The sequence below is a fragment of the Bidens hawaiensis genome, unplaced genomic scaffold, assembly GCF_021521415.1.
Source record: "Bidens hawaiensis isolate Kalapana, Puna unplaced genomic scaffold, B.hawaiensis_p1.1 tig00046156_1, whole genome shotgun sequence".
Taxonomy (NCBI): Eukaryota; Viridiplantae; Streptophyta; class Magnoliopsida; order Asterales; family Asteraceae; genus Bidens; species Bidens hawaiensis.
Window position 1 is genome coordinate 30,197 of NW_027505971.1, and position 72,089 is coordinate 102,285.

General features: G+C 36.6%; 3 protein-coding genes and 1 pseudogene across 4 annotated transcripts; all 4 read right to left on the reverse strand.

Moving 5' to 3' along the window:
• Positions 1-3,481: 3,481 nt before the first annotated feature.
• LOC143616190 (large ribosomal subunit protein eL20-like) lies at positions 3,482-5,150 on the reverse strand (annotated as a pseudogene). The gene is made up of 4 exons (XR_013150616.1): positions 5,058-5,150; positions 4,865-4,980; positions 4,070-4,133; positions 3,482-3,944 (listed from the first exon to the last, which is right to left on the reverse strand). The product of XR_013150616.1 is annotated as a large ribosomal subunit protein eL20-like (transcript).
• A 2,493-nt stretch (positions 5,151-7,643) lies between these two features.
• Positions 7,644-8,588, reverse strand: LOC143616196 (chlorophyll a-b binding protein 3C, chloroplastic-like). The gene has a single exon (XM_077089095.1). The coding sequence runs from the start codon at positions 8,546-8,548 to the stop codon at positions 7,751-7,753; it is 798 nt and encodes a 265-aa protein (XP_076945210.1). The 5' UTR covers positions 8,549-8,588; the 3' UTR covers positions 7,644-7,750.
• Positions 8,589-28,510: 19,922 nt separating this feature from the next.
• LOC143616194 (F-box/LRR-repeat protein At3g59200-like) lies at positions 28,511-30,144 on the reverse strand. Its single transcript, XM_077089093.1, has one exon. It carries the CDS (start codon positions 29,678-29,680, stop codon positions 28,769-28,771), a length of 912 nt encoding a protein of 303 aa, XP_076945208.1. The 5' UTR covers positions 29,681-30,144; the 3' UTR covers positions 28,511-28,768.
• Positions 30,145-31,130: 986 nt separating this feature from the next.
• Positions 31,131-32,892, reverse strand: LOC143616192 (F-box protein At4g09920-like). The gene is made up of 2 exons (XM_077089091.1): positions 31,523-32,892; positions 31,131-31,400 (listed from the first exon to the last, which is right to left on the reverse strand). The coding sequence occupies exons 1-2, from the start codon at positions 32,606-32,608 to the stop codon at positions 31,131-31,133; spliced, it is 1,356 nt and encodes a 451-aa protein (XP_076945206.1). The 5' UTR covers positions 32,609-32,892.
• Positions 32,893-72,089: the final 39,197 nt, after the last annotated feature.

Below are 72,089 nucleotides of genomic sequence, written 5' to 3' on the forward strand. Positions count from 1 at the left end.
AAACATGAAAAATCGAAATTAATAACAAATTCAAATAATTGAAGCGAATCAATAGTGAAATAACATGCATAAATCACAGATTGGATGAGAATGATAATGATTTTGGCAGTAGGTATGTTTTATTTTAGTTCTGTTAGCGGATTTTGAAAGATTCAAAATTTAGGGTTTGTTTCAGTTTGAGTGTTGTATACAACAATTTGATCGATAAGTCAAATAACAAATCTCGTTAATCATGTAATAGATGATCGACATTGATTGTTGCAAGAAAGATGAAGGCGGTTATAAAAGAAAGGTTGGCGAGTAGGGTTTGTGATGTGAAATGACGATAGAAAGAGGGTTGTACAATCCCGGTTAGAGGTGCACAAAAAACCCGAACCCGGAACCGAACCCGAAATAAAAACCCGGAACCCGTTTTTTTAATACCCGAACTCGTACCCGACCCTACCCGTAGGGTACAGATAGGGTATGCATTTTGGCACTAAAACTGTAAGGCCCTGTTGCCGGTAGCCCTACTTTGGTGTTGGATTTACTCATAAACGCAGCTCTAAAATCAGAGTTAATTAAAAACTTTACGCGGAATATAAAACTTTCATAAAACATTACATATCAAATAATAAACATGTCTTAAAACATTCTTCGTGTCTTTCGAAATTAAAACATAATTTATAAAACATAAAAGGGTCTTCAGATGTCAGGCTTTTATTCTTCTGCCATGTGTTCCACTCACGCCAGCTGTCTCATCCTACTCGCCTGCGTGCATACTAAAAGTTAGCTATGATGAGTGAGTTCTAGTTAATCATACAACATACAACATATTCATAATTACATGCTTTCATACGTACCCCATGCTTTCATACTTTCATTTATACATACTTACTTACTTACTCTTTTCCTTTCATATTCATACCTTACGTTATAAAGAGCATTTCGCCCCATAACCTTCGCATATATTATTGGAGTATGCAACCCTTTAACCTTCGCATATATTATTAGGGTATGCAACCCTTTAACATTCGCATAAATTATTAGGGTATGCAACCCTTTAACCTTCGCATAAATTGTTAGGGTATGCAACCCTTTAACCTTCGCATAAATTGTTAGGGTATGCAACCCTTTAACCTTCGCATAAATTGTTAGGGTATACAACCCTTTAACCTTACCTTACCTTTAATTATCATCACCATTATCACATCCATACATTTAACATCCTACATATCATAGTCGTACGTACTTCCTTATTCACATACACATAACATACATACTACACTTTACTTGCCTTAACGATACGTGCAATACCCGAAGGTCGTTCACGTACTGTCAAGCATACATTCATAGCAATCACATATGTCATTAAGACATACACTTGCCATTTAAGGTATGTGTATTAACATTCACATCGAGTATGCACACAGCCCCGAAAACATAACAAGGAAGTGGGGCTAGAAACTCACCTGAAGGCGGTTACGTTCACCGTTTATGGTAATCCCTTTCTTGAGCTGTACATGACTAACTGTATAACAATTACACGTATCAATTAACTATTACAACTCGTATCGTATTTCTATCTTTATATGACCCACAACGAACGTGGGTCCGGGGGCAGCGCCCCTGGCAGCGGGGTTCTAGGGGCGGCAGCCCCTAGCGGGGTCCAAGGGGCAGAGCCCCTAGCTGGGGTTAAGCTGCCAGGTCAGTTTGGAAAAATTTTATTTCCATTAACTGTCTTAACACATTTTCCATTAGGATTTTAATTTATTTCCTAATTCGTTAACTCATTCCTCATAACGAATTAAGTCTGATTCGCTACCCGATTCATTACCGAACTTAACTTAAGCGAACTTATATGCGGCGAAGTTATGTGTACGCGAACTTGTTTTCTGGCGAACTTAACAATCAGCGATCTTGTATGGCGAGGTTAACAGAGGCGAACTTAGCCTTCAGCGAAGTTGCCTTGGCGAAGTTAAACATGAATCGAACTTAGCCTACAGCGAAGTTGCCTGTCGGCGAACTTGCTTTCGGCGAAGTTATGCAGTAGTAGCTACAGCGAACTTATGCAGCGATCTTAGCTGCGGGCGAAGTTGCCCTAGCAGCAGCCACTGTGCGACTTTAACCTCCCATAATCGTCTTCGTTTTATCGCGAAACACAGGGATATGATACAACCCAAACCCGTGATCATTCCTATGGTCGTTTTTAGATAAGATTTGGCCCGAAAACATGTAAAGTTTGGATCTTTAATTTCAAAAACGTTCAATACATGATCTATGGTTTATCTTAAACGAACCGTACATGTTTATGGGTTTATTAGGTTCGTCCTAGCATTAAGTTCGCTATTTTACGTTTCGTTTAGACCCGATCTATTATAGTTTCAAGTTTCATGGCAAACCGTATAAAAAACATGAACTTTAAGATCGAAATCATACCTTTATGTGTTCGGTTTGCTTGGTTATCTTGTATCTAGCTCGTATATTGAAGATCTAATAATGGTTGGCTTGATTTTTGGACTCGAATCCCGTTTCACTCTCACGGTCGTATGTAAGGTGCTGTGTGTGTGTGTCTGGAGTGTGTAGAGATTAGGATGAAAGGAAATGAGGATTTAGGGTTTTAGGGTGGTTTAAGGAGGTATTTATATCCTTTAAAGCCCATGGACCTAAGGCCCATTACCCTTTAATCCATCTTCATTAATCCAAATCCATGATTCTTTATTAATACTAATTAATTATTTAGACCCAATAACTAAACGCGACTTTCTTTTATTAAATACGAAAATTTTAGGATGTTACAAAAACCCTAACCCGAACCGGACCCGATTTGTACCCAGTAATACTCGAAAACCCGAACCGGTTCCATACCAAGAACTGGGTTTTTTCAATACCCGAAACCGGGTATTTCAAATACCCGATGTATACCAAAAAAATACCCCTAAAAAGTGCAAACTTTTAAAAAATCCATTCTATACCCGAAAAAAAACCCGAAAAAACCCGTAAATAGCATTTTTTTCAATACCCGATAATAGTGTATTCAAATACCCGGTTCTATACCCAACCCGAACCCGATGAATAGGGTATGGTTTTTAGAGACAATACCTGACCTGAACCCGACCCAAAAATTATCAATACCCGGTCATACCCGAACTCGGTTCCATACCCGAACACGAGTATTTAAAAAACCCGATTTGGGCACCTATAATCCCAGTAGGATTGTGAATTTGGTTACTAAAAAAAGAGGGTGAAAGACTGAAAATTAATATGCCATGTTGAAAATTGATGATTTAGAATGCCACATGGCACAATAAAGAGATTTGGTGAAACGTTGCTAAAAAAACCCACTCATTTATTATACAGTAGATTGATGATACGTATTAGATCTACTATGCATTTTATCTTCGGTTTTGAACTAACTGAATTTGGTTTAGTTTGGTTTTCAGTTTCGACCAACAATGATCTTCAAGCTGTATAAACAAAACCAATAACCATACTAAACATGTAACCAAGCAAACACAGCAAATTTAAAAGAAACACCAATCTCCATTTAAAACAAACATAATATCCAAAATCACTAACCAACATATAATCCAAAACAAAAGGCAAACACCAACATGAATAACTCAGACAAACAGATTTGGTCTTGAAGCCTTGTATGTGGTCTTGAGCTTTCTACTTGGGGGTCGAACCTTCTTGAACACCAACGGGAACTTGATCTTTGAGTTGTGAAACTGCTTTGTAGACTCTCTTTTGCAAAGCTTAGCGGGAATGGTCGCAGTTTTGATGACCTGGATGCAATGATGACGGACCCTGTGACGTGAAGCCATCTCAGTGTACATTTGTTCAATCGCGCCGTTTAAGGTTGTGTCCCTGTATTCTTTGTACATGTTATGGTATCCGGTTCTTGATTGGTATCGTAGCCAAATTCCATAGTTCTAAATTGTTGTTGGGTTTTTCTCAAAAATCTGTACAAGCAATAAAAGTTTATTGTATGCAAATTACTAACCATTTTTATCATTTTAAAACTTAATACCATTCACAACTCTAAAACATGTAACACAAGTAAAATAAAAATTTTAAGAGTAATTACCTCGTTAATGGCAAGCATCTGACCATTGCTTTTCTTCACTTTCTTCAGCTTCCTCAAATAGTATCTAAATTACAACATCATGAGATACATTTCCAGTGTTGTGAAAATCACATTTAGACGTAAATTAATCAGTGATTAATCGTTAATAGGTATGCTATCGATGTGATCTCAGCTAATCAAACCGACAAATCAAAATTGCTCCAAATAAGACCTTGGTTTTAACCCATTAACTCAAAGTTCCCGACCCGAACCAAAAAATGACAAAACAGAGCCAAACTTAATCGAATTTGTAGTCCTCAATTAACCGAACCAAACCGAACCATTCATATTTCATATATTCCTAGCTTTTATACCACCATTTTATGTATTTATTTACGTAATACATTTATATCTCCATTTTATGTATTTATAAGACATAACTTTAGCTCAAATTTGGTTTTGGTTATTAACGAAACTAAACCAAAAACCGGCAAACCAACAGAACAAACAGAACCAATTAATTACTTAAGTTTCAGCTGAGGATAATAACCGAACCGAACAAAACCATGCACACCCCTAGAGAACTTTGAAGTTCTTATGTAAACTTTATTATGCAAATTTTCAAAATTATATAGCATATACAATATATATATATATACATATAAAAATTCCAATTCGATTAATCCAAATAAATTCCTATAACTGTTAACTGGGTCTAACAAGATCTACAACACTACATGAAATACATAATCAATACAATAATAATCAAATGTACAATTACAAGTAACTAATTCAAAAAAGTTAGTCAATACGTACCAGAACTTGCTTTTAGCACGGACTTCATTGGTGGCCCAAAGCTTCATACGGTAGATCTTAGGGTGCTCATCTGTCTCAGTCGGTAAGCCTCTGCCTACAACCTGAAACTGATGAAACTGCAACCAAACAACAACAAAACAATTAGACAATTGCAATTCGGGTTACCTCAAAACTGAGATAATAATTTACTAACCTTGTAACTCATTTTGAGGATGTGGTGATGATCTGTCCTCGTACAGTTACTGTGAGGCGCTGATAATGAAGATGAATCTAGGGTTTAAGGTTTGTTACATATACGAGGTTAGAAGGCTTCGATGGATGTTAAACGTGGGCCGGCCCATTTTACTTTTTCTCTCAACTACTAAAGATAGAGATGCACAAAATACTCCGTACCAAGGTTCAAAAAGTCGCTAGCGGACTCTGGCGGTTGATTGGAGAGTTGGGTGTACTCGGAGTATTCGAGGAATACTCGAAAATGATAAATATAAAGAAAATTACCTTTTGGATATTATATATATGTCAAATATCATAAGTTTACTAATATTTATAAGAAAATAAGTGAATATAAATATAAATAAGATAAATATATTTTTAGATACTAAATTATTATGAAATTTGCTAATTATTAGTTAAAAAAGTGATATTCTTTTTTTAGTATTATAAAAATATGAATTATGTTTTACTTTTTAAGTCAAAATCGGCCGAAGTTGACCAACTATATGTGATTCTAACTGATGTTGACCACCTTTGATAAATTCTTTGAAACTAGGCGGAGTTAAAAAAAACTCCACTCGGCGCCTAACCTTGTAACGAGTACTCGGAGAGTACTCGGCCTTGTAGACCTACTTTTACAACATTGCTCCGACCCGTATGTGACCCGTGGGTACAACCTAATATATGATTTCTCCTCAGAGTCGTGCCTGGAACCAGATCCGACCTGGACCCACCAGAACCAGAAATAGCCGGTTAAAACTCGACCCTACCCTACTCGAGACCCGGTCAAATACCAAATATACTTGGAACTGGTTCCTACCCAACGCGGTTATGACTATTGCTAACCATACCCGGAACCGGTTCCTACCCGGTTTCAGTTCATGAAAATACCAGTTTGCGCACCTTTAACTAAAGAGCAAGGCTGTTCACAAGCCCGAGCCAAGCTGAACCAAGCGAGGGTTTGCTCACTGCTTGGCTTGTTTACAAATCGAAATCGAGTCGATCGACTCAAAATAGAACCGAGCCAAAATCAAGCGAGCATTTTCCAAGTATTTTTTCAAGCGGTATCGAGTGAGTATCTGCGCATTACTTTTTTCCTTTTATCCCCTTAATTTTTTTTATAAGAAACAATTTTGAAGAATGTACATGAAAATAAATTAATAGTTTTTAGAAAAACTAGTAGTAGCTTGCAAATATTTATAAAATTGAATTTGGATATAATGTATACAAAACAAAAATTTTTTCTGTACGACAAATTTCAGTAAAACCAAAACCGAACCCTCCTAACGAGAGGCTAGCAAGGGCATAAATACAACAAATTAACCATCAGAATACAAAATCGATCTATTCCAACTAACCCAATCTACATCCAACATTTCACTATTTTTTAATTCATAAAATAATTAACACCTTTATCTCACCAAGAATGTTACCAATCTTTATGGGCTCATTCTAGAATATTAGTTTATTTCGAGCTCTCCAGATGCTCCAGGTGATCAACTGACCATACCATACCATACCATACCATAAAAGCCACATATTAGCTTGCAAACAAATGATCAATTGACTCTCTTATGGATATGCAACAAATGCATATATTTGGCCCAAAAACAACCTTTCTTTTTAACAAATTATCATATATGGGAAGTCAATTAATGAGAGCTCGCCACACAACCAAATTCACCTTCATGGGTATCAAGCTATTCCAATCCAATATGGACTCGTGAGGGATCTCATACTAACTGAAAGCTAATCCAACTATTTTCTTTTTATAAGGTAGGCTGCTTATGTGGCAAATACGTCAAAGTTATGACAATGTGGCATACTTACGTGACAAAGTTTTGATGACGTGGACTGTTTATGTGACAGTCGACGTCAACAAACCTAACTAGGTCAACTGTTAGTCAGTATGTGATCGCTAAAAGAAAAATATTTAAAATTGAGACTGTCGATAAACATTTCATGAGTTGGGATTAAGCCGACCGTTACGTTAATATTTAGATTATTAAAATTCAATTTTCTTAATATTATTAAGCATTGGAGGTACCTGTTTTACATCTTTCTAACATTTTATTGTGCTGATATAAATATAATCGTATTCTAGCATATTATAGTGGTTAAAATTATTAAAATTATACAAACATAAGTATGGATACGAACAAGTATGTTTAAGAACCTAACAGGTATTAGGCTGGGTGTGACACAATTTTATAATCGAGTGTGATGAACCCGGTCTGAGCCCAATTGTTGCAGCCCAACATCTTGAAGAAACGTTACGGATATAAACAAACGAAGAGAGAGAGAGATAAGGGGGGGGGGGGGGGTAGCGAGTATGATGAAAGTGTACGGTCTTTTTCCCATCACTCATATGTAATCTCGTGTTACTGATTTGAGTTATCATTGTAACAAGTCCATTAAATTTCTTTCAGATTGTAACTTTCCTCATAGCACTAATAATATAATTGATAACACACTAATAACTAATATACTTTTGTCTTTGTCGGTTTTGATAATTCATAATTATAGTCATAGAAGCAAAAGAAAACGAAAACTAAACAAACAAAAATGCACAAACTCAAGCCATATATTTTACTAATAATAATAATAATTCACAAAAATCATGACATCAATCAAACTTCATGTCACACATTCACAATTCACTCAATCCCAAGCTCACTTTCCGGGAACAAAGTTTGTAGCATATGACCATGCGTTGTTTGCAACAGGGTCCGCAAGGTGGTCAGCCAAGTTCTCCAAAGGCCCCTTTCCGGTCACAATGGCTTGAACAAAGAACCCGAACATCGAGAACATGGCTAGCCGCCCGTTCTTGAGCTCCTTCACCTTCAACTCAGCAAAAGCCTCCGGGTCATCAGCCAACCCCAATGGGTCAAAGCTACCACCAGGGTAGAGTGGGTCCACCACTTCACCAAGTGGACCACCCGCAATTCTGTAACCCTCAACCGCACCCATCAAGATCACTTGAGTCGCCCAGATGGCAAGGATACTTTGTGCGTGGATCAAGCTTGGGTTACCCAAGTAGTCGAGGCCACCCTCGCTGAAGATCTGGGCTCCAGCCTTGAACCAGACTGCTTCCCCGAACTTGACCCCGTTGCGGGCCAGGAGTTCGGGGAAGACACAGCCAAGAGCCCCGAGCATGGCCCATCTGGAGTGGATGACCTCAAGCTCGCGGTTCTTGGCGAATGTCTCTGGGTCAGCTGAGAGCCCAGCAGTGTCCCAACCGTAGTCACCTGGGAATTCTCCAGTGAGGTAAGATGGGGCCTCACCAGAGAATGGGCCCAGGTACTTAACACGGTCAGGGCCGTACCATGGGCTCCCAGATGGCGCGGTTTTCTTGACAGTTGCTGACCTCTTCATGGAAACTCTTCCATTCCCAATGATGTCAGAAACTGGAGCTGATTTCACAGCTTGTCCAATAAAAGATGAGGATAGAGACATAGTGGAAGCTGCCATTTTTTGATTGATGTTGTGATGGTTAATTAGGTTTGAATTATGAAACATGGGTTGGTTTGGAAGTGGATTTATACTATGTTTTTGGGTCAGATTGATGATCTAATGCTTATCTTGATAATATCTTTTGCTACATTTTGATTGGCTAGCAAGATTATAGATGGGTTCACCAAGAGTTCAGTTTTGTACTCCACTGAGATATTTCATAGGAGCCAAGTGTATTAAGTGGCTCTTGTTTATTTGGTGATTGAAAATGATTCTTGACCACAATTGGTGGTGTTCTTGTCCTTTTATTTCAATATTTTATATTTTATTTAAAAATTTATTTTTTTATTAAGTTTAATATTTTACTTTACTAAACTATTTTTTTTCGAAAAACTAAGCTGTATATTACCAAAATACATATCATATAGACATTTTTAATTTTAATAGTGTAGATTAAAATTTATAAATACAAGGACAATTTCAAAAGAATTCGCGACAAGAGAAGCTAACAAATACATAATAAAAATAAGCTCCCAAAAGTCCAAAACCCATAAAAGTACATCCTACAAGTTCAAACATCTTCTGCAACTCTACAAGTTCAAACATCTTTGCTAAATATATTTTTGTAACAACGATTTTCTTGTTACACCTAAAACGTACTCATCCAACTACCACTAGACGACTAGGTTTTTGAGCATTACTAAACACTCAAGTCCACCGCTATTTTCGTGTTCTCTCATTTATTTTTTCAACTAATAATTCAAAAGGTATTAAAATTACTTAAACAACAAAACTTTTCCATATATATATATATATTAAAAAGGGATTAAATCCTTCTCACAAGTTTACTATTCATTTTACTATTTATTTTTTAATATTTTATTAATTATTATAATCATCAATTCATTAATCATAATACCATAAATAAAAATTATAGTTTTTACTTCCTTTATAATTTTTTTTGTTAACTAATTAAAATATTTAACCAACTATATTTTTAAACATTAAACTTGCGCAAGTGTCGGCTTGATATATTTTATTTCTTTATTAAACGATTTTCTTAAACTTTCCTTTCATATTTTTTTATAGTTCGTCTTTACAATAACCGAAATTTTTTTTATGATTTTAAAATATCTCATCATCGCATGGTTTATATTCGCGTTTCAATGTTTGATACCTTGCTCGCCTTTAAAATATTTTTTTTGGATTACCAATTTATGTTTAATAATTTGTGTTGGTACCGTCGATACGAATCGAATTTGTGTTGGTTCACAACGGTAACATGTCGGTCTTTTTAGTTCCACATATGATAATTTGTTGTATTTTGGCATTGACATGTTTATTTCTTTTGTTTAGTTTCGATATAGTAACTTGATACATACTGACTTCGTATCAACTTGCAATGAGTTTATGGTTTAACGCTTTTACTTAATATATTTTGTTCGATATAACGGTCCTGTCGCGAGGCGCGGGCCTAAATCCTAGTTATTCTCTAAATATGAGGTGTAAATATTATATCTTTAGGTTATGTGTTATGAGATAACGCATCACGTCACTGCCACATAAGATAATTAGCCACCCGTTAATTTAAGCGCTGTGGGATAACTAGCCACTACTCCATTAAAATAATAATTAAAATATTCAAATATTAAATAAAAATGAGAGTGGTAAAGTGGGTTGAGGTGGATTTTTTTATTGGTTTACACTTTACACAATTAATTCATTCATTTGATTGTTAGATCGTTTTTTGTTCAAACTAGCCACGTCACTGTCACATCAGCTTTCTTAAAAACAACACTTTTTACTCCAACAATACACTTTCTCAAACCATTTTTACATTTTCACATCATCACTTACTTTACATTTATTTTAAATAAGAATTTCACAATACTATAAAATATTTAATTTTTTTAAATAAAAATATAATAAAAATTTAGTACTCTTTATTTTAGTAGGTCCTCTTGTAACTTTTATTTTCCTAAGACTTCTTGCAATGTTTTTTTTCAATGATTCTTTGTAACGTTTTTTGTAGACTTCTTGTAATGTTTGTTTTTTCTAATTAAGAGTCGTAAAATAGATAATAAAATCGTTAAAAATAGCCGTTAAACTTGTCGCTACGTAAAAAATAGACAAAAAATACATAATTTTTGAAATAAATATAGAAAATATGTATATATGTATAATATTTTAATATATTTTATAAATATAAATATGGGTGTGTGTATATATATATATGTGTGTGTGTGTGTGTGTGTGTTGGGTGAAAGATGTAGTGTTGGGACCCACAATTGGTGGTTTTTGATGGTTTGAAAAACCAAACTTGAAAATTGGTTTTTGGTTTAAACCAAGCTCTCCAATAGTTACTTGGTTTTTGGGTTGGTTTGAACCACACAAAAACCACCCACTGAAGATGGTCTTAGTGCGGTAGACCCATTATTTTCTTTGATAGCAACGTTAGTGTGGTGGCGCTCCCCATCTATGGCGCCTAATAAAAATTGCATGGCATGTGTTTATGGCGCCATCATGTTTATGTGACATCGATGATACCTCTATAACACCCAGCTTTATACAATACGAAACCAAGGGGTCAAGTCTGGTCATCGAAACGCATGATATATTTTTAAATAAAAACATAAGCTAGACACATCAATAGAGAAATGAATTTTATGATGATCATGAACAAATAAATTCTAGTTATGGCATTGAATAGCAAGACTTTCCTCCTTGTTCTTGATAAGGACCGGGGTGGTTTAGAAGTTGGTACTTTAAAGGCTGCAAATATGGCATTGTTAGCAAAGTGGCTTGCACGGTATAAAAATGATAATCACTCTCTTTGGGTGAAGGTCATCACGACCGTCCATAGGAGCTCACGAAAATGGGTTTCGCTTCCGGTTAAAACTTCTAATTTTGGGAATACACCCGATGAGATTGATTGGCCTATAATCCTCAATTTTTTGTGGGTCTCGAACCTTAGGTAAAAGTGTTATGAAACTGAAATTACACCCAAAACTGATTTTAGCTTGATCATAAAAACGATTCATCATATTTACCACATCGTTCTCAAAAAGGCACCAGAACTTCCTAATGAATTCGATCAGAGACTCTAAAACCAACCACCTCCCCCACACTAACCGTACATCTAACCTCATTGGCAAGAACAGGCTCTGACCAAACTTTCCTCCGCGCAGATTGTACTTCGGGTCCGGTCTCCTCTTCAAAGTTCAACCTAGTCTTCCCGCTAGGATTCTTGCGGGATATAGAACACCAAATCAAGTCTCGTAATTTAAGAGAATGAGACGGCCTTCTTTTCTTCAAATTTATCAACGCCATATTTCTTTTAGAGACCACCGAAGTTCTGCACTGAGAAGAATCCGTTGGTTGTCGCTTTTGATGTTGCACCTCTTTTTCATGTGCCATATTTTCAATTAACTCCTTTAAACCAAATGGGTCACTACCCAAATTCGACTTTCCGTTTGAAAGTCCACGGGCTGGTGTCTCAGAAAAAGGCCCACCAGATTTGAACAAATTCTCCAAGCCCAAAACACTACAATCAGATCTAGGCCCACTTGCAAAAGGTCCATTATGGGGTGGTGGTGGGGTAGGACAAACCTTCTTCGACCTCACATGTGCAGGCAGACCTTTCTCCAATTTCTTGTACTTAATCATATATTGGAACTTCTGACAGATGATTCTGCCGTTCCAACCACCTTACCGAAATGACTACCCACATTGTTGAAGCAAGTAGCATCCCATAGATGTATCGGCATACCTTGAACCTTTAACACACACCAATCTTTCAAATGGCAGATCTTGGCCCTCCCAAACTACCAATGACGAGAACATATGGCCAATTTATTAACAAGGAAGTCATTCGCTATATCCGGACAACCGAAAGATATCTAATGACCACATCATTCCAACCAGTTTGCAACAGATTATCTCTTAGTTGCTTCATGATGCCAACCTGAGATGTCGTGCAGTCTGGTGACGACAACTCGACCACCGTTTCTTGATGGCCATCGTAGTTATTTTTCAACAACACCTCCTTGTATGATGTGTCAACTCTTCGCCATTGTTGTTTGTTTTCCTCATACTGACTTGGTGGACGAGTAGCACAGTTCTTCAGTGAATACTCCACCCTAGTTGTCCTCTGAGGTTTCTTGCCCTCCGTCTTGTCAAAATGAGCCACATTCACCTTTACCTTGTTTTTATGAATCCTAACTTTTCTAAGGCTTTCCCGGAGCGCCATGGCATCTTTTACGTTAATGAAACCTATAAACGCAAAGTTGTTACCATACTTATCTTTCTTCCTAGGCACAAAAGCGTCCACAATGAAGCCAAATCCTTCAAAAACCTTCCACAGGAAATGCCCATCGCAACCCTCCGGTAGATTCGAAACGAAAAAAGTAGTAGCTTCAGGTTTAAATGAAGCCTTCTCCGACTGGTCCGCCTTCCTGTAATGAACCTCTTCCCAGCCCCCGTCTGCATCTTCCACATCAGCCTCTCTCCGGTGACCCATCTGTGTTACTTCAGACCAAGTGATCATGTACATATTTGAAGCACACCATCTCCAGTTCCAAGATAACTCGTATATCCCACCCAGTACACTTCGAACAAGGAGGAAAGTCTTGCTATTCAATCCATCTCGGCGGTCACGTGTTGGATGATTTGGATTTCACGAAATGAGGTTATTTTTGAGGGTGCCCCCTTTTCGGTGTCTAAGGTGGTGCATGATATCATTCGGAAAAGTTATAAACGTTCTAAAATGATGGGAGTATTAACATGTGACTTGCATGTGGAGAGAGAAAATACGTACTATTACCTTTTGTACCATTTTTCTTTTAGTCCCCAGTTAACACATGTCAATTTTTTATGGATTATCACACTTTTTATTTTTATTAGCCTTTATAGAATAACTTGACCCACATGATAAATCCCGTTTATTGTCTAGAATATGATATAAAACATATGGTCAATTAATTGTATTATATATTTTATTAAAAGAATCAATATATTCAACCTCTTAATATTAAATTATTAATAACTAGTATAGAGTAGTAGTGATAGAAGACGGGAATGAATACTCATGGATACTACTCATGTATTGACCAATTCTGCACTGCTACCTCATTTTTACCATCAATTCAAGTACTGACAAATCACCTAATCACTAGCAACACATACCCACAAATACCCTATAACCTTTTTCCTAATAAAAATAAATTATACAATTAAATGAAATTAAAATTAAAATTTCATCAAAACTAAAAATAGTAATTGAAAACCGGAAAAATAACTACGACAATTCAAAACAAAAATTTAAAATACGAAAATTTAAGCTAAATGATTCTTCGACCAATTATATTTTCTCCCAATTTCTTGTTTACTACTACTACTATATAACGTTTGAAAAAAATATTGTTATCGGAATCGTTTGACATTATGAATATCCTGAGATCATCTTTTGAGAAATTAACTATTGAGGATTTGAATGAATAAAAATAGTAGAGGTTTGTGTGAATAAAAATTGTGGAAGGTTTGAGTGAATAAAATTTGTGAAGGGTTGACACTATCTATGTGTAATAATAATAATATGTAATAAATAAATTATTAATTCATTTTTAATTCTCCAACATACAATAATGGACAAAAAGAGCAAACATTTACCATGAAATGAAATCATCCACTCTACCTACAAGTAGCGAGGCGATATTGCCATGTTATTTGGAAGTCATGCACTCTATTCATTTGGGTGACCCGTCCTCTTCGAGTAAAAGATATTATAACGATTAAATTATCTGAATATTTATAGATTGTAAAATAAAATGTATTTTTGTATGAAGTATTTCTAAAACGTAGCTAAAAGTGTCCACACGAAAACAATTTACCAACTAAATAATCTATTTAGCGGACTTGAATACATCTATTCACGAATTTTCTTTTTCAAAATGAAGAAAACGAGATGTTCAATGTTTCTAGGACAGAGATGCTTTAATTTCTACGTAATTTGTAATTTCAAATGATGGATCCTCTTTATCATTAGTTGGACGATTCTTCTTTGTTCTGACATTTTAAACAGAGGAATCATAATAAAACACCCGAGACGAGACTCGTTATTTCAAATGGAAGAAGTATTATGAAAAACCTATATTAGCGTTTTGTCTTTAGTTACCTTATCCAAATAATAGTTTTCTTTTCCAAAGGCCTTTGGCCTAGCTAGAGGTTGTAAGTTTGTAACTGAATAAAATGGAATTAAAGTGAACTGAACTGAACTGAACGAAGTTTTGTTCATCGTCATTGTTAAGTTCTTAATGAACAAACTAATGGTTCACAAAACCTAATGAATCATAATTTATTTCTTGTTCATGTTTGTTAATTAAAGTGAAAGAAGGTAAATCTCTATTGATTTACAATATGATTTACAAAACTATAAATAATAATACAATGGAGAGAATAATGGTAAGTTACAACAAACTTGACTATTCAATATTGACCGGAGTAACTTTAGGAGAGAAAGGTGAAGACTATTGACTTTGTTGAGTTTGTTGATTTGATTGAGTGATACGGTTGTTCCCTCCGGCAAGCGAAACGGCGACGGATGTACGCGAAGCAAGTCTCGAAAATGTTCAAAGAGAGGTCTTGGCAAGCTCTTTGTGAATATGTCCTCAAGTTGAAGCTTGGTAGGAACAAATTTAGTGTGTAACTTTCCTGACATAACTAGCTCCCGAACAAAGTGATAATCCAAATCGATGTGTTTAGCACGCTTGTGAGAAATTGGATTTTGACTCATAAACAAAGCACTTTTGTTGTCGCATAAGAGAGGTGGCCGAGTCTTGGGAAGAGCATGTAGTTCCTGTAGCAAGTGAGTAACCCAAACAATCTCAGCTGCAGCATTCGCCATTGCCCGATACTCTGATTCACAGCTTGATCGTGATACCGGTTGTTTCTTTGCACTCCATGAGATCAAGTTTCCGCCTAAGAAAATTGAGTAACCATAAGTTGACCTTCTAGTTTCGATATACCTAGCCCAATCCGCATCCGAATACCCTAAAATTGAAGCAGTAGTTGGTCGCGTGAAAACTAAACCATGAGAGATTGTTCCTTTGACATAACGGATAATACGTTTAACAAGTTGAAAGTGGTGGTCGGTTGGGGAGTGAAGGTATTGGCAGGCTTGATTGACGGCGTAGGATAGGTCGGGACGGGTGATGGTGAGGTATTGAAGAGCTCCAACGAGGGAACGGTAAAGGGTAGGGTCGGAGAAAGGATCACTTTCTTTGGTGAAAGTGTCGGTTGAGGCGAGTGGAGTGGGTGCCGGTTTGGCTTCAGTCAGGCCGGCTCGGGTTAGAATGTCATTGGCGTATTAGGTTTGGGTGAGAAAAAGACCATTGCTGTCATGAACTACTTCAAGACCAAGGAAGTAACTTAGCAAACCGAGGTCTTTGATGGCAAATTCCTGATGTAGCCTAGCCGTGAAAGAGGTGATCAGGGAGGGTTTATTTCCGGTGAGTATTAGATCATCTACATATACAAGAAGATACATGATGGAGTCTCTTTGACAATAGATAAAGAGCGATGGATCGGCGCGGCTACATGCGAAACCAAAAGAAAGAAGGAACGAGCTCAACCGTTGGAACCAAGCTCTAGGAGCTTGTTTCAAACCATAGAGTGCTTTATTTAGTTTGCACACATGATTCAGAAATTTGGGATCGATAAACCCGGGAGGTTGTTCCATGTAAACGGTTTCCGAAAGATGACCGTTTAAGAACGTATTGTTTACATCTAGTTGGCGAAGAGACCAACGATTAATGACGGCTAATGATAGAACAATGCGAATGGTGGATGCCTTCACAGCCGGGCTAAACGTGTGATTAAAGTCTAGGCCCGGTATTTGAGTGAAGCCTTGTGCAACGAGGCTTGCTTTGTGCCGATCAAGCGATCCATCCGAACGGTATTTGGTTTGGAATACCCATTTGGAGCCTGCAATATTTGTAGAAGATGGGCGAGGCACAAGAGACCACGTGCGATTTCGGGTGAGATCCGAAACCTCATCTTGCATTGCAGTCATCCAATGAGAGTGTTTTGAAGCACTTTTGAAGCCTTTAGGGGCACTGTTAGTAAGCAGTGCCGCATGGAGGCAAGAGTGCATTATGGTAGAAAGGTAAGCCGTGTGTTTCGGATTGGGTTTGAAGGTTCCAACTTTAGAACGAGTTGTCATGGGATGAGATGAAGCAATGGGAGAGGGGGATGGGGTGGGCACGGGTGAGATTAGAGATGGAGGAGGGGTGGTGGACGAGGGTGGTGTTGATGGTGGTGGAGAGTGTTGATGTTGTAAGGATGGGTTATGAGCCGATAATGAATTATTGGTAGAAGGAGGAATGGATAGTCATAGAGAGAACATGCTTGGGATAGAGTGGTGGAGGTAGTTGGAGTTTGTTGAGGTGTTGGTGATTGATCCGATGGATTGGAGGAGGTGGTTGAGGATTGAGTGGATAAGTTAGGTGGACTTTGTTGATTGAATGGGGAGTGGGCCGAGGGGTTGGGCTCAGGAGGGGAGGAGTGAGTGGAAGTAGGTGATGGATTATTATTAGTGGTCTGGGCAGTGGGTTTAGGGGGAAGATTGGGCTCATCAGTTGTGGAATGAGCCGAAGGGTGTGGAACAATTGTGGTTTCATCAAAAGTGGATAGGAATAATGAAGCAATATCCGATTGTGAGGAGTTGTCCACATATGGAAATGAGGTTTCATCAAATCAAGCATGCCGGGTGACATACATACGTGAGGATATAGGATCGAAGCATTTGTAACCTTTGTATTGAGGAGCGTATCCTAAGAAAATACAAGGTATACTTCGAGGTGCAAGTTTATGGGGAGCATAATCACGTAAGTAAGGATAAACACGACATCCAAATACACGAAAGTTTGAATAATTTGGCGTCGTAGAAAATAAAATTTCAAATGGAGATTTGTCATTTAAAATTTTAGTTGGCAAGCGATTAATGATGTACGTGGCGGAACTAAAGGCATCAATCCAATGAGTGATAGGAACACTCGCATGGAAAAGCATAGCGAGACCGGTTTCTACTATGCGTCGATGCTTTCTTTCGGCACGACCGTTTTGAGGAGCGGTATACGGACACGAAAAACGATGAAATGTGCCATTTTCATCAAATATTTTTCGCACGTATTGATTGACAAATTCCATGCCACCATCACTTTGGAAAACCTTTATTTTGCATGAAAATTAAGTTTGAACGAAACGCAAAAAGGTTTGAAGAACCGAATAAAAATCGGTTTTGTGCTTAAGAGGATACAACCAAGAGAATCTTGTAAAGTCATCCACAAACACAACATAGTATTTATATCCATATTTACTAGTTATTGGTGATGGTCCCCATAGATCACAATGAACGAGATCTAGAGGAAAAGAAGCACGTTTTTCATTCAATGTAAATGGCAATTTATGTGATTTAGTAAGTTGACATGAAGAACATAAAGTAGGCTTAGGTAAAATAGACGTAAAGGATAAACAACCAAGTCTTTTTAATACAAGAATAATGTCAAAAGCAACATGACCCAAACGATTGTGCCACAATTCAAAAGAGGCATTATTAGACGAAACAAAAGCAACAAAAGCAAAAGACTTGTCCCGGAGCACGTAAAGACCGTTTTCACACCGACCTTGAGTGAGAGGTTGGCTTGTTTTCCGGTCCTGGATAATAAAAAATGAGTTAGAAAAAAGAACATCAACGGGAAAATCATTTGTCAACTTGCTAATAGAAAGAAGGTTACGGGTTAAAGATGGAACAACCAAAACATCATTTAATTTAACATGTTTGGTTAACGAGACATGACCTTTGTGAGTAATGGGCAGAGATTGACCATTACCAAAGGTGACCGAAGACCCTCCTTTGTAAGTAGAAAAGGAAGATAAATTATCGGTGTCATCGGTAATATGACGGTCTGCTCCCATGTCGGCAGCCCAATCGGGAGCATCCTCATTTTGAACATGACATTGAGCGTGAAAGGCAAGAGCAATATCTTCGTTTCCAGAATCCGAGGCCACGAAGGATGAGAGTTTTGGATACTTATTTGCAAAGTGTCCATTGGTGCGGCACAGTTGGCAATGTGGTGGCCGACGGGTTCCATTGGAGGAGGAGCCGGATGATTGACCACAGGGATAGGAACCGGATTGAAGACCCGCGTTTCTGGTTGCGGTTTTGGGAAGAGCCAGTGGACCGAGTTTGGTTGTTGTGAGCAATAAAAGCCACGAGTGGGTTGGATGGGGGGTTAATGGCCAAAAGAAATTGCTCTTGGCTCTCAGCTTTTGTGAGTAAGTCACGGAAGGGAAGCGGTTCACGGGTGGTGCGGATTGCGGTGGACCAACTCTCAAAAGTAGACCCTAGACCACAGAGGAACCAATGAGTTTTGTTTGTGTCTTTAACAGGATGGCCAATAGCAGAGAGTTAATCACAAATGGCCTTGAATCGGCGACCGTAATCTGCTACGGTTGAGGACCCTTTCGTCAGGCGACGAAGATTCTCATTGAGAAGATGCATCCGTTCAAGAGAGGTGTTGCTGTAGGCCGCTTCAAGGGCGGTCCAGATTTGGCGAGCAGTGGTTAAGCCAAGAATTTCAGCAACAGCCTCTTCGGTGAGTGAAGAGTTAAGAATGAGGATGGCCTGTTGATCGGAGATCGACCAGGCTGTGAACTCGGGATTAGGTTGCTCAATGGAGGCGACGGTAATTAATTTTGGGGGTGGAGGGATAGAGCCATCGACATGGCCGAGGAGCTCTTGGTTGGCGAGAAGTGGAAGTAATTGATTTTGCCAATAGAGATAGTTAGTGGAAGAGAGTTTGATTGTGAGCATGTGGAGAATGGTGGCCATGGGAAGCTTAGTTTCGATGGTGGTGGAGGAAGAGGAGGAAGCGTTGGTGGTCATGATGGTGAGGGTGATCGGCCAATTGAGAAGTTTACAGGGAATAGGATCTTGAGGGTGATACCATGAAAGAAGGTAAATCTCTATTGATTTACATTATGATTTACAATACTATAAATAATAATACAATGGAGAGAATAATGGTAAGTTACAACAAACTTGACTATTCAATATTGACTGGAGTAACTTTAGGAGAGAAAGGTGAAGACTATTGACTTTGTTGAGTTTGTTGATTTGATTGAGTGATACGGTTTTTATAAAGAAATAGACTTTTTCGTGAGTGGTTCACGAGCACAAATGAACACAAACAATGCTTTATTGGATTTAACTAATTAAGAATGATCGGTGTTATGGATTCGGTGATACGGTTTATTCGAGACAACCGATAATCTCCAAGAACTCAATAGAAGGGAAGGGAATTCAACAAAAATTACTTGATTAAATCAATGCAAGTTTAACAATATATAAAGGAAACGAAAAGGAAAAAAGATAAACTAAAACATATGAAATTCAAATTTAAACCAACAGAAATATAAGATAGTTGATAAGATCCAATGCTCCATGATTATCTTCATTCTTTATTGAATATATCTAGTTGGCTTGTTGATAACTCTAGTTGGACGATAATATATCGGTGATTTAAATGGAGCGTTTGTTGCTTGATGTGATGATGGGCCTGGATCATGCATCTGGGCCGTATCAATATCCCCCCCTTCAAAATCGGCCTTGTCCACAAGGCGAGCAGCAGATGACTCGAGAATGTCCGGAGGCAGCGGCTTAAAATTTGCGGCCCAATTACCTTTGCATGGCTTAAGTAATGAAACATGGAATACCGGGTGAATACGAGAACCCGATGGTAAATCCAAATGATAAGCAACATTTCCTATGCGGTTCAGAATTTTAAACGGGCCATAATATCGTCGGCTTAGTTTCACTGACACTCGACGAGCAACTGTGATGTATGTCGATAATCAACACTTGATCTCCTACTTTAAATTCCATGTCTTGAAGATGTTTATTTGCTTGGTCGGCCATCCGTTGGCGAGTCCGTTGAAGAGTAATTTTTAGCATTGCAACTAAGGACTGGTGGTCCTCTAAGGTAGTAGCAAGAGTCGGGGACTCCGCGTTAATAGGTGGGAGTTGCGGTATTGCTGGCGGTGAGCGGCCATATAAAGCTTGAAACAGGGTCATATCGATGGCACTATGATGAGTAGTATTGTAACAGAATTCAACAAGGTATAAAAATTTGTTCCAACGGTGTGGTTCGTCGCACGTGAAACATCTTAAGTAACTCTCCAAGGTTCAGTATGTCTGACCGTACGTTTGGGGATGGTAGGCGTTGGAGTGTAAAAGTTTAGTACCAACAATATGAAACAGCTCCTTCCAAAACTTGCTAAGAAAAATTGGGTCACGGTCAGATAAAATAGTGTTGGGTAGCCCATGTAATTTATAAATTTGATCAAGAAAAATAGTTGCCAATTGATGAGCTGTGTACTTGGTCGGTAACGGAATGAAATGGGCAAACTTTGTGAGGCGGTCAACGATAACCCAAATGGCGGTTTTGCCATTCGAAGGGGGGAGGTGGGTGATAAAATCCATAGATATTTCGTCCCATACTTTATTAGGAATTGGTAAAGGTTGTAGCAGGCCGTAGGGTTTGTGAGTAGCAGCTTTGTTTTGTTGGCATACGATACAATCGGTAATGAAACGAGTGACTTCGGCTCGTAGGTTAGACCAATAAAAGGAAGCTTGGATGCGCTTAAGTGTGGCTGTAATCCCGGAATGTCCCCCAATGGGCTGGAGTGGAACATGGTCAAAAGTTTTACGCGCAGTTCTGGTAAGGCTGGAATGAGAAGCCTGTTATGTTGATACACTAACCCGTCATGTAATCGTTGATGCGGGTGTTTGTCCGGATTTTCAACAAGATGTTGAATGAGGTCACGACCAACCGGGTTAAGTGTATAGTAGTCTCGAAGCTCTTGAAGCCATGGAAAATAGGGAACTGAAAGGGTGTGTAATTGTGGTTTGGCGAGCCGACTTAATGCATCAGCAACTTTGTTTTCCTTACCCGGTTTGTAATGAATTTCAAAATCATACCCAAGTAATTTACTTGCCCATTTGTGTTGTTCCGGCGTCTGGATAACCTGGGTTAAGAGATGCCGGAGACTGTGGTGGTCCGTAAAAACACGGAAACGACGGCCCAGTAGGTAATGACGCCACTTTTTCACAGCTTCGGTGTCAGCGAATAATTCTCTGATATAAGCTGATGCAGCCTGCATTCTAAGAGAAAGCTTTTTACTAAAGTAAGCGATGGGCTTGTCTCATTGAGATAGAACGGGCCCAATGCCGAAATCAGATGCGTCGGTTGTGACATCAAAAACCGTAGAAAAGTCGGGTAGGGATAGAACCGGTAGTGACATCATAGCTTGTTTCAGTGTATCAAACGCTTGTTGCGCTTTATCATTCCATAACATTTTACGATTGCCCTGTAGGAGATCAGTTAATGGGCTTGCTATGTGCGAGTAGTTTCGGACAAACCGCCGATAATACCATGTGAGTCCTAAGAATCCGCGAAGGGCTGTTTGTGATGTAGGAGTCGGCCACTGTTGTATGGAGCTGATCTTGTCGGCATCAGTAGCTACACCGTCTTTAGAGATTACGTGGCCCAAATAATTGACCTCGGGTACACCAAACACACATTTGGACAACTTTGCAAAATATTGATGTTTAGAGAGAGTGTGAAAAACCTGTTGAAGGTGGTCCACGTGCTCTGATTTGGTCCGACTATAAATGAGAATATCGTCGAAGAATACAAGAACAAAACGTCTTAAGACATCCCGAAAAATGTCGTTCATAGCATCTTGAAATGTGGACGGAGCGTTCGAGAGGCCGAACGACATTACGAGAAATTCATAGTGCCTGTTAATAGTGCGGAAAGCGGTTTTGTGGATGTCGTCTGGGGCGACCCGGATCTGGTGGTATCCAGCTCGTAAATCCAGTTTAGAAAAAATTGTAGCTCATCTAATAACTCGTCCACGGTAGGAATCGGGAATCGGTCACGGATAGTTAACGCGTTTAGTGCGCGATAGTCCACGCAAAACCGCCACGTTCCATCTTTTTTTCGAACTAGCAAGACTGGAGATGAGAATGGGCTGGTGCTCGGACGAATGACCCCTTCTTTGAGCATGTCCGTAATAAGGTTAGTCATTATGGTTTTTTGGTAATGTGGGTAGCGGTACGGGCGTACGTTAACAGGTTCACTGTTGGGTTGGAGATGAATATGATGATCGTGTTGCCTTACTGGAGGAAGTGTTGATGGTGTTTGGAAAAGGTGGGCATAGGTTTGTAGCAAGTGTTGAAGGTGAGGGTCTGATTGATTTAAATTAAGTGGGTTGGGTGTGTCGGTTAGTTGATGGAAGATGAGGGTATGAATGGATGCGATGGCACCCTTCTATAGGAGGTGGCTTAATGCGTCGCCGGCGAGGACAACGGTTCTCCTGTTAAGGTGATACCGTGACCTTGGTGCGTAAAGGAAATAGCGGGAATGGAAAAGTCTGCTGTGATCTTACCAAGAGTGCTCAACCATGCGATTCCGAGTACAATGTCTGCCCCTTCAATGGGCAATACAAATAGGGGAAGCAAAAAAGGATTGTTTGGCTAAGAAGATAGTCACGTCGGGGCAAAACCCCCGTACAGTGGATTAGATCACCATTCCCGATCATGAAGGAGAACGTGGTAGTGTGATTAATCGGTAGATTAAGGAAAGTAGCCATGCGAGGTTGGATGATATTATGGGTACTACCCGAGTCAATTAAGATGGTAACAAGTTGGCTTGCGATAAATCCTGTTACACGTAATGCTTTAGGCGAAGTAACACCAAGTAAGGCGGCCGGGGAGAGGGCCCAGAACTGGTTGTCAAGAACCGAGTTGGTGGGTTCGGTTGCGTCAGCAGTGGTTTCAGGAGCGGATTGTGATTGTGTTTGGGTGGGGTCACCGAGGTCGATTAACGAGGGCTTGTCGTTATCAACTATGAGATGGAACTGCGGAGGGTTACAACGGTGGCCGGGGTGGTACTTTTCTGGGCAACGGAAGCAAAGGCCGACGGCTTTACGTTGTTGTAAGGCTTCATGGGAGAGGCGGGTAAAAGGTAAGGCGGGGGTGGGGGTGGGTGGTGTAGCCAACAACAGTTGAGTGTTATTGGTGGTTGGTGAAGTTGTATGAACTTGGGTTTGGACCGTGGTTGTGGGCTGGGCACGAAAAGGTGGATTTGGGCGAGGACGAAAACGTTGGTCGGCAAGTTTGTCTTCGACTAGTTTTGCGAGTCCCATGGATTGGGTAAGGGAGGTTGGTTTATGGATGGCTAATTCTTGTTGGATATCTTTCCGAAGACCCGAAAGAAAACAATTGAGTAAAGCCTCTTGGGGTAAACCAATAACACAGTTGCAAAGGCGCTCAAACTCAGTCACATAGGCGGCGACCATGGAGGTTTGGCGAAGTTTGAACAAGGCAGCTTGGTGATTTTCGTATGAGGACGGGCCAAATCGGATTTCAAGTAAACGGGTGAAGTCTTCCCAAGTGGTTAATAACTCATTATTATGGAGATATTTATACCAACTAAGGGCATCGCCGGAGAGGCTAAAGGCAACCATGGAGAGGCGTTGTGCGGATTCTGTTTTGTAAAACGAAAAGAACTGATCAGCTTGAAAAAGCCAATCTAGCGGGTTTGTGCCATCAAACGTGGCAAGGATTAGCTTTGGAGGCCGTATGTCGTAAGGGTTGTCAAGGCTAGACGATTTCGATGTTTCGCCTGGGTTGGGTTTTTTGTTAACAGTGGCTAAAAGTATTTTGGATTGCTCGGTGAGATGGTTAAGTACTTGATCGAGTTTGGCCGATTGGGATGCAGCGGTGGTGGTGAAGGGTTCCACCAAGGTTGCGATGGATTCTTCAAGGGTTGGTGTTTCACGTCGGGGCGGCATGATGGCAGCGATGAAAGCACCAGTTGATACGGTTTATTCGAGACAACCGATAATCTCCAAGAACTCAATAGAAGGGAAGGGAATTCAACAAAAATTACTTGATTAAACAATGAAAGTTTAATAATATATAAAGGAAACAAAAAGGAAAAAAGATAAACTAAAACATATGAAATTCAAATTTAAACCAACAGAAATATAAGATAGTTGATAAGATCCAATGCTCCATGATTATCTTCATTGAATATATCTAGTTGGCTTGTTGATAACGACGATAATATATCGGTGATTTAACTGGAGCGTTTGTTGCTTGATGTGATGATGGGCCTGGATCATGCAGCTGGGCCGTATCATTCGGTCCGACTACAAAGTTTCTGTTGGTTTTTCTTTTTAACATTCATGTTCATATATTAATTTTATGATCCTGAATTATCAGGATTCTTAATCCTGAGTGAAGCCAATATCCTAAGTACTAACAATAATTAATGTTTATCTGGCTCTTGGTCATGAGTTGTCCTTGCAGGTGAACGTTAGAGACCTAGTCCACCGAAAAAAATCGCTAAGTAACATGTGGAATGGGTTTGTAATGGCTAGGAGTGAAGATCTATGGGATTCTCGCATACCAGTTACATTTAGATATCAGTAACTTTTATTTTTGTAAATGGAGGCAATCGTTAATAACTTGGACTGTACTACAGACTTAGTAATAGGCTGAATAAAAACAACTGAAGAATAACTATGAGTGATGACCAAGTTGAAGTCCAGATACTTCGGGATTTAGTTTTATATATCCTTTGTTATATAATGAGGCTTTTGTTGATCATTATTAGAACACATTACACACACCTGTATCACTTTTTATGTAAACTCTAGCTACGATCAACAATAGTTCTCGAGTTGCATCATGCTTTTTTTTATTAATAATATCTTCTAATGCATGCCAACGTTTTGTCCTCTCGAGGTTTTATGCCGGAGATCCTAGAATTTACACCTTGATTGCGTGTCTGCGTCTGTGTGTGAAAGGAAGATTAGGTTTTAACAAGAACAAACCTAATTAAATGTTGTTTTTAAAGAGGGTTCATGGGCTTATATCGGCTAAATGTTGGGTTGGCCCACCATTTAAGTCCACTAAGCACTAAATGGGTAAAAAAAGTCTAGCAGATAATAATTTTAGCCAACTTTCACAGGGTCTGGTGAGGCTTAAGCCTCAAGCCTCGCCGTCTCACAATCTTGGATTGCGCGGATCACCTCGGACAGGCCGAGGCTTAGGTTCCTATTGATCCCCATATGGCTAAGCCTCTTATGCTTTCTTCCAGAGCTTCAGCTAAGTCGTAAGCCTATAGCCTTTCAAACCATGTAACCAACTATGTTTTAATGGTCCAAAACTCAAATAAGTAGTCTTGAAAATCACTTTCATAAATCAATCTCACATTCTTGAATCCACAACTATTTTAATGGTTGACCACACCTCTGGTTAAAGGGGAAAAATGCATAATGGTTAGTTCTATCTTTGTGAATGTTCGGGCTTGGTTGTGTAGGAGCTGTAGTTACGTGTATGATTTAATGATCAACTTCCATAATTTACACAAGATTAAGTAGTGTTAAACAGACGATAAATCATTGGTGGAGCATTGCATATAAATATTCCCAACATCTAGATCTGTAAAACGCGTGTACTTCGTTGTTGTTGCAATAGATAGACTTGTGGTTCTGCATTTGTGTTGCTGCTGGCGTCGGTTTACTGTTGTGTTTGACAAAAAAAGATACGGAGTATTTGTTAACAAAATACTTTTGAGCTGATTTGAAAGTACCAAAAAACAAATGTCTATGCATTGATTACCTAGTGATTAATAGCTAAGTTTCTTGTGTTTTAAGTATTTTTGGTTAATAAATTTCATCTGGATCTTGATATCACATGCACACAAGGCTAATTCTCCTTGTCTTAGACTCTCTTAAAATACTTAAAAATCAATACCACAACTCCAGAGTAAACTTATTTAGCGATAAAAATGTAACATATAATTAATATTACTCCATCCGTCCCATTAAAAGTGTCCATATTTCTTTTTTTGTTTGTCCCCTTACAAATGTCCACTTTCAAAATTTCTAGCCAATTTCCAAGTTTACCCTTAAACACACACAACTAACATTAATAAACAATATTGATCGACCCAATTTTCAAGGACATTATTGTCATTTGGTAAGTAAAAAAAGTAATAATTCAATTTACCTTGAACTTTATGTTTTTAAAACACTGTCACCTTTAATGGGACAGAGGAAGTTCCTTTTAAACATCACACATATTCAATGCACACACAAATAACATTAAACATACTCGGTGCACACACAAACAGCATACAAGATACAACCTAAATTAACGGTTAGTTTCAAAAAAAGGTATCTTAGATTCCTGCTGATATAGACGCTGAAATGAGTTCGTGAACGCCAAGAGCTGAAAAATCAAAAGAAAGAAAATATAAACGTGTAGACAAAGAAAGCCACAATCTCATTACTACATCAACGTTATAACATAAACGAATTCTAAACGGTACCACAACAAACCGCCACACCATTAAAAGTACGACTCCTATACACCAATAGTCACAGGGGCAAATAACTACCAATGAAATTCGAATTTTTCATGTATCTCATATTTGCAGTTTAACATTTTTTTTAATGGTGTTGCATTTTGGAATCGCTTCACGCATATAAAGTTATCTGTTTTACGCTTGAATTGAAATAATAACCATAAACAATAGCATTTGTGCTGTTCGTTTAACTCGTTTTGTAACGGATAATAAATGTTGGAAAAAAGTTATAAAAAAGGTTGATGTGTCCGGCATGTAGTTAGTTATAAGCTGCAGCAGATATCGGCTCATACCAGAACTAATTAACTGGTAGAAAACTGGGTTCAAACTGGTCAAACCCGGCCATTTGACCTTTTTAACCCAGTTCTAACATGTAATGGTTCGAAGCCGAGCAGGTTTGACCGGTTAAACCTGATCCTTTGACTTTTGGCTCACGAGCTGAGTTTGAGCTTTAGGATAAGGACACGGGTCAAATCAAGGTTAAACTTCAGAAAATACACCGAATTAATCCGAACCCGGGTTCGACTTTCAGCAGGTCAAAATGTGCCAACATTGGACCACTGGCTAATTGGTGCAAAGTCAAAACCAATATTTATGTTGCTGATTTATTCCTCATCGAAGTCGGTTTGATCCATGAAGTTTTTAAAACTCGAACTTGGTTTAATTTATGCTCCTTTTCTAAACATAGAGCTCTTTTTTGGTTTAAAATAAAAGTAAATTCCTTTTTAATAATTTATGAAACTACAAATCCAAAAGTGGAATGGGTCGGGTTATTTAGAATGGTCAAACAGACTACTTTCTCAGTAAAAATTGTTCATGACCAGAGGTGAGATATTCTATTGTATTAAATGTAATTCATAAACCAATAACCCTCCAAAAAAAGTAAAGACAATGACAATATCAACAACGAAAACACCCGTTAGCACATCACCTAACAAAGTATCAACAATATCCGGTATAATACAAATGACACAAACCAAAAGATGCAATGCATACACAAAGGAGCAACAATTATAGCAAACAATAGACTTAGGAAACCCCAAAATGACAGTCGCCACAAGTAAGCCGCAAACCCAAATAACAGATAAATGTCCCAAAGAAAACTCGCGGCGCCAAACTCCTCATTTATATTAATTAGATAATGTAAACCATCACCAAAAGCTAACTACCTACCAGCAGATTGACACAATTTCCTAGCTAGTCCGAAAATGGATTTCACAATGCGGGGAAGCCCATGGAACCTTATGCACTTGTTCACACAACCACTCTTCTTCTCCTATGCAAAATCTTTTCGATGTGAATTTTACCGTCTTCAAAACCTTTGTGTTCCTCAACAGGTATTGCAGAAACTCTATATCACAACATTTTGTGAATTTGATGGTTGCAAGGTTTGTTAGCATACAAGCAGGAACCGACTTTGGTTCTATCCAACTAATCTCCTGTTATTAACCAAAAAAAGATAAAACTTTTCAACATGATATAAGTTTATAAGAACTTAAGAAAGTAATGAAGAAAAATAGGGTCGAACCGCGGAAAATCCCATAACTATTAAATGAACACACAAATGTTTTAACACAAGGCAACTTTCGAGAAACTGAGAGATTCGTTTAGACTCCCAAAAACCATTCAACTCCAAATGCTTCATATTTGGAAAGGATGGCAGAGGTGAAGTGAATGCGAGCTTCAACAATGTATAAAGTATATAGTTAACACTTGGTGCAATATTAATATAAATCATTTAGTAAGAGATTAAACTTACATATGGAATTGAAAGACTTTGAACTCCTCTAATCTTGTTTAGAATATCAACCAATGAATGATTAAATGTTCTTTCACAAGGTGCAAAAGATGCCCAAATCAACAAAAACATATCTTCCTCTATAAATAACAAACGCAATACTCCACCGACAAACAAGTATTCCAGATTCGGGAGGTTTAAAACAACTTCGTTGCTAACTTTGCTTCTAATTTTTAGAGTTAGGCGTTTCAAACTAGGAATATTGAATACATAATCTTCTTTATTGTTGGAGCATAAAACTTCCAAAGATAAACTTTCAAGCACTGGGCAGCCACAGATGAGTTTAAACGCAATGTCACAAGGATTAATAGAACCAATAATGTCAAGAGTTTTCATACTAGGAAGATATACCGAAGGCGGACACTCCCATGAAGTCTTGCTTAATTTTAATTTTGTTATTGTCGAGTAAGTGAACAAGGTTAAAGGCAACACGGTCTTGGGACCCTTACGCGGGATAACTTGTATGTCAAACTCACTAATGTTTAACCAGATTGCTATATCAATCCAATTCGTTACACTTTCAAACACGTATCCAGAAACACGTAATCGAAACAACTTAACATTAGATGGTTTGCAAACGTTTAATACGTGATCCACAAACTTTCTAAAGCTTTCTTTATTCCGAGTTTCAAATTTTGATAACTTTGTAATTGAGCTGTTTAAGTCGACGGGCTGAAAGTGAGTATCATCAAAGTCAAGGTTCGGGAACAACATCCAAGTGTACCTCCATCTTTTTGATAAAACGCTAGTTTGCACGGCGTATATAGTAGGCATTAGAGGGAATACGTTTGAAGCAATATCTTCGGGCAATGTGTTATGCCTGTTGTCGACATTCTCACTTACGGAACTCATGGTTCCGTAAAACGCTAGTTTAATTAGCTATTAATTTGTTTCCTGAATAACCAAATCCAGAAGTACGTTTAAGATATTATACTATACATACATGCATAGACATATTCTAACATAACGTTCAATGTCTAAACATACCAAGATTCGATGTACGTTGCTTTCTTTAGATGAAGATGAGTATTCAAGAACCGAACCGAGTGAGATGTTGGGTTGAATAGAATTCTTTGCTTGCAAAGGAAAACAATAAGGGTTGGGAGTTGAAACCATGCATATATAGTAAACTGTAACTTCATAATCACGTTAAATTCATGGGCCAAAGTTAAGCCCAATACAAAAGGGTAGGACGTTAAAGTTAAAATAATATGTGTTGTAGATTGGAGCGTGTCTGGTGCGGTCCGTGCGATTTTGGGCTAAAACCAAACCGAACACAAAACTTAGGTTTTTGGATTTTTGAAACCGTTCGGTTTCGTTTTAGTTTCGGTTCAGTTTTTGTTTTTTTCCGGTCTTGCCATTTGAGCTTGAAAACTTTAGGCCAAAAAGAAAGTTAGACGAAAATAGTGAGTTTAGTTATAAATAATTTTGTTAATTATTAACCAATAGACTATTATACATTTGGTCAAAAGTATTCTAGTTACATATTTATTAAATTCATTAAATTCTTATAAATTACTTAAATAAAAAATAAAATAAATAAAAATCTAGAAATTCGATTATGTTCGGTTTTTATACTATGCACAACCAAAACTGAACCGTTAGTTCCAATTTGTTGGTTTTCGTTTCGGTTTCGGATCGTTGTTTTCGGGTTTCTTGCACATCCCTAGTTGTAAAGTTAAAAGTTAAAAGAATATGTGTTGTAAAGTACTTGTAATATATACAAGGGCATATAGGCTTAACGTGCAAAGCATAAGCAGATACTATACCGGTATTCTAAAAACCAAAGTGATACTGTAACGAACTTAATTGATACCGATTGAGTTCCTGTCGTAACGTGTGAGTTTAAAGCAATGACTTTATAGTAAGATCATGCGTACTCGGCATGCGTTTTGGCGTTTTGGGCATAAAACGCCGGGGCAGTGTGCCCCGGCATTATGGCTAGGCGTTTTAGAACAAGCGTTTCCTACAAAACGCGCATATGACACAAATTTTAAGGTTTTTGTGAGTGAGAGGTAGAGAGAGAGAGAGAGGGAGAGAGAGAGAGAGGCGTTTTGGGGTCTTTTTCCCACTATACCCACTTTTTGCAAAATGCCTAAAAGCTGACTAGGCGCCACGTGACGTAAAATACCCGGGTGTGACTAGTTTTGACTACACATGGTCTAAAGAATACTTTAGTTATAAACATAGGTATTAATTTCGATAAGAATAGGTTCAAAATCAATAATAAATCCAACTTACATGATGTTGATTTTATCAAAGTAATATCAAATGTCTTTAATCTGCTACAACGTAATATGGATCAGAACTTAACTAATAATAGAACGAGACCAATTTCCATGAAAATGGATCTCACAACACTTGCACACAACCGCGCTTCTTCTTCTACATTATTAGAGTATTTCCAAGTGACTGTTAGCGTCTTCAGCACCATTGAATTCCCCAACATGTATTTCAGAAACGGTATATCAAATATCCACCATTCACTCATTGGAAGCTTGATTGTTGTAAGGTTTGTTAGCATACAAGCCGGAACAGACTTCGGTCCAACCCATGCATATTTAGTTAGTTTCTAACACAAAACACGGAAATTTGAATATTATAGTTGGGTTAAAGAAGTTAACAAGTACAAAGTTAATTAAAGTCTTAAGATCTCAAGTACCTCTTGATCAATATACAGATGTTTCAGCTCACAGCAACCTCAAGTAACCCAAGGACTGGTTTAGAATCCCACAAAGCTTGAGTAGAAGTGAAGTTAATGTGATCTTCCAAATATAATAATAATAATAATATTAATGATAATATTAATAAAGTTACAGTTGGTGCATATGAAGAAATATGATTCAAAAGAAAACATGGCCTAACAAACAACAATTTAAAGTTGGAGTCAATTATAAGATGCTTGAAACTTACATTTTTAACAGAGAGTGACTTAACTCCACTTAATCCCTTTATGAGCTCAACCCACTGATGAGATATTTTTCCATAAAATGACATTTCACTAAATGAAACAGAAGCCTCAACCAGAGATGACACATCTTCAATCACAAAAATGGAGCTCAGTACCCCACCAACAGATAGGTATTCAAGATTAGGGACGTGCAAAACAACTTTGTTGATAAAAACACATTTTGGCAACGTTAGTTTCAATTGTTTCAAAGTAGGGATATATAATATGTAATGTATTGTTGGTATCGCAATGCATCTTACTTCCAAAGATAAAGTTTCAAGCGTTGGGCAACCATTGATGAGTGTAAATAAATTCACAAAAGGGTTATATATAGTGATGTCAAGAGTTATCATGCAAGGAAAATAGACCAAAGATGGATACCAAACAGTTAGATCATAGGCACTACAATTTAATCTAAGTTTTGTTAGTGTCTTACAAGTGAGCATGCTTAAAGGCAACTTAAACTTCATAACTTGTATGTCAAGCTCACAAACGTTTAACCTGACCGCCTCATCAATCCAATTTGATACACTAGACTCCAGAACCCAAGTTTTAGAAACATTTAATCGAAATAGTTTAACTCTGGATGATTTGCAAAGCTTGAGTACCCGATCAACAAATTTTGAGAAACTATCTAAACCATTGATAGTGTGGCATTGACTACCATCAAAGTCAAGGTTGGTGACCAACATCCAACTGTACCTCCATCTTTTTGACAAAATACTTGTTCTCACAGCATATTTTGTAGGCATTAGAGAGAGTATCTGTGAAACAATCTCTTCAGGCAACATGCTAATCCTATCGTGTACATTCTCACCTATGGAACTCATGTCAGCTTCTTTGCCTACTAATTAAACAAATATTAAACACAAAATATTTTAATATTAAAGTTGCATCAAGAAAACATAATCTTTAAAAACCAAACAAAGTAACCTTTCGAACTCAAGATGAAACCTGATTAAGTCGACTGTTACGTCAAAGAAAATCAATTAGGGTTTGGGATTTGAATGTATGTTTAATAATTAATAAAGTCCATGAAAAAAAGTAATCACATTAAACCCAAAGCCCAATAAAAAATTCTGGGGAAAAGAACGCTAAAATTACACGTGAAAGTAATACATAACATAATTTTTGTAACTTGATTTTTTTTAATATTTAAAGCAAAATATCTATAGTTTTAAGATTTTATATATATTTTACTGTTTGTTGTATAAGAGACAACGGGTTGTTGCGGGTCAGGTTGCATTAAAGACGGATCAGACAAAATTGTTAAACACAACTTGTTTTTAGAGGATTAACACGTGTTTCTCCCATGTGCTTTTAATACATTTAGTTTCTTGCCCCGTAGGCATTAGATTTTCCACCAGGACTCAGCAGGTTGTGAATAGTAATCCTTTGGGTCCTAAGTCCCAAAGTTACGTTTTTAGGCGAATAAGTGTTGCTATTCAAAAGTAGGGTTGCGGCACAACTTGTTCTTTTACATTATTGTAATATTTTAAGTTTAGCAATGAAATTGAATCCCAATAATAAAAATGGACACTGATTAAGATAATATCAGAGTACTTTGTTTTAACGATGTTTGGAATTGCCACTACTACCCTGAGTGAGTCTTTCAAAAAACGAGATAACAACTAACCATACTGATTTTGATTTCCCAAACCTGGCTCACCTAGGAACCTGACAATCAACCATCATGGGAATACCCCTTTGAATCAATTTTTGAACCTGACATCGTAAATCTTAACCATCTTTCCCATGTCGTTGGACCCGAAAACCAATCAATTTTTGAACCTGGCATCCCAAATCTTACCCATCTTTCCTATATCGTTGGACCAGGAAACCAACTGCAATGTATTTAGAGTAATGATTTAAGAATTAAGGCAGATAAATTTTATAATATTTATAACTCAATATTATATAGACATCGTCGTTACTTGACAGGTCGGCAAAGTGAATTTGGGTCCAGTGTTAACATGTCTCCCTTACAAGAGTATATAAAAAATTGATGAAAATCCCACATTCTGCTTAAAATTCATAAGAATCTCGTGTTCGTGTTCCTTCGGTTCGTATCTATTTGGGGAAAAACCTCACAATACAATCACATGTCATACCAATGAATACATCAAAAAATATATCTTCAAGAAATGCAAAACCCCAAGTGATCAGTAGTAAAAGAGAAGTATTAGAACTTTCAGATTGCAAAATGCATATAGTGTTAATTTAAATAAGCCATTTAACTTATGGTTGAATAGACCAATTTCAATGAAGATGGATCTCACAACATCCAGAAGCCCTAGGAAAATTAAGCAACTTTGCACACAACCGATTTTCTTTATCTATATTGCTTGAGTATTCCGAAGTGATTGTTACCGCCTTCAACACCTCTGAATTCCCCACCATGTATTCTAGAAACGGTGTGTCACATTTCCACCACGTGCTAATTGAAAACTCAATGGTTTTAAGGCTTGTTCGCATACAAGCAGGAACAAACTTCGGTTCAATCCAAGGAGATTCTTGAAGCTTTTGTTTTTAACACAATCAAGATATACAATATCATATCAGGTTACAAGAAGTTAACAATTAAGTACAAAATAAAAGTGGTCAAAACTTTACAAACTCACAGCTCAAGTACCTGTTCAATATACAGATGTTCCAGCTCAGGAGAACTTTTAAGAAGCTGAAGGATTGGTCCAGAAGTCCAATACGTTCTCAACTTCAAATGCTTCATATTCGGAAAGCGGGGTAGACAAATAGCGGATGGGATCTTCAACAACAAAAAATATAGTTACAGTTAGTGTATGTGACAAAAAAAAATCCTTTTATAAGCGGTTTGTGAGTCACTATAATTAACCCTTTAACAACTGTTTGTGAATCGCTATAATTATCTCACTTACAACGGTTAAGAAAACGATATAATAGAATTAACCTTGACGGCATGATAATCCTTTTAAACGGTTTTTGAGGCATTACATTTTACAGCGACTTGTGAACCGCTATAATTGAATTCAATTATCTATTTGGAAACAATCTCTCTATTCCCTTGGACAGAGGTAAGGCTTGCATGTGTCCCACCCTTCCAGATCCTACTAACACCCTCCTAGACCCTACCAATAGCTTCGCTATGAGTGAAATTTACTGGGTATAGTTGTTATTTAATTGAATTGAATTAATCTTGGTGCATTCTAATTCTTTTAAGGCTCCCTTAACCATAGTATAAAATGTGAAATTGCTAATAACGGAGATTCTTTTTGTACTAGTGAATCATTCACAGATAACATAATTTAAGAAGCTGGAAACTTACGTTTGGAACCGAGAGCGATTTGCCCATCTGATTATAATCAAAGTCAAGATTGTTGACATACATCCATCTATACCTCCAACTTTTGGATAAAACGCTGGTTCGCACAGCATATTTAGTAGACACTAGGGAGAGTATGTGTGAAAGAATCTCATCAGGCAACATGCTAAGCCTGTCGCCCACTTTCTTGAAACTCATTGCTATGCTTTTGTTTTTCCTAAAAAATCAAATACAGAATCTTAAAATCAATATAGTTGAATAGTGAATATTAAAAAGTAAAAAAAAGGTTCAAAATAAAAATATTATAATATTAAAAAAGTGCAATAATATCGAAAACTTACAGCCGCCGGAGAAAGATGAAGATGGTGGAGAGGGTTCGTGAGGGTTATGGGATTTCTTCTTTATTTCTTTACTTTTATAATTTTCTTGAGCATCAAACAATTAATTACTTTAATTTATTTTTAATTTCTTATTTATTTTATGGAATATGTGTTTAAATAATCTAAACTATGCCATATTAGCAAATAACAATCCAAACTTTAAATTTGACTAGTGACGCCCCCAACTAAATGAGTATTTGTTTTTTAACGGACCACGACTAATGGATGTTAACTCCGTTAGTGATTTCCTGACGTGCACCTTCTTCTCTGGCCGCATCACGGCGGAATTCTACCGGAAACCTGCGACTCGCCTCCATTCTACCTAATATCGTTATGCCGTCTCTCTCCCCTCATTTGAAACCTAACCGACGTGCCGCCCTCGTAGTCTTCGGCGAAGTCCACCTTTGTCTATCGTGCACCATTCGAGGTAATTGACATATCATTCGGCTCATTTTCATCTCCTTAACAATAGCCCTATGTTTATTTTGTAAAACGTGTAACATTGATTTCGAATATTTGAAAATAAGATCGGTTTGGTATCTAGGGATTGGCTATGGAAGAAGATGAAATCCGCTTCAATTTATTATTTCCGATGTGTTTTGAAGAGAGAGAGAGATAGAGAGACGGTGTAACGATATTAGGGGATTGGATATGAGTTGCAGGTTCTTGACAGGTTTCCGGCGTGATGCGGCCGTAGAAGAAGGTCCACGGAAACAAATCATCAACGGAGTTTACCATCCGTTAGTCGCAACCCATTAAAAATAAATACCCCTTTAGTTAGGACCGCCACCAAGCAAGTTTAAAGTTGAGAATGTTATTTACCAATAAGACATAATTGAGATTATTTAAAACCAATATTTCTTATTTTATCGTTAATTTACTCTTTTTTATTATAATAATCAAGATACGATAATTTCACATGAAATTAAAATCTTTTAACTTATTATAATTTTCGTTCAATAAATATTCTAGTTTTCATTGATAAATACTTTTATTAACGACGATTTTGTTGCGTGTTAGGTCATTACACTTCTTAAATTTGGAAAGCCTCGTTTCTCTACTCTATCTGACTATATTGTTTTAATTGAGTCCACGCTTGCTTTAGAGTTTGGCATGGATGTTACTTTAAAAATCATACCGTGGGTTGTCACATGACAATTGTTATGCCACAATCAGAGCAGATTCTCTGGCATAACATGCGATGAGATGAAGGCCCAGTCGGGCTCGAGATTCGAACTTGCAATCTCACAAGCCATAATCCACCAAAAGTGACGAAATTGTGAATTAAATTTAGGTTTGTTGTTAATCTTCATTTATATAAGATTTTTATGTACACTCAACGTCCCAACTACTCGTTTATTTCAATTTATTTTAATATCTTCGAATAGACCCAACAAATTTCTTACCTTATATTAGTGTAATTTTATTTAGTATATAAACATTTGAAAATTCAGATTATTACGATTAATTTCAAACATAAAAAATGTGATAGGGCCTAATGATAAGAAGAAGGAAAACATTTACTCTATCCTGAAGGATTGACAGGTCATTTACTCTACCCTGAAGGATTGACAGGTTGCCCGTGCAAAGAGAAACAACTCCAAAAACGTTTTAGTGACTTGTAAAGTATAACATAAAGTGTGGTGCAAGTGGCCAACACTTCTTTTTTGGGTGTGAACCAGTGACAAAGTTCTATCTCTTAATGGGGCAGGTAGGAAAGGGATATAACTTAACGGTAGAGTGTCATCTTGATGTGGTAGAAGTCATTAGCTCGAGCCCTGAAAATTATTGCCTTCAGTGGACCATTTGTAAGAATAAATATATAGATATGTATATTTATGTATGACCTACATGATCATTTATATTATAATAGATCAAAGTTAATTAAATTATACCTTATAATTATGTTAGCTAGGTAATTGTTGATGGACCAAATTACCCTTTCTTGCTAACCAAGGGTTTCCCCTTGGATGTATATAAATAAGGAGAGACTAATTAACATCAGATAACTTAACCCTAAACCCTCACATCAAATTCGTGAGCCTCTCTCTCCCTCTATTATTCGGTTTCTCAAGAACCCTAATCCCCATCACTAATATACATCCTAAAGGGAACCAGACCAAGCTGACTGTCATGTCGTCTGGATCGTACTCATCAGTCGTGGCCACCCTCTCTGTTGTGACAGGTATGTTTTAATTGTAGGTTTATCATAACATCCATGTTTTCTATTATATACATGAAGAACTGAACAACATGTGGTATCAAGAGCGATGTTGATTAATCAGTTCTTCATGTCTTCCTTTAACTCAGGATCTAAACCGGAAGACATGGACTAAAACCTGATAAACCCGAACAATTTTCGGTTTTCATTAGTTCGTATTATTTATTTATCGTTTTGATTAAAATCCGAAAACTGATAAACCCTAACAGATTTTCGTTTTTTTCTTATTAATTCGTTTTATTATATTATTGTTATTAAAATCGGAATGACAGAAACCCTTACAATTTTTTGGTTTTAAAAATCGCATGTGATATAAATTAACAGTTTTTTCGAAATCTGATAAATTAATGATTATTCATGTTCATAACAGTTTTCGAAAATATGGTATAATATGGTTCAATATCTGGATTGTTATAATGTTTTACTAAATTTTGATTAAGATTTAGACCGAGATATTTCGAATTTTGTAAACTTAATAAAGGAATTACTTTGAAAATAATCAAATCTTGGATAAACAAACAACCCCTAAAGAATTCAGATTAATCATTATTAACTGTTCATAAACTTATTGGTGTATGTGTTTACGGCTAAAACAGTTTCCGAAAACACTAAAACCAGAAAACTAATTTCCCGAGACTAAAATTTTTTCGTGAACAGTATGCTAAGAATTTTTTGTTTGCTATTAACTAAACTAATGTTTTGTAAATACTTAAAATTCATATTTATCACTTTTACAAAACAAATAAAAGCTTAACTTGAATGAATGATGATGTACACTTCTGCCCAAAGGTGATGTGATACATCTAACATATCATTCAAGTCTAAAATACAAGCTATGTTAGTTTAGCTTAAACATGATTTTAATGTATCACTTCTGCCCAAAGGTGATGCGATACATTTATAGCAAAGCAAAACTAACTCGTGCATAATTAAAATGGTTGTTTCACTTCTGACCAAAGGTGATGTGTTACAATTGTTTTGCACATATACTTAAGTAAAATTTAATTCTGCTCAAAGGTGATTTATCTTTTATTTAAGTAGAATTTTATTAATTACATTAATCTATTATTTTGATGTTAATAATAGATATTAATTATCACAGCTTCATAATTTAAAATGGTTCTTATTTATGCCTGCATTAGTTTAAATTGCCCCTAGTTCACTCTAAGTTCCTTCTAGTTTAGTATCTTAACATTCTCATATAAATTCCAATAATAGCTCCAAATGGTGGAATCACATCATTAACTGGAGATAATTTTGCTGCCTGGAAGGACTCTCTTATGCTTAATCTCGCCTTCCTAGATTTCGACTTTGCTCTAAACGAGGATGAACCTCCAGCACTAACCACTGAAAGCACCCCTGCTCAGCACTTATTGTTCGAAAAATGGAAGAGATGTAATCGCATGTCTCTAATGCTTATGAAAAACTCCATTAGCATGCCCATAAGAGGATCCATTCCGGACTCTGACAATGCTAAAACCTATCTGGCTTCTGTGGAGGAACAATTCAAGGGAACGTCTAAGGCGCATGCTAGTACTCTTATTCTCAAACTGGTGACTACTAAGTACGATGGAAGGAATGGCATTCGTGGGCACATTATGATGATGAACGACATGGTCCATAAGCTGAAGGGATTAGACATGGAGATCAGTGACGGTTTTCTGGTACACTTCATCATGACCTCTCTTCCACCTGCCTATGAAGCTTTCAAAATCAATTACAACACACAGAAAGACAAATGGTCCATGAGTGAGCTGATTGCTATGTGCCTGCAAGAGGAAGAGCGTATGAAGATGGACAAACCTGAAGTTGCTTACCTTGCCACCAGTTCCAAGAAGAGGAAGAACACTAATCCAAGAAAGGAGTTAGCTAAAGTTCAGAAAAATAATACAGGTGCCTCAACCAGCTCTCAGAACTCCACTGGAAAGCCCTTCTGCAAGTTTTGTAAGAAGTACATTCATAAGCAGAAGGACTGTTCAGACTTTAAGGAGTGGCTGGCTAAGAAAGGTAATGATCTCTTTATGATACTTGAGTCCTATAATTTAACTGTTCCTGCTAATACATGGTGGTTTGATTCTGGTTCTATGGTTCATGTAACCAATTCTACTCAGGGATTCCTTTCAATCAGGAAGCTGGAAAGAAACCAAAGAACACTAAGACTGGGGTATGATAAAGAACTTGAAGTCAAGGCTGTGGGAACTTTAAAATTAATAATGAAAACTGGTTTATGTATTAAACTTTATGATACCTTATATATTCCCGAGATTACTTGGAATCTTGTATCAGGACCAAAGTTAGACATGGACGGTTTTGATGTTTCTCATGGTCATGGAAAACTTACTATTTCTTTAAATTCTCAAGTGTTTGGTTATGGCTTTTTGGATGGTGGTCTTTATAGATTAGAATTGGATGATAATTTTTCTAAATCTTTGTTGTCATATAATATTAATGAATCACTCACAAAGATTAAAGAGAAACGAGACTTAGAGACTTCTTCTATGTTGTGGCATCAACGTTTAGGCCACATCTCACGAGACCGGTTAGCCCGCCTCATGAAGAATGAAGTCTTACCACATCTCGATTTCACCGATTTTGGAACATGTGTCAAATGTCTTAAAGGCAAAATGACATCAGCAAATAAGAAAGGCGCCACTAGGAGCTCTAATTTATTAGAACTCATTCATACTGATATTAGTGGTCCTTACCCCATTGCTGGCATAACTGGACATACTTCATTTATCACTTTCATTGATGATTATTCCCGGTATATGTACTTGTATCTCATTAAAGAAAAATCTGAATCTGTAACAACTTTTAAAGATTATAAAACTGAAGTTGAAAAACAATTAGATCGTCAAATAAAAGTTGTCAGATCAGATAGAGGAGGTGAATATTATGGAAGACATACTGATGTGGGTCAGGCCCCTGGTCCATTTTATGAGTATTGTAAGGGCCATGGGATCGTGAACCAATATACCATGCCAGGTACTCCTCAGCAAAATGGTGTCGCTGAACGGAGAAATCGAACCCTTATGGATATGGTACGCAGTATGTTAGCCAACACTAATTTGCCTCTATTTCTCTGGACTGAAGCCTTAAAAGCAGCCGTTCATATACTCAATAGAGTTCCTTCTAAGTCTGTCCCTAAAACTCCTTATGAACTTTGGACAGGAAGGAAACCGAGTCTTAATTATATGAAAGTATGGGGCTGTATTGCTGAAGCAAAACTTTATAACCCTTTCCTAAAGAAACTTGACCCTAAAACTGTTACCTGCTTCTTTATCGGGTATCCTGAAAATTCAAAGGGTTAGCGTTTCTATTGTCCTTCCCATGTCACTCGTATTGTAGAAACCAAGCGTGCCGTGTTCCTGGAGGATTACAAGATCAGTGGGAGCAGTACTAACCCTTATGAAGAATTGCAAGAAATACAAGATGCGGGGGGAGACTAGTCGATTATTGTAACTCCGGCTATTCCTCTTGTACCCCATGCAATTGAACCTTCTGCACCACCTTCTCCACACTCAGAACCCGTTATCACAGAAAATGAAGGCACATCAAACACTCAAAACCAAGACAATGCTGAACCCGCTAATCAACTCAGGAGGTCATCTAGGTCTAGAAGACCTACTAACTTTGATGATTATGTCACCTACCTGACTGAAGCTAACGCCGGAAAGCTTAACGATCCTATCTCTTATAATAATGCCATGAGCAGTGATCAGTCTTCTGAATGGAATAAAGCAATGATTGATGAGCTTGATTCCATGAGGAAAAATGACATTTGGGATTTGGTTGAATTGCCCAACGGTGTCAAAACCGTAGGATGTAAATGGGTGTTCAAAACAAAACTTGATCCAAATGGGAACGTTGAACGCTATAAAGCGAGATTGGTTGCAAAGGGATACACTCAGAAAGAGGGAATTGACTATCAAGAGACTTTTTCACCTGTCTCTCGAAAAGATTCATTAAGGATCGTTATGGCCCTAGTAGCTCACTTTGATTTAGAGCTGCATCAGATGGACGTGAAAACCGCTTTCCTTAACGACACTTTAGACGAAGAGGTGTACATGAAGCAACCTGAAGGTTTTAAACCTGAAGGTCAAGAACATCTAGTTTGTAAGCTCAAGAAGTCAATATATGGGTTGAAACAAGCATCACGTCAATGGTACCTAAAGTTTGGTGAAGTTATGAAGAAACAAGGTTTTGCAAAGAATCAAGTGGATCAATGCACCTACCTCAAAATGAGTGGGAGTAAGTTTACTATACTTGTCCTTTACGTAGATGATATTCTATTGGCAAGTAATACTTTAGACATGTTGCATGAGTCGAAGCGATTACTCTCGCATAACTTCGACATGAAGGATCTCGGAGATGCTTCTTATGTTATTGGCATCGAAATTCACCGAAACAGACACAGAGGAATCTTAGGATTATCTCAAAGGGCCTACATTGACCGTGTCCTTACTCGTTACAAAATGCAACATTGTAACCCAACTGCAGCTCCTGTAGTTAAAGGAGACGTTTTCGGGGCATTCCAATGTCCGAAAACAGAGGTTGAAAAGGAGCAAATGAGATTGATACCTTATGCATCAGTAGTCGGGAGCCTTATGTATACACAAGTTTGTACTCGCCCGGATATTGCTTATATTTCTAGAATGTTAGGCCGTTATCAGACTAATCCTTGCCTTGAACACTGGAAAGCAGCTAAGAAGGTGCTTCGATATCTTCAAAGGACGAAAGACTACAAACTGACTTATAGAAGAAGTGATAATTTAGAAGTGGTAGGTTATTCTGATTATGACTTTGCTAAATACAAAGATGACAAGAAGTCCACTTCGGGGTATACCTTTATGTTAGCAGGCGGGCCCATCTCATGGAGGAGTCATAAGCAACAGTTAACGACTACTTCCACTATGATGGCAGAATATATAGCTGTTTATAATGCTACATGCTGTGGAATGTTGCTTAAAAATCTGATATTCGGACTCAAATTAGTCAATTCTATTTCTAGACCATTGAAGCTTTATTGTGATAATTCAGCTGCCGTTAATTTCTCGAACAGTAACAGTTCGACTGGAGCTGGTTTATATCTTGATACAAAGTATTTATTCGTGCGTGAACGAGTTGAGGAAACTAAACTTTGTATTGAGTATATTAGTACACATAATATGCTAGCGGATCCGATGACTAAAGGTCTCCCACCTAAAGTTTTTCAAGAACATGTTGCCAATATGGGATTTACTGAAGACCTTATTTAATTGCATATTGTACTTATTTACATTTTATTTAATAACATTTCCTCAGTTTTGATTTTGTATGTCTCTTAATATGTTTTGCATGCGTAATGACATATAGACAAATTATTATACAAATCTAATATTTGAAGGGCTTACTTATATAATTTTGATCATAACTACTTAGGTTTTAAACAAGGACTGCAATATAATTAATGGGGGTCTTGAGCTGATGTTCAATTCAATGACTGTATTTCTCTGCTCCAGTTTAAGTTTAAAGCTAAAATGAGTGTTAAAATCTGCAGACTAATCTAATGCTCATAATAAATGATTATTTGGTCAAGTGGGAGAATGTAAGAATAAATATATAGATATGTATATTTATGTATGGCTTACATGATCATTTATATTATAATAGATCAAAGTTAATTAAATTATACCTTATAATTATGTTAGCTAGGTAATTGTTGATGGACCAAATTACTCTTTCTTGCTAACCAAGGGTTTCCCCTTGGATGTATATAAATATGGAGAGACTAATTAACATCAGATAACTTAACCCTAAACCCTCACATCAAATTCGTGAGCCTCTCTCTCCCTCTCTATTATTCGGTTTCTCAAGAACCCTAATCCCCATCACTAATATACATCCTAAAGGGGAACCCGACCAAGCTGACTGTCATGTCGTCTAGATCGTACTCATCAGCCGTGGCCACCCTCTCTGCTGTGACAGGTATGTTTTAATTGTAGGTTTATCATAACATCCATGTTTTCTATTATATACATAAAGAACTTATCAACACCATTTGTATGTATATGCATAAGGATTCCAATCATTGATCTCTTGGTTCGAGAAAAACTAAATCGAACCTTCTCCGGTGATCTACTAATAACACTAAATGGTGAAAAAAAAATATAGTATTAGCATATAAAGAGCACATAGACATGAATAAAATAACACTAATCCCCTTGAAAGTGCGTATATGCTCCCATAAAATTTTGATAGATCAAGCCCGCTATAGGGCATACTAAGGCTAATTAAGAATACTGTAAGTGTTAAAAAGTGAATGGTAAAAAAACCTAAAGTGTGTCTATAACTCCCATGAAAGTCTAGAGTTTATTCAACGCCAACAAAAACTCTTACCTTGTCTAGACATGCGCAAATCTAGAAAATTTTGTCATATCCAGTCATCTTGTGTTACATCATATTTGGATCCACCTCTTCTGAAATTGGATCTCCACAATTCCAAATTCGCATTATAATTGCCCCACCTACCACAACACAAAGTCTGGCTAAAGCCCTTGTTAGTATTATGTATCAGTGATGGATTCCGAAATTTTTTCGAGTGGGTTCACTGATTTTAGAAGCTTTAATTTTATACATTCAGAGACAAAAATTTTCGGGTCGGTTTGATGGTTCGGGTCAGATAAGGTTCATTAGATAAAAAAAATACGATATAATAACAAAGAACAAACGTTGTCATCCGCTAATTGTATAATTCAATTCAATAAATTTCAACATGATCAGTTATACATTCTAGTTACGGTGGGCTCAACCGTTTTGGAGGCCTATAGCAAAATGCAAATTTGGGGCTTTTATCGAAACTTCATTAGTTTAATTCTTCTGTTATTCGATTTGTTTATAAGACTTTAAAATTCTGACTAAAGCATTTAGTTTAATTCCATAGAGATTAAGACACGATTTCTAAAAGCCTTTTATTAGAAAAGAACAAGTTAAGAAACATCACTAAAGAAAAAATATGCTAAGTGTTAATGGTTCTTACATGCACATCCCACCCATGGTATTTGTGACATTTGTAGTAATTCTCAAATAAAATACTTATGTGTAACTAAAAGAAAAGTATTCCAATGAATGTTGTATTTAATTAGCTTCCAGTTGAAATGCCTATGAATTTTGTATTAATTAGCTACTAGCAGTAAGTTGAAAATGAAATCCCAAGAGGCAGTCATGTCAAGTTAGTGGCTATCGGTCTAAACTTAAAAAAAAATAAAAAATTCAAGCATTAGGGGGGACTCAAACCCAGGTTACCAATGTATAACGGAGGATTTCTTATCACCAGACCATGATTCAATTTGTTTATGGGTTCACTCTCATATTTTATTTAGGCGTTATATTAAAAATTCGAAACACAGTGGATTCCCGTGAACCCGCACCTAACATGCTAGGTCCGCCACTGTTAAGTATAATAAGGTTCGCGTCAGTCCATGGTTTAGAAAAGTATCAAATTGGTTTTAAATAACATCCCAATTTCTAGATTTTTAGTTAAATTATTATTTGAAAAATAATCATATTCTAAAATACAATATGGATATTAATATTTGATGAATATTATACTTAATAAAATATTGTGGAACATGAATAATTTGGAAGGTTTAGTGTGAAAAGCTTATCAAACATAGGTTTAGACCGTTTAGTTCACAGTTAAAAGTTTTTTAATTTTATAGATTAAACACGTTCATTGCGAGTTAGGGTGCTTCGCGCCCTTTATGGTCCTCACCAGTTTCTTTGTCTAAAAGAACAATATACAATGACTCCTCTTCATAAATCACTTATGGTTTTGTCCTCCCACCTTGGAACTTCTCACCATGATTAAACCAGGTTTTCAATTTATTACGAGCATTATCATTATCATAACAATAATATAATGCCTCAATTAAAATTGTTTTGAGATTGCACATTCAAATCTTACTATTTATATAATTGCTTACCATAAAATTTTATGTGTCGCTATTACATTGCTCCCCACCCCCACTAGAGTCACCAAATTGCAAGATTCCTGAATTGTGAGCTCTCATGCGATTCACCCGGTTTAACCTGAATAGACCTTACGGGTCATAACATCCCTTGATTTGTCAAAAACCTATAAAATCAATTGTTCTTGTCCTCATCGTCGACTTCCTCTCCATCCTTTACCAGTTGCATAAACCTACAACAGCAAGCAACCTCTCTCTCTCTCTCTCTCTCCATTAGCATCTTCTCCGGTCATCATTATGCTTCAATCATTGTGTTTTAACTACGGGCAGGTCATCGATTGCGGTAAGTAAAACACCATTATGTTCATACAGATTAAATGCCTTAAGCTTTCATTCCAGATTGTAATCATAATAGGCAAATTTTGAAATGTAAGACCTTGTTTTGTATCATAGTCTTTTGTATTATTTAGAATTACTCACGATGTATTTTAGTAGTTTTCAGTTTCGTGTATGTATGTTTGGACCCGAGACCATGTATTTAGAGCCCATTGGGCTGATGATAATGAAATAGATGCATGACATGCTTCTCCTATAAATAGGGAAGCATGTGCATGCATAACTAACCTTTTGCCATATATTATCTTGTCATCTACCAACTCCCACTAAATTCTCTATTTATTACCAAAACCGTAAATAACCAAACACTCACAAGATCCGAGATCTCGGTTACCTACTAGCGATTTCCGCTAGCTAGTGGTTGAGATCGATTCAAGAACTTGTTGTTAGATCCATTCTTGGGACCTATAATTGGTATCAGAGCTTTCGGATCTACTGGTTGAGGTTCTTGGGTCACGACCTTGGATTTTTGTCTTGTTTGAGTGCTTGTAAGTTGTGTTCTTGCAAAGAAAAGTGTGTTCAAGTGTTCGAAGTGGGTTTCCGGCTAAGGAAGTGTGTTTAAAAGCTTGAAATTTGGTTTAAGTTTAAAGTTGTGTTTGAGTGTGTTTAAGGGCGCTTTGGGTTTCTAATAGTGATTGAAGGCTCAAAAGTGGTAAAAAGGGTGTTTATTGTCAGATACGTACATAAAAAGTTAAAATAGTACTTTCTGGAAATTCCAATCGAATCGAACTTTTTCAAATCGAATCGAATTTTCAGAACTCGATTCGATTCATTTTATTTTATTTTTTGATTCGAATTGTTTTTCTCATTCGATTAGCTGCCTTATTTGATTCGACTCGTTTCACACTCGATTCGATTCATTTGGACTCTGTATTTTCAACAGTTTGGACCACTGATCTAACAAACAAGATGCCACACGATCTCGAGTTGTTGAAGAGCTACCGAATACTAGAGAATGAGGCTGGAACCACAACTAAAACTCCTAAGCTTATGTCATTTGTGAGTAACTTTGATGATTTTAAATGAAGGTTCAAGAAATTTGATGCCTTAATTAAAAATTCTTTAAGAGTGCAAATACAAATCTAATTATTTATATAATTGTCAACCATAAAATCTATGTGTCGCTATTGCATCGCTCCCCACCTCACTAGAGTCACCAGATTGCAAGATTCCAGAATTGTGAGATATCATGCGTTTCACCCGGTTTAACCCGAATAGACCTTACGGGGCATAACATCCCTTGATTTGTTAAAAACCTCTCAAATCAATTGTTCTCTTCCGCATCGTCGACTTCCTCTACCTGTTGCATAAACCTACAACAACAAGCAACCTCTCTCTCTCTCTCTTTCTCCATTATCATCTTCTCCAGTCACCATTATGCTTTAATCATTGAATTTTAACTACTGGCAAGTCATCGAATAAGGTAAGTAAAACACCATTATGTTCGTACAGATTAAATGCCTTAAGCTTTCATTCCATATTGTAATCATAATAGGCAAATTTTGAAATGTAAGACCCTGTTTTGTATCATAGTCTTTTGTATTATTTAGATTTACTCACGTTGTCTTTTAGTAGCTTTCGGTTTTGCGTATGTATGTTTGGACCCGAGATCATGTATTTAGAGCCCATTGGGCCAATGATAATGAGATAAATGCATGACATACTTCTCCTATAAATAAAGAAGCATGTGCATGCGTAACTAACCTTTTGCCATATATTATCTTATCATCAACCAACTCCCTCTAAACTCTCTATTTATTACCAAAACCGTAAATGACCAAACATTACAAGATCTGAGATCTCGGTTACCTATTAGCGATTTCCACTAGCTAGTGGTTGAGATTGATTCATGAACTTATTGTTAGATCTATTCTCGGGACCTATAATTGGTATCGGATCTGTCGGATCTACTAGTTAAGGTTCTTGGGTCACAACCTTGGATTTTTGTCTTGTATGAGTGCTTGTAAGTTGTGTTCTTGCAAAGCAAAGTGTGTTCAAGTGTTCGAAGTGGGTTTTGGGCTAAGGAATTGTGTTTAAAAGCTTGAAATTTGGTTTAAAGTTGTGTTTGAGTGTGTTTAAGCGCGCTTTAGGTTTCTAGTAGTGATTGAAGGCTCAAAAGTGGTAAAAAGGGTGTTTACTGTCAGATTCGTACGTAAAAAGTTGAAATTGCACTTTCTGGAAATTCCAATCGAATCGAATTTATTTCAATCGAATCGAATTTTCAAAACTCGATTCGATTCATTTTATAATTTGATTGAAATTTTTTATTTCATTCGATTAGCTGCCTTATTCGATTTGACTCATTTCACACTCGATTAGATTCATTTGGACTATGTATTTTCAACAGTTGGACTACTGATCTAACAAACAAGATGCCACACGATCTTGAGTTGTTGAAGAGCTACCTAATACTTGAGAATGAGGCTGGAACCACAACTAAACCTCCTAAGCTTATGTCATTTGAGAGTAACTTTGATGATTTCAAATGAAAGTTCAAGAACTTCATTAGAATGACTGCTTTTGTTCTTCTTAGATCAATTAAGAACCTACCTCACAAGCCTACTATTGAGACTGATGATGGACCAATTGATACCCCTATTGAAAGCTACTCTGAAAATGACAAGAAATTCATTCTTGATGATGAAAAGGCATATGGTATGCTGAGTGTGTGTCTGTCAGCTGATACAACTCAAATTATGAGAGAGTACACAACTGCTAAAGGTCTTTAGGACGCTTTGGTTGAAAAGTTTAAAGGTAATCTTGAAATGAGAAACAGTCGAACGAAAATGTTGAGGGGATAATTCAACATGTTTATTCACAATCAAGGGGAATATGTTGAAACTCTCATTGGGAATCAGTTCGGCCTTCCTCAGCCAATCACACCCAACAGTTTATCCCGTTGATGGTGTGAAATTTTATACTACTCAGTCTGACAACAACAAAGCTTTAAAGTCATTAGCAAGTCAGCCTGCTTCATCAAACTCAAGCTCATTCCAAGATGTAGTCAACAAAGCTGTTGAACAAGCTCTCAAGGCTTATGGGATAACCAAGACTGCAAGAAGCAAAAAAAAAACCAACAGCTCAAATCAACCCACCTATCAAGTTCATGACTCCAATGTTGCCATGATCAATGCCATCCTAGCCAGTCATGAAGAATTGCTACAAGGAAAACTATTACCCCTCTCTTTTTCCAACAAGGTTATATCCTAGAAATCAACAAGAGAGATCTTAAGAAAATATATATGAAGTATCAAATGGCCATGGCAGTTCATCTGGCCTCAAATATTTTGAAAATATATGGAAAGAATAGCATTAGAGACTCTGACTGTTACAACTGTAATGAGATGGGGCACTCTTCAAGAGAATGCACCAACCCAACACAACCAGCCAATGATGTTAAGATCATTGAAGTCTCTGATAGTGTGTAACACCCTTGGCAAACACAACATTGTCCTACTCTTAGGCTATCGCACATCGGCCGTGGACAAGAGAGATCACTGGTTCATAAGTAATGTCCAGCCTCTTCAATCACCAACGCGTTTTGTGCAACCAAAAACAAATCCGTGAGCTCTTTGTGGGCAGAGCGGACAATATTGGTGGTGTGAGGGACCGGATGTTACAGTTGGTATCAAAGCCACTCTTGTGCCGTTCGGGATGTTGGGACACGCCTCATCGAGGACGATGAGTCCAAAGGGGGGTTGTCTGTAACACCCTTGGCAAACACAACATTGTCCCACTCTTAGGCTATCCCACATCGGCCGTGGACAAGAGAGATCACTGGTTCATAAGTAATGTCCTGCCTCTTCAATCACCAACGCGTTTTGGGCAACCAAAAACAAATCCGTGAGCTCTTCGTGGGCAGAGCGGACAATATTGGCGGTGCGAGGGGCCGGATGTTACATAGTGAGGGTGGGAAGAAGAAAGACAAGAGACCAATGGGTCAAAGCAGCTCTTCGGGTAAAAGAGTTTCACGGATCAGTCAAGGAAACTCAACTAAAGAGAACTCAAGGTCAAACTTTAGGGCACTGATCACCCAATCTGATGATGCATCGGACAAGATTGGGAAGGTCAATTTGGAGAGCTAATGAACCCGTTGACCTTTGCTAGAATGGCATTCATGAATGGAGATCAAACTTCTACAAGCTCTACACCAGGAGGAAACCAAGACATTCCTAACACTCCCGAGGTACACAAAAAACTTTGATCTCAAGCTTGTTTTGATAAAGTAGAGAATTATAGAACTCATATTGCCGCCTTGATAAGAGAAAACCTAGGCTATATATATCAGAATAAGAATAATGAATACAAGAAAGTTGAAAAGATATTCAGTACTATAATTAAAACCCATCATGACAACATGGAAAGCTTACATCTAAAATTGTTTAAATCTAATTTGCAAGTTGAGTTTCACCAAAAATGTATAATTGAGTTAAATGCTAAAATAGAAGAACTAGAATTAGATCTTGCTCAAAGAAAGATAACTGTAGAAAAGTTTGAGATGCAGTTTGATAAGCTAAATGGCATCATTGGTTCACAAATGGGGGTGAAACAAAAGAAGAGGTTAGGTTATGAGCATGCTGCCATTCCGCCTCCATTTAATGATAAATATACTAGCCAACACCATTTTAGTTTCAACACCCCTCCAGAGGACGAAATGTTTTATGGAGTTGGACACATACCAAAACCATAGACATTTGTTCCTCCAGTTCATAAGACTGTTGATCCAATGTCTGTGCCAGTTACTTCTGATAGTGATTAATCTTGTTCAGCATGTTATGTAGAAGAAAGTGGGTTAGTGGAAAAGCACATGGGTTATGACAAGAAAGGAGTTTCAATTTTGTTTTCTAATGTGGATTTAAAATCATCATTTACCAAATTTGTCTGTAATAATAAAATTTTTATTTCCATGCAAAATACATTGATCTCATCTTTGGATGATAATGTAACTTGTGAGAGTGTTAATATTGGGACCTCTCACATATTTTGGATGGAAATGTTGAGGTAATTCGGATAGTGATCGTGAGACTGCATATGATGAATAATTTGTTGACAATTGTGCGAATGTGAAAAAGCCTATTAAGATGAATATACCAAGTTGTTCATCATCAAGTTGTAAGTCTGAGGTTAATTTGAATACGATCAGAATTTTGAAAATGAAAAAGCAAGTACTTCGTGTTAATATGTTCCACCAAGTAAAAGATCATTTTCACAAACAACATATCATTTAAAACATACAACTTCTCAAGTAACAACTACTATGGTCATCTTCAACGCAATCATGTTAATTCACATTTTACAAATGCTTTTGATGATCGTGGTTACAAACCAAATGGCTTTCATAGTCATGTTCCTTCCCAAGGATCACCTTTTCCACCTCATCAACCATGCTATAGTTCTGATGATCATTCTACTGCTTATAATAGAAATTGCTGTTTTGTGTGTGGTAAACCTTCTCACCTTGCAAGACATCTCAAGAACTGGCATAGACAGCAAAATGATTTGAAAAGACAGTTTAGTCAGTCTTGATCCCACGTTGCTCCCCGCTCGGGATCAAGGACTGATCAAACTTCCAGTGAAGCCCGTGAAATGGATGTGAGATCCAATACCAACAAGAAAGTTAGAAAACCTTTTTGGATAACCAAAAGGGAAAGAGCAAAAAGCGATTCAAAGACTGAAAAGTCCAATAATCCACCAAAAACAAGTGAGAAAAGGAATCCAAAGATTGAAAGAACTGAGGATTTCATTTTGAAAACAAAGAGAAAACGGTCCAGAAAATCTTTTACAAACAAGGAACATGCTTCTGCATGGGTTCCTATGGACTGCTCTTCGGATTCTGATTCACACAAGGCAATATGTTTTCAAGAAATAAATAAAATTTGGCGATTTCATTGTTAACTTTCCTGAGACAACTTCGTCTCGAGAACACACCTCTAACTAATTGTTAACATGCTTCTGAGACAACTCTGTCACTAACAATATTCCACATTATTCACCGAGCATGAATGTTTGATCTTAAAACTAGGTTTCAAAGTCCCCGAAGAGTGGATATTGATTTGCACTCCAAGGCATAATGATGCTTATATATTGGACATGAAAAGTTCATATTCACATCGAATTCATGTTTGATATCTAAAGCCTCAGAGAACGGCTCATCACTATGGCATCAACGTCTAGGTCATGTTAACTTCAATAATTTAAACACATTGGTAACATGTGAGCATGTGGGGGCTTGCCTGTTAAAACTTTATCTTGCATTGAAATATGTCTTTTATGCTCTAAATGCAAATAACACAAGCTCCCTCACATGCCCGAAATTGTTAATTTTATTGATTCCGTTCTTTAGCTGTTACATATGGATTTATTTGGTCCAATTCATCCATTGGCAATTGGCCTAAAGGCATATTGTTTTGGTGTTACTGATGAGTTTTCTCGTTTCAGCTGGACTTTCCTTTCAAGGCACAAGGATGAAACCACTCAGTTTTTTTATCATGTTTATGACACTTGTGGAGAATAAAACTGACAAGAGAGTGAAGTGTATTAGAAGCGACAACAGATTCGAATTCTGCAACAAAGCCGTGAATGACTTTTGTTACTCAAAGGGGATTGACCGTCAGTTTAGTTCTCTCTCCACTCCACAACAGAATGGGGTTCTAAATGACAAAACCGAACACTGATCGAGGCTGCAAGAACAATGTTGTCCTTCTCAAAACTTCCTTTGTTCTTCTGTGTTGAAGCAATTAATGCTGCCTGTTTCATCCAGAACCATGTGCTGCTAAACAAACGTCTCAACAAGACTCCTTATTAAGTCTATTACAAGACAAAGCCTCAATTCAACTAATTTAAAAGTTTTGGATGTCCCTGCACTATGCTTCATACAACTTCCAATTCACATCCCAAGTTTGCTGAAAAGGCGGTTGAGTGTTGCTTTGTTAGGTATGCTGCCAACAGGTCTGTTTATCGAGTTTATAACAAGAGAGCAAAGGTGATAGTGGAATCCTTCAACGTTGACCGGCAAGAGCTTAACCCTACATATGCAGACATGAGACCAAACTGGCTTTTTGACTATGATTATTTGTTTAGTCAGTTTCGTGGTCTTTTTTACTCCTCCTGTTATAGCTCCTCCAGTTGCTACTTCAGTGCCTAGTGCCTCTGTCTATCTTAGTTCATTCAATCATAAACAGTTTAAATGACGTTAGCTTTTCTGCTGGTCCCTCAAACAGAAACATGCCACACATAGATCCCTTTGTGGCTCAAGCAAATTCTATGCCACAACTAGCAGATACAACCGATGTGGTAACCGTTGAAGACGCTTCTGATTCAAATTCCGATGCCTCATTCTCGTCAGCTGACAATGTCGATCCAAATCAGACTGAGCCTGCATTAAATCTTCCGGCAGAACCTAGTGTGGTGAAATATGTTCCCACACCTCCCTCATCAAACAATACTATACAAGTTGTTGCTGATGAGACTGTTGCAAATGAAGTTCATGCTGATGCTTCTGATAACACTGATTCCACTTTGGCTCATGCAATTGTTGTTCCATTTATGGAGAATCTCTGAGAGGGTCCCATTGCCTTAGAACATGTGGTTGATCAGCCGGATGTCTTTCAACCCATTGCTGATGTTCTAATCAATGCTCCTAGTATCTTCCATCCAGTTGAAATTTAATGATGGAACTTCAGGTGGATCCCATTGAAGAAGCTGATACGATTCCTCAGTTTCCAATTCATCGTTCTCATCCAACAAATAATATCATTGGATCTCATTTTGCTAGCATCTAGACAAGAAGCAAATATGCTACTATTAACAAATGTCTCTTTGCATGTATTATTTCACAGGTTGAACCAAAGGACTACAAGATTGTTCTCAAAGATTATTCCTGTGTGGAAGCCATGCAAGAGGAGTTGTTACAGTTTAAGAAGCTGAATGTGTCAAGGCTGGTGAAGAAGCCTGAGAACAAAAAGCTGATTGGTACAAAATAGGTGTTTAGAACTAAGAAAGATGATAAAGGGGTGATCACAAGAAATAAAGCGAGGCTAGTGGTACAAGGTTTCTCTCAACATGAAGGTCTTGACTATGATGAAGTCAATGCTCTGGTTGCTAGGATCGAGGCTATTCGTCTCTTCTTGGCCTATGCATTGTATATGAACTTGAAAGTTTATCAAATGAATGTAAAGACTGCCTTCTTGTATGGGAAAGTAAAAAAATAAAGAAATTTATTTCAAGCAACCTCCAGGTTTTGAGGATCCATATCATCCGAATTACGTCTATCGACTTGACGCGGCTCTTTATGGCCTTCATCAAGCACCTTGTGCTTGATATGCTACTCTGGAAGAACATCTTTTGGAGCATGGCTATCGGAGAGGCGTTATTGATCAAACCCTTTATGTCAAGAAGGTTGGCAACAATTTGATCCTAGTCCAAGTCTATGTTGATGATATTATCTTCGGGTCAACAAATGATTGTTTGTGTAGAGTTTTCAGAGGTAATGCAATGTCAGTTTGAGATGAGCTCATTGGGAGAAATGACATTCTTTTTGAGACTTCAAGTTGAACAAAAGATGAACGGGATTTTGATTCATCAAGAGATATACGTCCACAAAATTGTTCAGAAATTTGGGTTTAAGGATGCTACTCCCTATGTTACTCCGATTGCTACAAGGCCGGTGCTAGCTCTAGAACCAGTGGGGAAGTTAGTTGATCAACACCTTTACAGGTTAATGATGAGCTCCCTGATGTATCTCACTGCAAGCTGACCATGCATCATGTTCCCCAATTGTTAGTGTGCCAAAATGAGTTTGACCTGAAAGAATCTCACTTAATCGTTGTCAATCGTATCTTCCGGTATCTTAAAGGAATTTGGGACTTTGATATCCTAAATACTCTCCTTTGGAGTTGCATGCCTACACCAACAGTGTTTACGAGGGATGCAATTTGGACAACATCAGGAGAATGTCAATACCTGTGTGATCGGTTAATCTTTGACAGTGCAAGAATCAAGTCATTGTATCCACCTCTACACCCGAAGCAGAATACGTTGCCCCTCTGCCTGTTGCTCACTAGTGATATGGATCCATCATCAGCCGCTGGATTATGGTTTGAATTTATTTAATGCTCATATCAAGTGCGACAATGATGTTGCGGTTTGCATTGTGAGAAACCCGGTCCAACACTCTAAGACAAAAAAAATTGACATCCGAATGAATTTCATTCGTGACTGTTTTGTCGAAAACTTGTCAATACCGAAGAGGTTCACACCGACTACAAGTTTGCATATTTTTTTTACAAAAGCCTTCGATCATGCCCGATTTCTATATCTTGTAAAACTATCTTTCTATTTAAAAAAAAATAAATATTTCTAAAATATGTCACAGTCTTAAAGGTAGAAAATGAGTTATTACAACTCACCAAATTTTTTTTCAGTTTGTTCTTAAGAAAAACAAAAATAAGTTGCTTGACTTGTCAAAAAGAATTTATTCTCTTTAAGAAAATAAAAAAAAATGATGTTTTCCCATTTGGAGGGAGTTGGATAATATTTTAAAATTATAAAGTGTAGGTCCCGAACACCGGATGCGACAAACGAATGGATTTCGTTCTTGATAAGCGATTGAGCATGTGCGATGAAATCAAACGATCGAACGAAAACAAATAAAGATAATATAAATGAGTGATCTCGTTATAGGATAAAAGATTTATAATATTAAACGAACCGGTCCTATCCAATGTGATCTCCCCTTGGGTGGGTGAAAACACCATAAAAAAAACACATACATGTGACTACAAGTCCCTATTTATAGCCAAATAAAAACATTCTAGAAGATCTCCTACCCATTGAAGTTAAACGTGTGCACCGAAGCTCTTGTCTCGTATCAGGATTTCTCATAGACTTTAATTATTTACTTGACGACAATATATTTAACGGGTTTCGTTCTTTTGATATCATAAGTCACATTTTTAGTCTTACAATCACCCCTTGACTTATGATATCAGTATATTTTTCCACGAAAAACCCGATCAATATTAACTTTATTCAGTTTGGTCTATCCGAAAAACACTCAGCCAAAAATAATTGTTGGACCAGAATCATAACCAACCCAAAGCATGTCAAGCCCAACACAACCAATCTCTTGTATCATCTTTCCAAGGCCAATCAAAAAAACTAACATAGCTACCTGGACCAAACCAGTAGGTTTTCGGCCCAGTTTCATCTGCCTAAGCATTAGGGCAAGAATAAATATAGGGATCCATAAATATAACTTGTGGTGACATCAAAGGCAGACACCACGTTCTGTGCACATCATAGGCCACTTGCCATAAAATCTTTCTTCATCGGTCGACATGTGACCGGAAAAACCAACCTCCGACCGTTAACCACCTAACACTACCACTTTCGCAAACACACTAGATGCCACGGCGACCCCTACTTCATCATCCAGAGAACACCGCAACCGGTTGTACGACCACCGGCACATAGAGAAAGCACGGCTTGCCGGAAATAAATGCTCTGGCTCACACACACGTCACAAACCGTGGCGGTGTTCAACCAGCAACACCATAACCTCCGACATCCTAGATTCGTCACCTATTGTCCACCCTAGCCGAAAACCAACATCGTCAACATGCACCTGCAATCATCCGACATCAACATCAAGATCACCATGCCTTAAAACCGATACGGATATGCAGCCACCAGAACCCAATTTCCGCCCATTAAAACCACAACAACTATCTTCATCCAATAGTTGCAACAATTAGAGATAACGACACTCACCAAACTGAATATCGGAATTTCATGTGTACATCTCCAATCTCTGAAATCTTTTTCGGAGAAGAACCCTAGGCTTTCCGGAATTTCGGCGCATGACGGAATCGTATCCAACACTTGTAGGTCCCGAAACACCGAATCTACAAAGACGAAATTCTAGCACACTTATTTTCCACTTTATTTTCAAGATTTTCAAAACTTCAACAGGTCATCAAGAGATTAATGTCTCGGCTCGGGTAATCGTGGAAATAAAACCCAGATATCAAGAACAAAGTTAATCAGTTGATTCAAGCCTGCTCTGCTACCAAGTGTAGGTCCGAACACTGGATCCGACAAATGAACGGATTTTGTTCTTGATAAGCGATTGAGACGTGTGCGATGAAATTAAACGATCGAACGAAAACAAATAAATATAATATAAATGAACGATCTTGTTATCGGATAAAATATTTATATTATTAAACGAACCGATCCCACCCAAGGTGCGCTCCCCTTGGGTTGGATAAAACACCATACAAACACACAAACATACGACTACAAGTCCCTATTCATAGCCAAATAAAAACATTCGAGAAGATCTCCTCCCCGTTAAAGCTAAATGAGTGCACCAAATCTCTCGTCTTGCATCCGGATTTCTCTCTCACTTTAATTATTTTCTTGACCATAATATATTTAACGGGTTTCATTCTTTTGATATCATAAGTCATATTTTTGGCCTAGCCTATTGACATCCGAATGCATTTCATTCATGACTATTATGATCGAAAACTTGTCAATATCGAAAAGGTCCACATTGACTACAACTTTGTGGACCTTTTAACAAAATCCGTGGACCGTGCCCGATTTCTATATCTAGTAGAGTCGCTTTGCATGATTTCTTTTGATTAAAATTATCTTTCTATTTTTAGAAACATTTGTAAATATTTCTAAAATATGTCACACTTTTAGAGGGAGAAAATAAGTTACTACAACTTACCAAAATGTTTTTTTGTATTAAGAAAAACAAAAAGAAGTCACTTAACATGTGAAAAAGATTTTATTTTTTAAGAAAATCAGAAAATGATGTTTTCCCGTTTAGAGGGAACTCTTGCTAAGAGGGAGTCAGATAATATTATAGAATTAAAATTTTTGAGAAATTGACCTGATCTTTGGAAAATGATAAGAAATTGTCTTTAATGATTATAGCACATGAAAATAATATATTAAAAGCCAACAAGATCATTGCTTGATGTGTAGATAATCTTGATAAATGAGTAAGGGTCATAGTGATATAAACTTAAATTCCCGCCTATGCTAGTGGTTACACTCTTATGAAGCGGTTGCCGACTCCAATATAAATCATATTGATGAAGGAAAAAATGTTATTAGTCAGTCATACACGAGCCCGTTAGTGATTGATCACCATAAAATTTTTCTTGCTTTAATACAAATATTGAAATTAAAAATGAAAAAGCAGAAAAACTACAAAGTGCTTAAAAGAATTCAAATTCAACAAAAAAATGTTGATAATTAACAAACAAAAGGGGGCATATTAGAATCACGTAACGTGAGGCAAATGGTAAGTCCTAAACACCTTATCTGAAGGCATGTAAGTCCGAACTTGGAAATTAAGTTCATGATTCAACCTTTACTGTTTGAAAAAGTTTGCAAAAGTTTAAACAAGCTTAAAATATATTGATAAATCATTAGGGAGTCGAAGTAAATTCTGGGTGATCTAATGAACATAAACTATGTCCGAGGTATGAAGGAGTCAGTAACTTATCTGGTTTAATGAGGACTACACGCTTAATGCATACCTTAACATATCACTTTGACATCAAAATACTTTTTAAATTCAAAGTGGACAAAATATATCTCCAACCGACTTTGGGTTCTTGGCATAATAATATTGAAATAGAAGTGTGATCTAAGATGTTATCGATCAATGTGATTATGTGTTGTGATCTTTCTCTCAAAAGTATTAAAGTTATTAGAAAAACTTTGTAACTATAGGTATTATACAATATATATATATATATATATATATATATATATATATATATATATATATATATATATATAAATTAATCTTTACTTCATATTTGTTTTGTTTTGTGTTATTTTTCCCTTTTCTTTTGTTTTATGGTTTTGGCTTAAAACCTCTTTTTAAGTTATTGTATTTTTTTCAATTTGAGTTGTATTTTAATTTTAATTTTATTTTCTTTTATCCTTTTGTTTTAATGGGTTTAAGTAAAGGTTTCTTATGCAAATGTTGTCAAATGTATGGACTGACAAGAATATAACTTGCATATATATTTTTCGGTGTATAATATTTTTCTGGTTTAATATGCAAATATTTTCAGAGTTCACAGGGTTTAGAGTGTAAAATATTTTAAAACTCGAGAGGTTTTTGACCATATCACGATATAGGCTGACCCTATATAAAAAGCAAACCATAATATCTTCTTATTATCCACTTCTACTTTTCCATAAAACCTCTCGACTCTCTCTCTCTATCTCTTACACCACCGCCACCGCCTTTCAAAACCCAAAACTAATATCAAATCTACTTTCATCCATCATTATAATACTTGATGATCTTCACAACAGAGCCATCACACTCGGTACTACATTGTATTATATTAAATCTTTGCTGGTTCTTGTTATTGCTCTTGACGATTCATAACCAAACCGTCTTTGGATCTGAGGAGTGTTATATCTTGTTTGTATGAACAAATCGGTGATAGAATATTGTTAACAACATCATAATCATTCCTAGGATGGTTTAATTGAGTTTCTATAAAGATTTGTATAGTTTTTGAGTTTTTAGGGATTTTTGGACTTTTACAAGCCCAATTGTCCTCTTTGCATGAAAAGGTTGTACAAAAACATGATTTGGTTCAATAAGACCTAAGATCTGCAAGAATTTGAAGTTTTTGTAAAACTTGATTTGAATTGAATCGAGTTCCCCATGTGAATCGAATCGAGTTTCAGTTGAATCAAATCGAGTCAAGAAATCAATCTAAAACTATAAAGTCAAAAGGAATCGAATCGAACTTCAATTATAATCGAATTGAGTATTTATTCCAATCGAATCGATAACTGATTCTAATCAAACTGAATTTAAGAAAAATTAATCGAATCGAGTCTTAACACTACGTGAAAAATGACCTTTGTTCACACGAAAAAAGTGTGGCCGTAGACCTTTAGCCACACACATCTGGTTCAGGTCATGTGTGACCAAAGGTTGCGACATCATAGGTATCATATGGCCATACAATGTTTTTAGTGGCCTTATGTGATTATAAGTGTGGCTAAAGGGTACCGGCATTAGTTGCTGGCCATTAAGAAGCCTCTCCAATAAGTGTGGCTAAACGGTAGAAAATGGCCGCATGGCTATTTACTAGGTATGACCATTGCACGTATAGAGCCACATGAATTAGTGTTTCAGCCACATGAATTTTATAATAATGTGGCCAATAGGGTTGTGGCAAGCGAGCATTGTGACCTATACCGTGTGACTATAGAAAAGCAATGGCCACTTGAATTTAATAATAGTGTGGCTAATTATATCATATTGACACTGGATGTTACATTAAATGTGGCTAAAAATGTTTATTTGCCACTCAAACACTCCTTTGTAGATTATAGTGTAGCTATTGTCTTACCTGTTGTCACACATAATGCTTTTCGTAATTTAAAGTGTGGCTACTAACAAACTTTTCGTCACACATAGTGATGTATTGTGTGGCTAATCATATCGTATATACACCGGAGGTTATTTTCAATGTGGCTAAAAATGTGAACTTGCCACTCAAACACTCTTTTGTAGTTTGTGGTGTGGCCATTGTCTTACCGTTTGTCACACATAATGTTTTTGTAGTATAAAGTGTGGCTATTATCATACTTTTGGTCACAAATAGATAAGTGTGGCTAAATGTGTCTTACTGAATTCAGTATTTTTATTATTTTTTAAAATGGATTATAAAAAATAGATTTTTAACCTACTAACAATGCATAATATAAATATTTCAAAGCATAACTTTATAAATGTATCTAAACACGTTAGCATAAAATGAAAACATGTTTTTTCATAAGTTTAACAAACCCAATAACATAAATTCAAAACGGGTTTACATTAAATTGTTTTTTCCTCCTTTCTTCATTTTTCTTAAGTTCTTTTTCCATTTGTTCCATTCGTTGCACTCATTCTTCCAACTCGTTTCTTGACTTTCTTTCATTTTCTAGTTCATTTTCCATTTCGGCTCTAACTTTTTGAACCTAAAATTGTTAAAATAATAGCATCATAACTATACATCATCTGTATAAAATAAAAAGTTAAGGTTAAATATGCAAAACTAAAACAACCAAGCAGATATAAAATATTGGGAAAAGATCAAATACAATAATACCTTAACGTACATTACTTACATGAATCTCGTTTTTCACAAATCGATCCATTAAATCACATCACAACATCTCGGAATCATTAATACATATCCAATTAATCGTTGGTTAACCGAAAAACAGTTTTAATGGTTAATCAAGCAATTTTTTATTTTTTTCACGAAAACCATTTTTGAGCTTTTCCATGAGCGTTTTATGAGTGTTTAGGGTTTGTGTGAGTGTTTTTGAGCGTTTTAGTATTTTTTGCCTTGTTTTTTTGCCTTTGAGTGTCTCGTGTACCTCTCGTACGTTAAGCCATTATCTGTAAGGCCCCGTTACCGGTGCCTCACATTTGGACGTTGGATTTACTCATAAATGCAGTTCTAAATATCAGAGTAATTAAAAACTTTCACGGAAATAATAAAACTTAAACCATTTGTTACAAACATCCATATTTTTGTCTTTTAAAACATAACTTAAATTAAAGAAATAAACATCATAGCAAAACCCTCAGATGTCAGCTTCGTCCAACTCTGCCATGTGTTCTCCTCAAGCTAACTGCCTCATTCTACTCACCTGCGTGCATATTAAAAGTCAGCTACACTGTGTGAGTTCTAGTTAACACAATCAATCATACAATACGTTCTTATATTACATGCTTGTCCTCCCTTACTTTCTTTCATACATACGTAAGTATATACTTTCATTCTTACATTCATACTTTATTTATTTCTTTCATACTTCATATTTTATCTTTCTTTACATACATACTTATACATTTTAAAGAGCCTTTCGTCCTATAACCTCACAGATATTATTAGGGTCTGTCACCCTTAAAGAGCTTTTCGCCCTATAATCTCACATATATTATTAGGGTCTGCCACCCTTAAAGAGCCTTTCGCCCTATAACCTCACAGAAATTATTAGGGTCTGCCACCCTTCTTCGCAGATACTATTAGGGTCTGCCACCCTTCTTCACAGATATTATTAGGGTCTGCCACCCTTCTTCACAGATATTATTAGGGTCTGCCACCTTTTACCGTCAATTCCTTCATATCATACTTTCCTTTTTGTTTATATATTTTACATACTTTCTTTCATAATCATATTCTATAACGTACATACTTCAAACATACAACATATATATAAACAATCACGTCATCTAACTATCTCATGACAGTACATGCAATATCCGAATATCGTTCATGTACCGTCAAGCATTCTTTTATAACATTCACATATATCATAATAGGCATACACTTACCACTAAGATAAGTGTATTAACTAATCACATCGAGTGTGCACACAACCCCGAAAACATAACAAGGAATGGGGCTAGAAACTCACCTGGACTCTGTTGCGTTCGCCGTTAATTGTTATCCCCTTCTTTAGTTGAGCACGGCTAACTGTTAAATATATATTTATGTTAATTAACCTTCTACTTGATTAAGTTGGTGCTTTAGTTAACCAAAGTATTCCTACGCTGGGCTTTTTATTTATTTTAAGATATTGGGCTTGTTTGTTTTAAATAGAACATGGGCTTAAGCTTGTGGACTGAGCTATGTCAGGCCCAACTGCCCATTATAGTATCTGGGTCAGCCGAGAACTCTTTGGCAGAGAACATGTGTTGACCGAGAAACCATATTTGACCGAGATCCCGGGTTTAACCGAGAAGACAGGGTTGCCGAGAACACATGTTCATGAACGAGAACACATGGTCACCGAGAACTCTGACCGAGAACTCTTGGTGGCCGAGAACTCAGGTCTGATGTTCCCAGATCATATTTTCCAACCCTTTCTCAGCTATGGTAATTAGCTGATGATCCACAACAAGATTTTAACACATTCTTCTACCCTTTCTATCCTTTTTAACACCTGTCATTAACCTTTCATCAAAATCTAACCCGTTTATCTACAAAGTTCAGACCTTTGTAGTGTTAAAATGTTATAGGCTAGATCTTGGGTGTTCTTGATGAACCGTTCATAACCACGAGTCCATTACGTTCATTCTAATCATCAAGTTGTCAACTTTATGTTTTATGTAGACCCAATCTAGTCTATGTTCAAGTTTCAGGGCTAACCGTTCATAAAAAAGTAAGCTTTAAGATCAAGAACATACCTTTATACGGTTATTAGGTCACGGCTAGCTTTGGTTATGGACTTGAATCATGTATCTTGTTTGGATATCAAGGATAAATCAAAGACCTTTCCTCGTTTGATCTCAGATCTCACCTTCTCTATTGCGGCCGTAAATGCAGTGTTTGTAGGTGTGTTTTGAGGCTGTAGGGAATATTATAGATAAGATGGATGGAAATGGAAAGATTTAGGGTTTAAGGTTGTATTTATACTCCCTTAAGCCCATGGACCTAAGGTCCATCTTTCCTTTTTAGTCCATGATTAATTCCCATTTATTAGCCTACTTATCTTCCTATTAATATTTTATTATTTCTTTTTCAAATCAAGTAAACTCGTTTATCATGAGAAATAATATAAAATATTATTACTTGAAATCTGGGATGTTACATTATCGAACAATATCTCTACCCTAAAATAATTAACTAATATATTACCCGAAAACGAGCAAACATACGAGCAATCACATTCTTAGGAACCATTCTGAATGTAGCCCAAGGTTCATCATAGTGCTCAATTAGTAATTTTATGATAGTCCTATGAATCTCATGACTCGCAAACCTATAATATTGAAATAACCAAGTAAGTATATTTGTAACATAAATAATGAAAATGTTAAAACTAAAAGCATACTTATCCTCAATCTTTAAAATAAATTTTTTCCCAAAGGTATCCCGAGGCATGATAGATGACGTGTCACCCACAAGTATACATTTGTAGACCATCGACATCGCCACTACCAACACCACCCTCATGTGATCCAGCAAGTGATGCCCCACCACGATGGTTTTCACCCTTCCTAGGTACCGTGGTACGTCCACGCATAGCACGACGACTATCACGCACAATCACATTAGACATAATGTATACACAAACACAAACTTGAATCGATGACTCGTTGGTGATAATAATCAATTTCAACTGTAATAAAAATTCCTAAATGTATTCACACATCGTATCATGGAAAATCAACCAAACATTCATCGTACAACTTAACTTATGATCACTTAGTTCACGAGACAGATTATAGCATGTACAAACTGATTTTATTCACTAAGAAAAGATTAAGTATAAATTCTACAAAATTTACTACAGTAAAATATATGAATTAGGTTTCTCAAACAATGTTTATTATATTTTTCTCATGTATAGAAAACTCACAATGATTCAACCATTACAGATAGGTACTAACAGTTCAGATAGGTAAAAAAAACCTAGTTTAACGGTTCTATCAACTCATTAAACCAAATTATGTATGACCAATTGGGTTATCTTTTAAACTCATAATAATAAGTTCCAAAACTAAAACCAACCCGTTTGGGGTTGTCATTAGGGAGTTATGGTGTCGGAAAGATAGATCATAATATAACTCCTCGAATCAGCTTTGACCAGTGTTTTTGTAAAATTCTAAAAATTATTCAAAACTTGTCCAAAAATTACAAACTTTTCCTTTCTGGAAGTCAGACTCATAGTACTATATACTAGAATCAACAATCGTTCAATAATAATCGTTTAACATCAAGTTACATACCAATAAATAAACAAAAACGAATCTTTCAGCAAACTGTTGTCATCAAAACTCAAACCCTAACATATTTATGACATCTCTAGGGTTCAAATTCATCAACGTCAACCGTCTTCACCGACGTTAAGCACTCGACAAACACGGCAGAAGAAGTGGCCGTTTAAGAAAAAGGGAAACTGGGACAACTTTTAATGTGGAAACTTTGAGGGCGTCGGTGGAATGATATCTGGTCGGTGATTGGTGGATGGAGGAGCAGAGGATGAGGCGAGTAGCCGCTGCCTGAGTATATGGAGGAAGGAATTCAGGAAGGGTTTTAAATGTGTTACGTGGGAAGCACAAAATACATACAAGCATATGTAACTACGAGGTGGGAAAAAAACCATTAATCAAAATCAAATCGAAATTAAACCCGGTTTGAAACCCATTATGTAAAAACTAGTTTGGAACTAATGTAACCATATGTTCGGAACCGGTTTATAATTCTCTCTAACCAAATCGGTCAAAATTTGTCATAACCGGTAAAAACAGGTCAAGACCCAGTTAAAAATCAATCTTTAACATGTCAAGAAATTGGATTAAACCCAAAACCAAACCAATTATAAACTGGTTTTCACTTTTGTTGACTATACCAAACCAATTTCAACCTTTACCAGTTTAGGGTTGAAACCGGTTTGTACACCTCCATATGTAATATATTCCAAATTGAGGGTTTTTTTTAACTTGAAAAGCCAAAGAAATAAGAAGAGGTAGAAGATGAAGCTTGAGGAAGATGGGGAAAAAAGAAATTTACAGATGAAGCTTCATGAGGATTGAGGAAGATGGGGAAAAGAAAAGATGGGTCATGGGTGATGTGATAATAATATTATTTTATATGTATTAATATTATGTTTTATTCTTTTATCTTTTTAATTATATTAATCATATTCTACTTTTATATAATATTTTACCTAATTTGAATTGTTTATTTATCAAATGTAATGTAATTTGTTTATTTATCAAATGTAATGTAATTTTTAATATCAATTATGTGTAAATATTTTTGTTATATTAATAACGTAAAAAAATAAAAACGTGTGCCACTAATTGTAATTTTTTTATATTGCCACAATGATTAAGCGTCATATAAAGGTTAAAGTTATAAGACTCAAGTGTCAAGTGTCCTGTTAAATTATGTTATAATAAAACTCAAGCGAATAAGAGTCCTATAAACCAGATGTTTTATGACTAAAATATCAAATGTCCTATTACGGTGTATTATAATAACACCACAATGATTATGCATCTTATAAAGGTTAAAGTTATATGACCATAGTGTAAAATGCCCTATTAAGTTATGTTCTTATATGACTTCGACTAGAAAGAGTCCTATAACACCGAACATTTATGACTTAACTACAAAGTGTCCTATTAAGTTATGTTATAATAAGACCTCCAATGGTAAAGTGTGCTATTACATTACCACATAATGGGACACCAACAACTACATGTCTTATAGATTACTTTATTAGGATTTTCATTTTAAGTGTCTTATTAAGTTATATGATAATACGACCCCAAAGAATCATCAATACTATTAAATAACTTTTTAGGACACCGGTTTCGTAGCGTATATTGTAAAAGGACCCCAAATATTCATTTGTCCTATTAAATAGATTTTAGGACCCTATTTTACAAGAGTCCCACACAAAGGTCCTAAAAATCCCTTTTTGTTGTAGTTAATTAACCTTTTACCAATGAAAGAAGATGTGCTAAGCTTCAATTACAAGTGAAATACATACCTTTTTAGCAATGAAAGAAGATTCACTAAGCTTAAATTACAAGAAATAACACTTATTATTGAAAATCCCCAAACTTGGTTCTTAGGGTTCTTCACACTCAACACGAGTCTGACAAAAATTGAGAGAGAATTGATGAAAACCGACACCACACGTGAATTCCTCTCGCAAAAATAATAATATTAGAGCCCGGAATCAAAGGATTTGGTTAAGAATTGAGTGAGTTAGAGAATTAAGGATGAAGGATTATAGTGGGTGTAGAGAGATTAAGAATAAGAAAGAATGAAGAGTGAGAAAAAAAGATAGGTTAAATATGTGGTCAAATTAGATTTAAGAATGATAGGGTAATTCAAAATTTTTTGAAGAAAAGATGGGTGAATTTAATTTGAAATTTTGAGGAAAGTGAAATTAATAGGAACTAAATAGAATTAATTTTTTTTAATTTTAATAATTAAAATAAAGAGTTGTTAGTGTAAATATATATATATATATATATATATATATATATATATATATATATATATATATATAACAACTAATTAAACCTTAAACAATATAAGATTTTAAATATGAAAACATATAAAATAAATACAAGTGATATTTATAGTTGTTTTAAAAGAGTTGTATAAGAGTGTAGTAATCGGTGTTACGCCCAATAAACCATACGTTCATTAGTGGGTCATACTATTTCTTGATCGGTGTTAGTGTCCCGTTATAGCATTTATCATGTCACAGTTGCTCTAAAAGAGTTGTATAGGAGTGCCATTAGTCATGGTTAGGTGTTAACTCCTGAAACACACCATACTTTCATCAATTGGCCTTATTTGGCTATCATTAGTCATAGTTAGATGTTAGTGTCCCTTGGTTACGTCATTGTTTCTTTAAGAAGTTTGTATAGGACAATCATTAGCCATAGTTAGATGTTAACGCCCAAAACATGTCATACATTCATCAATGGGCCTTGATTGGTATTAGTAGCCATTATAGCATCTATCATGTCCCCGTTGCTACAAGAGGGTTGTATATGAGTGTAGTGAGCCACAGGCATGTGTCAATGCCCAATAACATGTCATACTTTTATTAATGGGCAATATTAGGCCTTGATTGTTGTTAATGGCCAGTATGGTCTCTATCATGTTATAATTACATTAACAGGTTGTATAGGAGTGTAGTGAGTCATAGTTGGCCGTCATACTTTTCATTAATGGCCCGTCTTGGGCCTTAATTGTTGTTAGTGACCCATTGTAGTCTCTATCATATCATAGTTGCTCTAAAAGGGTTTTATATGAGTTTAGTGAGTTATAGTTTGGTTAACGCCCAATAATATGTCATACTTTCATCAATGGGCCTTATTGGACCTTAACTGGTGTTTGTGGCCAATTATAGCATTTATCACATCATAGTTGCTCTAAGAAGGTTGTATAGGAATGTCATTAGTCATAGTTAGATGTTAATGGCCGATAACATGTGATACTTTCATCAATAGGTCTTATTGGGCCTTGTTGGTGTTAGTGGCCCATTATAGCCTTTTTCATGTCATAGTCGCTCTAATGGGCCATATTAGGGATTGAAATATCTTAGTGGCCTATTATGGCGTGTGATATGTAACATTAGATATTTAACGGTTATATCATGTTATAGGGAGTCAAATCAGACCATAATAGACAAAAACAAGTCATACATGTCCTAATGGACCATATTGGGCCTTGAAATCTATAATGGCCCATTATGCATATAATTTTAAATTGTGTCTTAAGAGGTACAACCCGCCTAACCCGTCGATATACATTAAAAACAGGGGTGGAAAATGGGTTGGGTCGAAACGGGTTATGGGTCGGAAAGGATTAGGGTCGAAACATGCCAGGGTTGGAACGGGTCATTTAAAAAAAAGGTTTGTTACGGTTCGGGTCGGAACGGGTCAGGGTCAAAAGGTTCGGGTCATTGCGGGTCTGGGCCAAAATGGGTCAAGGTTGGAATGGGTCAAAATGGGTTTCGGGTCATTTTTTTAACAAGGATAACGGAGGAAATGTTTTAGTTTTTTTTACGTTTCCCGTTTTTTATTTATATTTTGACTTATGATTTTTTTATTATTATTTTTGAATAATTTTTTAAATTGTGTCTTAACAGGTACAACTTGCCTAACCCGTCGATATACATTAAACATAAGGGTGAAAAATGGGTTGGGTCGAAATGGGTTATGGGTCTGAACGGGTCAGGGTCGAAACGGGTCAGGGTCGGAACGGGTCAATTCAAAAAAAAGGTTTTTATGGTTCGGGTCGGATCGGTCAGGGTCAAAAGGTTCGGGTCATAACGGGTCCGGGTCAAAATGGGTCAAGGTCGGAACATGTCAAAACGGGTTTCGGGTCGTTAAAAACGAAAAAAAAACTAAAACGTTTTCTCCCGTGTCAACGTTCAGCAAAAAAAACTGAGAAGTGAGCCTAAACCGAAACCCTACTCGTCGAGTGCGAACACTCATGTTGGCTCGTTTCAACAATTTTTCAGATCGTTTCAACACTTAACAGCTCATTTTAACAGCAAACAACATGTTAAACAGCTCGTTTCAGCGAGTTTTCAGTTCATTTCAACACTTAACAACTTGTTTTATAGCAAATAGCATGTTAAATAGCTTGTTTCAATTATTTTTCAGTTCGTTTCAGCACTTAACAGCTCGTTTTTACAGCAAACAACATGTTAAGCAGCTCATTTCAGCGATTTTTCAATCCGTTTCAGCACTTAACAGCTCGTTTCAGCACTTAACAGATCGCTTTAACGCGTTTTAACCAGTTTTGCAGCAATTCAGCAAGAAAAAATCAGCAGTTCAGCTTGTTTTTGCCCGTTTCAGCAGGTTACATAACCAATACTTCAAAACGTTTTGTGTTTTCAATCCAGAAAGCAAGTATAGGCAAACGTTTCGTGTTTTCAAAGCCAGTATGTAAGTATGTACATGTTATCAATCCAAAACCTGGTGTCGCGTGTAATAGAGTTTTCTCATAACCAAATGAATGCATTTGGTTCACTAACCGCTACCTAGTACAAGTGTTTTAAGTTATGAGAGTATGTTCAACAACACATGACTCTAAGACCCACGTATGAACTAACACACAAACTTGACCCGACGAATCGTTGGTGATAATAAGTAATGTCAACAGTACCAAATGTCCTAACATGTATCCACACATCATATCATGGCAAAGCAACCAAATATTCATCATACAACTTAACTTATGATCATTCAGCTCACGAGATAGATTCTGGCATGTACAAACTGATTTTATACACAGGGAAAAGTTAAGGATAAATTCTTCAAAATTTACCACGGTAGGATTTATGAATTAGGTTTCTCAAAAAAATTTATTATATTTTTCTCATGCATAGAAAACTCACAATAATTCAACCATTACAGATAGGTACTAACAGTTCAGCAGATTGCGCAAAAAAAACTAGTTTAACAGTTCTATCAACTCATTAAACCAAATTGTATAAGACCAATTGGGTTTTTTTTATAGTCATAATAATAAGTTCCAGAAGTAGAACCAACCCATTTGGGTTTGTCATTAGGGAGTTATGGTGTCCGAAAAATGGACCAGAATATAACTCCCCGAATCAGCTTTGACATATGTTTTTGTAAAATTATAAAACGTATTCAAAACTCATCCAAAAATTACAAAATTTACCTTTCTGGAAACTAGACTCACAATACTATACCCTAAAATCAAGAATCGATCAATAATCATTGTTTAACATCGAGTTACAGACCAATCAATAAACAAGAAAGAATCTGTCATCCAACTGTTCTCAACAAAACTCAAACCATAACATGTTTATGCCATCTCTAGGGTTCTAATTAATCATGTTAAAAAACCCCGTTTGATTTGATTGCAGGATGGTTGATGAAGTTTGGAGCAAGAAGATAAGTGATGAAGAAGAGTAATGAGCTTCAATCGATGTTTATGGTTTAGGTTTGTAATTGGGAGGAGGTGAAGGTGATGGTCACATGAAGCATAAAGTGTGGCCATTAACTAATAATAGTCACATTTGTTGTTTTGTTGTCACTATTAGCTTTTAGTCACATATCAAGTATTATAAGTACTATCAAATAGTGCTTTATGGTCACATAAACACGTAAGCGTGACCATATATATAAGCTTTTAGCCATATATGAAATAATTAAAGTGTGACCATTAAATGTTAATAGTCACGTGTTTTGCTTTAATGTCATTGTTAGCTTTAAGTCACACATAAAAGCATATAAGTTGCTAACAAACAATGTTATATGGTCACATTGACCCTTAAGTGTGACAATATGTATTAGCATTCAGCCATATCATTGAAACCTATTGTGGCCGTAGATCACATTCGGCCACACTTTTCTAAGTGTGGCTAGTAAATGTCACATTTTTCTGTTAAAGTGTGGGTAAAGGTTTCGACCAGATGTGTACAGGTATGTTTTTTAGTCACATGACCAAACATGTGTGGCTAAAGCTCCGAACATGTATGACTAAGGTTCAGAACAGGTGTGTTTTTGTCTTATGAACCAAACATGTATGGCTAAAGGTTCTAGTAGGTGTGCTTTTTTTTCACACAACTAAACGTTGTGTGGCTGAAACTATGATTGGTGACCTTTAGCCACACATTTAATCTGAAGTGTGGCAAACCGATTTCAGCACATGTGTGGCTAAAGCCCTTTTTCACGTAGTGTAATTTGAATCGAATCGAAATTTCAAAAAATTCGATTCGATTCGATTCGATCGTTTTATTTAAAATTTGATTCGATTCCTTTTTATTCAATTCGATTCACTTAACTTGACAACTTTTAAATCTTTATGTTTTCAAAGTTTTTATTCGACTCAATTCATTTCATTCGATTCGATTTGTTTGCCGTTGGCAGTTTTCAAATTTTCATTCTTTTCAGTTCTAATTCTTGTATAACTTTATCTTCTTGTTTATATCTTTGCTTTCTTATTAAATTATCAGTTTTAATGGTGTGATATATGATGATATTGCAGTAACATAACATGTATTGCCTACTTGAACTTCCAAGGAAAAGAAAGCATTGGGTATTCATTTCTATGACCATGGGATTGAGAGAATGTCCACTTATGCATGCAATATCTATCAATCTAGAGATTCACACATGTTGGATTGAAGAATTCTGGACTAAGGCCGAAGCGGTCAAAGATGGTGATCCCATTACAACTAAGGTAGCTGGGGAAAAGTTAAGAATCACCAAGGCAGACATTATACAGGCTCTGAACATTAAGGATGAACCTAATAACTTCTTTGATAAATAGAAGAAAAGGGATCTAAATAAGTTTGTGGAGGCAGTTGGGTATGATGTTAAGTGGACAACTGTGAGAAGAGGCATTTGCCACCATGCTGGAAGTTTCCATTCCATATTACAGCCAATTTCTTGTCTGAGCAGAAAGGTGAATTTGATAAATTGAGGACAGATTGGGTCAGGGCATGTCTCACAAATCAGATCAAGTTCAACTTTTCAAAACACTT

Coding starts and splice junctions, on each gene's coding strand:
- LOC143616196 (XM_077089095.1), bottom strand. CDS start 8,548: ATGGCAGCTTCCACTATGTCTCTATCCTCATCTTTTATTGGACAAGCT.
- LOC143616194 (XM_077089093.1), bottom strand. CDS start 29,680: ATGAGTTCCGTAAGTGAGAATGTCGACAACAGGCATAACACATTGCCC.
- LOC143616192 (XM_077089091.1), bottom strand. CDS start 32,608: ATGAGTTCCATAGGTGAGAATGTACACGATAGGATTAGCATGTTGCCT. Junction 31,401..31,522: donor TTGGGTTACTTGAGGTTGCT/GTGAGCTGAAAC, acceptor GTTTTGTGTTAG/AAACTAACTAAATATGCATG.